The sequence below is a fragment of the Salmo trutta genome, chromosome 34 (genome assembly GCF_901001165.1).
Source record: "Salmo trutta chromosome 34, fSalTru1.1, whole genome shotgun sequence".
NCBI classification, from domain to species: Eukaryota; Metazoa; Chordata; class Actinopteri; order Salmoniformes; family Salmonidae; genus Salmo; species Salmo trutta.
In genome coordinates, this window is record NC_042990.1 from 1055644 (window position 1) to 1127732 (window position 72089).

At 43.1% G+C, this 72089-nt stretch overlaps 2 protein-coding genes and 1 pseudogene across 8 annotated transcripts; all 3 read right to left on the reverse strand.

Annotated features, from left to right (window-relative positions):
• Positions 1-15350: 15350 nt before the first annotated feature.
• LOC115173278 (tripartite motif-containing protein 46) lies at positions 15351-38591 on the reverse strand. 5 transcript variants are annotated; one of them, XM_029731223.1, is made up of 12 exons: positions 38473-38591; positions 31525-31789; positions 31137-31290; positions 28796-28994; positions 28570-28716; positions 28130-28225; positions 25986-26239; positions 24482-24603; positions 23395-23733; positions 19836-20065; positions 17177-17244; positions 15351-16855 (listed from the first exon to the last, which is right to left on the reverse strand). In XM_029731223.1, exons 1-12 carry the CDS (start codon positions 38524-38526, stop codon positions 16396-16398), a joined length of 2388 nt encoding a protein of 795 aa, XP_029587083.1. In that variant the 5' UTR covers positions 38527-38591; the 3' UTR covers positions 15351-16395. The 5 variants fall into 5 exon arrangements, with proteins under 5 accessions (XP_029587083.1, XP_029587086.1, XP_029587085.1 ...); XM_029731226.1 differs by having other exon boundaries at positions 38172-38563; XM_029731225.1 differs by lacking the exon at positions 38473-38591 and adding an exon at positions 37093-37454.
• Positions 38592-38892: 301 nt separating this feature from the next.
• On the reverse strand, positions 38893-42782 carry LOC115173279 (protein S100-A1). Of its 3 annotated transcripts, none has more exons than XM_029731229.1 (3): positions 42259-42782; positions 40715-40881; positions 38893-39562 (listed from the first exon to the last, which is right to left on the reverse strand). In XM_029731229.1, the coding sequence occupies exons 1-3, from the start codon at positions 42275-42277 to the stop codon at positions 39392-39394; spliced, it is 357 nt and encodes a 118-aa protein (XP_029587089.1). In that variant the 5' UTR covers positions 42278-42782; the 3' UTR covers positions 38893-39391. The 3 variants fall into 3 exon arrangements, with proteins under 3 accessions (XP_029587089.1, XP_029587090.1, XP_029587091.1); XM_029731230.1 differs by having other exon boundaries at positions 42263-42774; XM_029731231.1 differs by lacking the exon at positions 42259-42782 and adding an exon at positions 42004-42251.
• A 5734-nt stretch (positions 42783-48516) lies between these two features.
• LOC115173117 (uncharacterized) overlaps positions 48517-72089 on the reverse strand; it is a 24607-nt pseudogene continuing 1034 nt past the window's right edge.

Genomic DNA, 72089 nt, shown 5'->3' on the forward strand with positions numbered 1-72089 from the left:
AGTCTATGGACAAGGTATGACAGCAACCCATTCTTTGTTTTGTTGTCCACTGATTCAAATGTTAACTTTTTAGCATTTCTGCCAAAACTCCAATGCAAGTTAAATGGTACCTATATTAGCATTTTCACGCTTCATGTCCAAATCATCCTAAAGAATCTCAAAATGTATTGTATAACTCAATGATGTTACTTATCGATGATTTGGATATGAAGCGCAAAAATACTAATAAAGGTACCATAGACCTGCATTGGGATTGTGCTTAAAAGTGCTAAAAAGTTTGCATTTGAAACAGTGGCCAGGTAAACCAAAGCATGGGTTGCTGTCATTCCTTGTCCATAAACTGCTTACAGGGTAAGGAAACGAATATGTAATTTTGTAATTTGGGTGAACTATTCTTTTAACATTGATAATAGCAGGAACAGCACCATCTAGTGGTCAGAACCTGGTAATATGAGGATGTAGGATGGACATAAACCTAACAACTTCAATGACTAATTTCTCTGAACAGTGGACAAAAACATCACTTAACTCACTGAGAATACATTACATAGGATGAAGAAACAATACTCCAAGACGCAGCTCCATACTACTGTCAGACATAGAGAACTGATACCGTATACTCGTTTTGGGGTGGGATTGGCGTGGGGTGTGGGGGGTCCGTGGGTGGCTTTTGACAATTTATTTGGATTCCCCCTGTCTTACTCATTGTTAGAAAAAAGTTTGGTCTAAATCGGATGTTATGTACTATATTTATTTAATATTATATTAATCCTATCAATTGAAATGGCCAATTTGGCTGCAATCAATTACCTTATTTTTTTCTCAGAGATTGTTATATTTCAACAAAATCATGTTGCAGGAATGCTAATCTTATCTGTTTCGAACTACAGAAACAATTTAAGAACAATCTGAGATGGTGGGTGTCATGGCTTGCTGGATTCCTACACACTTGATTTACAGTGCCTTCAGAAAGTATTCATACCCCTTGACTTATTCCACATTTTGTTGTGTTACAGCCTGAATTCAAAATTCATTGAATATATATTTTTTCTCTCATCCATCTACACACAATACCACCATAATGACAAAGTGAAAACATGTTTTTAGAAATGTTTGCTAATTTATTGAAAATGTAATATAGAAATATCTCATTTACATACAGTAAGTATTTACACCCCTTTGCTATGACATTCCAAATTAACCTCAGGTGCATCCAATTTCCTTTGATCATCATTGAGATGTCACTACAACTTCACTACAACTTCACCTGTGGCCAATGAAATTGTTTGGACATGATTTAGAAAGAAACACACCTGTCTATATAAGGTCCCACAGTTGACAATACATGTCAGAGCAGAAACTATGAATTCCAAGGAACTGTCTGTAGATCATTGATATAGACTTGTGACAAGGCATATATCTGGGGAAGGATATACAACAATTTCTAGAGTGTTGAAAGTTTCCAAGAGCACAGTGGTCTCCATTATTGGGAAATTGAAAAAATATGGAACTACCTAGACTCTGGCTGTTCAACTAAACTGAACAACCGGGCAAGAAGGACCTTCGTCAGGGAGGTGACCAAGGACCCAATGACCGCTCTGATAGAACTACAGAGTTCCTTGGCTAAGATGGGAGAACCTGACAGAAGGACAACAGTACCTACACCACTTCTCCAATCTGGGCTTTGTGGGAGTGGCCAGACAGAAGCCACTCCTGAGAAAAAGGCACATAACAGCATGCCTGGAGTTTGCAAAAAGGCACGTGAAAGATTCTGAGAGCATAAGGCAAAAGGTTATGTGGTCTGATGAGCCAAAAATGTTACTCTTTAGCCTAAATGCAAAGCGCTATGTTTGTAGAAAACCAGGCACAACTCATCACCTGTCTAACACCATCCCTACCGTAAAATATGCTGGTGACGGCATCATGCTATGGGGATGCTTTTCAGCGGCAGGGACTGGGAGACTGGTAAGGATAGAGGGAACAATGAATGGAGCCAAACAGGCAATCCTTGATGATAATTTGCTTCAGAGTGCATACGACCTTAGACTGGGGCAAGGATTTACATTCCAATAAGGCAATGACCCCAAGCATACAGCCAAAGCAACGCTGGAATGGCTTCAGAACAATAATGTGAAAGTCCTTGAGTAGCCCAGCCAAAGCACAGACTTGAAACCCACTGAAAATCTGTGGAAAGACTTGAAAATTGCTGTTCACCGCCCTTTCCCATTTAACTTAACAGAGAATGAGAAAATCTGGAAGAATGGGAGAAAATCCCCAAATCCAGATGCGCAAAGCTGATGCAGACATACCCAAGATGACAAAACTATAATCACCACCAAAGATGCTTCTACAAAGTATTGACTCAGCGGTGTGAATATTTATGTAAGTAAATTTGGTATTTCATTTTCAATAAATTAGCAAAAAATTCTAAAAACGTTTTCACTGTCATTATGGGATATTGTGTGTAGATCGGTGAAAGAGAAAAAATGAATTTAGGCTGTAACACTTTATTTTTTATGTGGAATAAGTTAAAACCTCTCTGGGGTATGTGGGACGTGACCGTTCCACCTGCGGGACACACTATTCAACAGCCAGTGAAATAGCAGGGCGCCAAATTCAAAACAACAAAAATCTCATAATTCAAATTTCTCAAACATACAACTATTATATCCCATTTTAAAGATACACTTCTCGTTAACTTGTTGGGGCTAGGGGGCAGTATTTGCACGCCGGATAAAAAACGTACCCGATTTAATCTGGTTACTACTCCTGGCCAGTAACTAGAATATGCATATAATTATTGGCTTTGGATAGAACACAATCTAAAGTTTCTAAAACTGTTTAAATGGTGTCTGTGAGTATAACAGAACTCATATGGCAGGCCAAAACCTGAGAAGATTCCATGCAGGAAGTGGAAATCTGATTTGTGGAATCACCTTCAACACTTTGCCTATGAAAGACACCGTGAGTTAGGATTCATTTAGCCACTAGATGTCAACAGCCTTTACAAAGTGGTTTGAGTCTTCTCCGGTAAAAACTGACCGAACGAGAGACCTAGAAAGTTGGTCATAGGGGGAGGGCCATTACTACTATGACGCGGGCACCCGTGGGTACCCTCTCGTTCCGAAACGTTTAGTAAGACAATGCAATCGTCCGCCTTGAATATTATTGAATCTCTGATTGAAAAAGGCCCTAAAGATTTATGTTATACAACGTTTGACATGTTTGAACGAACGTAAATATATATTTTTTGCACATTCGTGACGACAAGTCCCGTGCGCCTCGTACATTATGAGTAGCCTTTGGAACACGCTAACAAGAACGAGCTATTGGGACATAAATTATTTACTTTTTCGAACAAAACTACATTTGTTGTGGACCTGGGATGCCTGGAAGTGCCTTCTGATGAAGATAATCAAAGGTAAGGGAATATTTACAATAGTATATTTGATTTTAGATGGTTCCAAGATGGCACTAACCTGTATCGCCTAGCCTATTTTTCTGAGCATAGCACCTCGTTTATTGCAAAGTGTGATTTCCCAGTAAAGTTATTTTTAAATCTGGCAATGCGGTTGCATTCACGAGATGTTAATCTATAATTCTTTGAATGACAATATAAAATTTTAACAATGTTTTCGAATAGTAATTTTGTAAATTGTAGCGCTGATTCACCGGAAGCATTTGAGGGAAAATATTTTCTGAACGTCATGCGCCGATGTAAAATGCTGTTTTTCTATATAAATATGAACTTTATCGAACACAAAATGCATGTATTGTGTAACATGATGTCCTAGGAGTATCATCTGATGAAGATTGTCAAAGGTTAGTGCTGCATTTAGCTGTGTTTTGGGTATTTGTGATGCATGCTAGTTGCTTTGAAAATGGCAGTGTGATTATTTTTGGCAGGGTACTCTCCTAACATAATCTAATGTTTTGCTTTCGCTGTAAAGCCTTTTTGAAATCGGACAACGTGGTTCGATTCAGGAGAAGTGTATCTATAAAATGGTGTAAAATAGTCATATGTTTGAGAAATTGAAGTTATAGCATTTATGAGGTATTTGTATTTCGCGCGACGCGATTCCACTGGCTGTTGACTAGGGTGGGACGCAAACGTCCCAGGTTCCCAGACAGGTTATTCCAACCACATTGTCCGATTTCAAAAAGGCTTTACGGCGAAAGCATAGCATTAGATTATGTTAGGACATCACCTTGACAAGAAAAACCACACAGCCATTTTCCAAGCAAGGAGAGGCGTCACAAAAACCAGTAATACAGCTAAAATGTATCACTAACCTTTGATGATCTTCATCAGATGGTACTCATAGGACTTCATGTTACACAATACATGTATGTTTTGCTCGATAAAGTTCATATTTATATTAAAAAAAAACATTTTACATTGGCGTGTAATGTTCAGAAATGTTTTGCCTCCCAAAACTTCCGGTGAATGAGCACATCAATTTACAGAAATACTCATCATAAACGTTGATAAAATATTAAACTGTAATTCAAAGAATTATAGATACACTTCTCCTTAATGCAACCGCTGTGTCAGATTTTTTTTTTTAAATTACAGCGAAAGCACACTTTGCAATAATCTGAGTAGAGCGTTCAGACACAAAACCAAACCCGCCATTTTGTGTAGTCAATAAAACTCAGAAATAATATTATAAATATTCACTTACCTTTGATGATCTTCATCAGAATGCACTCCCAGGAATCCCAGGTCCACAATAAATGTTTGTTTTGTTCGATAAAGTCCATAATTTATGTCCAAATACCTTCTTTTTGTTCGCGCATTCAGTCCACCACTCCAAATGCAGGAAGCGAGCGAAAATGTCACGACGAAAAGTAAAAAAGTTATATTTACGTTCGTAGAAATATGTCAAACGATGTATAGCATCAATCTTTAGGATGTTTTTAACATAAATCTTCAGTAATATTCCAACCGGACAATTCCAATGTCTTCAGAAAAGAAAAGGAACACAGCTCACACTCACGTGAGTGCACGCCTCTGAGCTCATGTCATTTTCTCACTCATCTGACTCCAGGCCCTCTTGTTCGCTCCATATTCACAGTAGAAGCATGAAACAACATTCTAAAGACTGTTGACATCTAGTGGAAGCCTTAGGAAGTGCAAAATTAACCCTAAGTTACTGTGTACTGGATAAGGAATCACTTGAAAAACTACAAGTCTCAGATTTCCACATTTCTTGGTTGGATTTTTCTCAGGTTTTTGCCTGCCATATGAGTTCTGTTATACTCACAGACATCATTCAAACAGTTTTAGAAACTTCAGAGTGTTTTCTATCCAAATCTACTAATAATATGCATATCCTACCTTCTGAGCCTGAGTAGCAGGCAGTTTAATTTGGGCACGCCTTTCATCCGGACGTCAAAATACTGCTCCCTACCCTAGAGAAGTTAAGGAATATGAATGAAAAGCCTAAGTCTTTGAGTTTGATGCCACAGTTTAAGTCAGAAATATTGTAACATCACACTTCAAAGTGGGTGGTGGAATAGCTTTAGCTGTTGTACCCTAACTAGGTTAGGGATATAGCTACTGCAGCAAGGCCAATGACGACATTTTTATGCCTGCCTACATTCACATTTACACTGCAAGTACATCTTTATTGTGAAACAATAAAAGCAGTTTGTCTGGAGAAAACAGAAATATGGAAAAACAATCCAAATGGACATGGCTTTGGGAGTGTAAATGGTCATTGAATTAGCCATGTCCCTCCACCCTTGATTGTAGCGAACTAGCCTACACTAAGTGGCCATATGGACTGTGTCACCCCTCATTTATTATAGTGAGTGAAGATGGCCTCACAATGGCTTCTCAAATCCAATTTCTTTCTACACTTCGGTTCAGCTTCACAATTTTAATTAGGTAGCCAGACAGGAATATATTCATGCTGCTGATGGATGAAAGAAACACTGAATGTTTAAACTGTATTTCTAGCCAAAGGCCTATTTTTAGTGTGAAATTGTTTTATATTTATGAAAAATTATCATTTGGAACAATGGATAATGTGAATGTTACAGCATGCCAAAGGTGAAAAGGAGAACAAATAGAATTGTGTTACTATGTAACTAGTGGCGGTTCTAGACCATTTCAACTGGGGTGGCCAAGCTGGGGCCAGTTGTACTGTTAGAGGGGCCAGTTACATTAGACGTTATCGTTTTCTTCACTGCATTGCAGGCATTAGCAGGCAAAAGACCATTAGCAAGCAAAAGACCCCCCCCCCCCCCCCGAACCACTAGTGTATGTAACATGTGTGAACATGTTGGGTATCAATTAATTCAAAGCACTTATATTGCAATCAAAGTGGGACAGTTAGTGCCATGTAGGTGGAATGGAAGGCTACTGTTTATACTAGATACTAAAGGGCATTGTCTATATTTATCACTGAGAACCTCCATTACAGCAAAACATGGTAATGATGACTTTAACTGTACGGTATAGGACAGGTTCTCAACAAACAATGAAAAATAGGCCATGTATACAGACAGTAGCCTTGTCACATATCTGTTTGTGCGCTTGCCTATTCCATCGCTGCTGACTGGGAGTTGTCATAATAGCACAAACAGACTGGAACTCATGCTATACAGGCAGTATTTAGTACACTAGGCCTTAGAGAAATATTGGCTTAGAGTGTATAGTTAAAAACAGATCTTGTACGGATAGTGTCATTACCAGCCTCAACAACCAGAATGTTACATGATGTTCATTGAGATTAAATCTCGGTGGTAATTCCTCTGAGGTATTTAAAACAAGGCTCATGCTGGGATTAATACTCAGTGGGAGGATAATGTGGCCCCGCTGCATTTGGTGTTGTGGCAGCATACCTCCAGCCAGCCTTAACCAATCTGTTACAGATTTAGATGGAATCTAACAGAGGTGCAACCCCTTTAAGTTCTTCGAAGAACCCCTTTTAATGGATCCTCAAACAATCTTTTAAAGAACCTTTTGGGGTTCATTAATAATAATATGTGTAACACAATATTTTAGTTCTCAGTGTTTATCATGATTTTAGTGGCAAAGCAGAATAAAAAAATCCAAATATGAGGTAAACTCCCAGCAGAGCCCCAAGTCCAATGAGTATATCCTCTGGCGTGTTGATGTTGACGTTCTCCGTATCCATCGGGAAAAGGGGATACCTAGTCAGTTGTCCAACTGAATGTATTCAACTGAAATGGGTCTTCCGCATTTAACCCAACCCCACTGAATCAGAGAGGTGCGGGGGGGCTGCCTTAATCGACATCCACGTCTTCGGCACCCAGGGAACAGTGGGTTAACTGCCTTGCTCAGGGGCAGAACGATAGATTTTTAACTTGTCAGCTCGGGGATTCGATCCAGCAACCTTCCGGTTACTGGCCCAATGCTCTAATGATTTTGCCGTGCATGGTGATCAAACAGGTTTCCTGTTATATTCATCAGAGGTGTAGGGAGGTTGAAGTCTGCGAATACCAAACATTTTAATTCTACAGATTAACAAAATATGCACACAACAGTATTCATACCTTGGTTTTTATGGTGAATGTGAATGAAAAAAAACTGTTTTGATAATGGTTTTAATACACATACCTTGTCCATAATGTAGAGGCCTATGGGATATTCATTTAGGAGGTAAGGAAGGAGGATGGTAAATGAGATCTGCACAACATACACATTGAAATACCTTTGTATGCCTACTTGTCTGTACACCTGCAGACACAGACACAAAAGTGAGGAGTTCAGCCATCTGCCCCCAATACAGCTAACCATCGACATATTATTATAGTCTACATATTCTCACCTTTTTATTGATTGATATCTGTTGAATTGTGTCCATTTTCTGTTTTAGAAAGATTTGCACAAATATGAAAAGATAGATGGTATAATAATAAAACAATATCAATTTAGATCATACAAGGGACAAACCTTACCTTAAATTGAGATCTTTACATTTGTAACTTAAGTGCCTGCACCTGCTGTCCTTCCAAATCCAAGTGTTTCAGTTGGGCAGTTAGGTTCCTGCAAGAACCCCCACCAACTAAGGCGGTTCCTCAATGGGGTTCTTGGAAGAACCTTTGGGGGGGGGGCATTTTCGGTGCCAAGAACCCTAAGGTTCTTCGAAGAACTTTAAGGATCTTAGAAGATTAGAAGAACCCTTGTTGAACCCCTCATTTTTAGAGTGTAGGTAGTCTGTACCTGTGGCCAGAGAGAAGGAGCTGGAATTTTGAATGGAGTGGATGGGAAGAGTCAACCGCTATTTTATTAGCCTTCTGGAGGGCTCTGCCCAGGTAGATAGATGACAGCTCTTGCTGTTAATGCCCCATGGTTTAGCAGATGTTCATTTTATTTATGATTCATAAAAACATGTCATTTCTCACTGCAGCCAAGTGTTTATATTTCTATAAATATAGCATTTTACAGTCACAATTGTGTTTTCATTAAACATGTGGAATTTAACATTTATGTGTAGTCTAAATTTGTCATCCGTCTTTGGCATTTAGGCAACTTGGAAGCAGACCTGTATTTTTCATTCCATTAAACTACAATAAAGTGTCATAGACATAAACCATATTGTTTATAAAAGGCTGGGATAGCAGCATAGCCTGGTTCCAGATCTGTGTGTGTGCTTTAGTCAAGTCTTCTGACCATCAGTCATTGCCCCCCCCCCACACACACACACACACACGCACACGCACACACACACACACACACACACACACACACACACACACACACACACACACACACACACACACACACACACACACACACACACACACGCACACACGCACACACACACACACACACACACAGTTTAATCATTGGAATGTGATACAAAACGAGGCCCGGTGTGCTTTAGGACCATGCAGATGCATCTGAGCTTTAGGGTAGGCTGTTTGGAGCGTTTTTCCGGCTGGATAAAAATATATATATCTATCCCCCACTTCTAAATCCAAGTGATCAGGAACAAGGCTAGTGACTCTATTGTCATCATCTCCCAACAGGGGGCTCCTCCACAACACTAAAGTATCTGACAATGGTCCTTTATATAATTCACCATATAATATTTTCTTTTTTCTTTTTTTAAGACTGTTTGTTAGGCTGTGCTGATTTTTATGTATCAAGGTTTTTATGCATGTTTGATAAAGTGAAGTACATTCCTTCATTACTGCTGTCTGTCCACAGTACATACTGAATATCGGACAGAGAGATAATATTAATTGCATTTCCTTGATTCCTCGAGTAATACCACTTGGTCCCGCCCCTCTAACTTTCTCATCCAATGGGTTTTGAGAAGGAGGCCAGGAGAGAGAATGCAAGGAATCAAGGCAAATCAATTAAGATTCTCCCAAGGTATGAATTAGGTTTACTGTTAGAGTATTTCATGTTCTACTGCCACCCAGTGGTCAAGGAGAAGCACTGCACAGATACTAGTCAAATGAAATTATATGTATTTACACTAGATGACAAGGATGCTGTTTTGAAGCCACCACACCTCCATGTTGGTAGATTTAGAAAGCTATAGAAATGTATTAATATCTACATTCGTTTTTGCCACGTTTATTCTATTACAGACACCTTAATGCATACGTTTACATTATGTGAGCTAAACATAAAAAAATATCTAAACATTTCCTTAAAGTAATATTTTTATAAAATACTAACATTACTGTCCCCACTTCAACAAAAAATACTTAAATACATGTAAACAATGCCCTTGAAACATTTAATTGAAATACTGTAGAATTCCATTCATTCCTATTGAGGACTGCTCCTTCTGAGGAGTACCAATATGTCAGTCTGGTGGCTTCAAAGCCTTTCATTGGCAAATAGTAGTAGTCACCCCTCTGCAGTTATTAGGTCCCCCTCACAAAATAGGTTTCTAACCTCAAGGGTCTTTACCTGGTTAAATAAATATAAAAACATGTTTTATAGATACACTATGAAACTACATTTTGAGTCTCATAAGAAAGGGCTGTATACTTATGTAAATAAGGTAGTAAAGGTAGTAAATTATATATATATACTGCTCAAAAAATGTGCTGACAACAAAATCACACAAAAATAATCAATGGAAATCCAATTTATCAACCAATGGAGGTCTGGATTTGGAGTCACACTCAAAATTAAAGTGGAAAACCACACTACAGGCTGATCCAACTTTGATGTAATGTCCTTAAAACAAGTCAAAATGAGGCTCAGTAGTGTGTGTGGCCTCCACGTGCCTGTATGACCTCCCTACAATGCCTGGGCATGCTCCTGATGAGGTGGCAGATGGTCTCCTGAGGGATCTCCTCCCAGACCTGGACTAAAGCATCCGTCAACTCCTGGACAGTCTGTGGTGCAACGTGGCGTTGGTGGATGGAGCGAGACATGATGTCCCAGATGTGCTCAATTGGATTCAGGTCTGGGGAACGGGCGGGCCAGTCCATAGCATCAATGCCTTCCTCTTGCAGGAACTGCTGACACATTCCAGCCACATGAGGTCTAGCATTGTCTTGCATTAGGAGGAACCCAGGGCCAACCGCACCAGCATATGGTCTCACAAGGGGTCTGAGGATCTCATCTCGGTACCTAATGGCAGTCAGGCTACCTCTGGCGAGCACATGGAGGGCTGTGTGGCCCCCCAAAGAAATGCCACCCCACACCATGACTGACCCACCGCCAAACCGGTCATGCTGGAGGATGTTGCAGGCAGCAGAACGTTCTCCACGGCGTCTCCAGACTCTGTCACGTCTGTCACATGTGCTCAGTGTGAACCTGCTTTCATCTGTGAAGAGCACAGGGCGCCAGTGGCGAATTTGCCAATCTTGGTGTTCTCTGGCAAATGCCAAACGTCCTGCACGGTGTTGGGCTGTAAGCACAACCCCCACCTGTGGACGTCGGGCCCTCATACCACCCTCATGGAGTCTGTTTCTGCACGTTTGAGCAGACACATGCACGTTTGTGGCCTGCTGGAGGTCATTTTGCAGGGCTCTGGCAGTGCTTCTCCTGCTCCTCCTTGCACAAAGGCGGAGGTAGCGGTCCTGCTGCTGGGTTGTTGCCCTCCTACGGCCTCCTCCACGTCTCTTGATGTACTGGCCTGTCTTCTGGTAGCGCCTCCATGCTCTGGACACTACGCTGACAGACACAGCAAACCTTCTTGCCACAGCTCGCATTGATGTGCCATCCTGGATGAGCTGCACTACCTGGGCCACTTGTGTGGGTTGTAGTCTCCGTCTCATGCTACCACTAGAGTGAAAGCACCACCAGCATTCAAAAGTGACCAAAACATCAGCCAGGAAGCATAGGAACTGAGAAGTGGTTTGTGGTCCCCACCTGCAGAACCACTCCTTTATTGGGGGTGTCTTGCTAATTGCCTACAATTTCCACCTGTTGTCTATTCCATTTGCACAACAGCATGTGAAATTTATTGTCAATCAGTGTTGCTTCCTAAGTGGACAGTTTGATTTCACAGAAGTGTGATTGACTTGGAGTTACATTGTGTTGTTTAAGTGTTCCCTTTATTTTTTTGAGCAGTGTATATATATATATATATATAGTGCATTCGAAAAGTATTCAGACCTCTTGACTTTTTCCCCATTTTGTTACGTTACAGCCTTATTCTAAAACGGATGAAATAGTTTTTTTCCCTCATAATGACAAAGCAAAAACAGTTTTTTAGAAATGGTTGTAAATTTATAATATAAATAAATTCAATATCACATTTACATAACTATTCAGACCCTTACTCAGTACTTTGTTGAATGACCGTTGGTTGCGATTACAAGCTTGGCACACCTGGATTTGGGGAATTTCTTCAATTCTTCTCTGTAGATCCTCTCAAGCTCTGTCAGGTTGGATGGGGAGCGTCGCTGCACAGATATTTTCAGGTCTCTCCAGAGATGTCAGATCGGGTTCAAGGCCGTGCTCTGGCTGTGCCACTCGAGGGCATTCAGAGACTTGTCCCGAAGCCACTCCTGCATTGTCTTGGATGTGTGCTTATGGTCGTTGTCCTGTTGGAAGGTTAACCTTCGTCCCAATCTGAGGTCCTGAGCACTCTAGAAGAGGTTTTCCTCAAGGATCTCTCTGTACTTTGCTCAGTTCATCTTTCCCGACGAGTCTCTCAGTCCCCACAGCATGATCCTGCCATCACCATGCTTCACCATCAAATCATTTGTTTTTTAATCACATACACGTGTTTAGCAGATGTTATTGCAGGTGTAGCGAAATGTTTGTAGGGATGGTGCCAGGTCTCCTCCAGACGTGACGCTTGGCATGCAAGCCAAAAAGTTCAATCTTGGTTTCATCAGACCAGAGATTCTTGTTTCTCATGGTCTGAGAGTCCTTTAGGTGCCTTTTGGCAAACTCCAAGCAGGCTCTCAGTGCCTTTTACTGAGGAGTGGCTTCCGTCTGGCCACTCTACCATAAAGGCTTGATTAGTGGAGTGCTGCAGAGATGGTTGTCCTTATGGAAGGTTCTCCCATCTCCACAGAGGAACTCTGCAGCTCTGTCAGAGGGACCATCGAGTTCTTGGTCAACTCCCTGGCCAAGGCCCTTCGCCCTCGTTTGCTCAGTTTGGCTAGGTGGCCAGCTCTAGGAAGAGTCTTCTAGGAAGAAACTTCTTCCATTTAAGAATGGAGGCCACTGTGTTCTTGGGACCTTCAATGCTGCATCATTTTTTTAGTACCCTTCCCCAGATCTGTGCCTCAATACATTCCTGTCTCAGAGCTCTGCAGACAATTTCTTTGACCTCATAGCTTGGTTTTTGCTCTGACATGCACTGCCAACTGTGGCACCTTATATAGACATGTGTGTACCTTTCTAAATCATGTCCAATCCATTGAATTTACCACAGGTGGAACGCCAATCAAGTTGTAGAAACATCTCAAGGATGATCAATGGAAACAGGATGCACCTGAGCTCAATTTTGAGTCTCATAGCAAAGGGTCTGAATACTTATGTCAAGGTGTTTTTGTTTTTTAATAAAAGTGCAAACATTTCTAAACTTGTTTTTGCTTCATCATTATGGGGTATTGTGTATAGATTGAGGGGGAAAAAAGGATATCATCAATTTTAGAATAAGGCTGTAACATTACAAAATGTGGAAAAGGGGTAGGGGTCTGAATACTTTCCGAATGCACCGTACATATATATTTAACTGTACTATTAGTGTATATATATATATATTACTGTACTATTATCATAAATATCAAGGGTCTGTTTTGACATGATAGTACTTTCAATATGAATTTAGAGTTGGAAAATGTGACACATGCTGAAGCAAATTAACTGAAGCTGGTTTGACTACTACTTCTACTACCACACATAACAATAAGGTCAGGTTTTTCTCATTTTCAAAATGTGTCTTTATTTAGCGTAAATTGTTGGTCTGTTTTTTTTTTACAAACATTCTGCCAGCAGGTGAAGTCTACATTTGGTCTGCGTCCCAAATGGCACCCTATTCCCTAAATAGTGCCCTACTTTTTACCAAGCTTCGGGCCTTTGTCAAAAGTAGTGCACTATATATGGAATAGGGTGTCATTTTGGAAACAACCTACATTTCTAGAAAGCTTATCATTTATAAGATGTACTGCTCATAATTTACAATCAAGCACACTTTGAAATAATACAAAATATTCCATAAAAGACAATTATAATCAGCAAATGGTGGTCAATATGATTATCAGACATGTGAATTACAGTGAGGGAAAAAAGTATTTGATCCCCTGCTGATTTTGTACATTTGCCCACTGACAAAGAAATGATCAGTCTATAATATTAATGGTAGGTTTATTTGAAAAAATATCCAGAAAAATGTTATAAATTGATTTGCATTTTAATGAGGGAAATAAGTATTTGACCCCCTCTCAATCAGAAAGATTTCTGGCTCCCAGGTGTCTTTTATACAGGTAACGAGCTGAGATTAGGAGCACACTCTTAAAGGGAGTGCTCCTAATCTCAGCTTGTTACCTGTATAAAAGACATCTGTCCACAGAAGCAATCAATCAATCAGATTCCAAACTCTCCACCATGGCCAAGACCAAAGAGCTCTCCAAGGATGTCAGGGACAAGATTGTAGACCTACACAAGGCTGGAATGGGCTACAGACCATCGCCAAGCAGCTTGGTGAGAAGGTGACAACAGTTGGTGCGATTATTCGCAAATGGATGAAACACAAAAGAACTGTCAATCTCTCTCGGTCTGGGGCTCCATGCAAGATCTCACCTCGTGGAGTTGCAATGATCATGAGAACGGTGAGGAATCAGCCCAGAACTACACGGGAGGATCTTGTCAATGATCTCAAGGTAGCTGGGACCATAGTCACCAAGAAAACAATTGGTAACACACGACGCGTTGAAGGACAGAAATCCTGCAGCGCCCACAAGGTCCCCCTGCTCAAGAAAGCACATATACATGCCCGTCTGAAGTTTGCCAATGAACATCGGAATGATTCAGAGGACAACTGGGTGAAAGTGTTGTGGTCAGATGAGACCAAAATGGAGCTCTTTGGCATTAACTCAACTCGCCGTGTTTGGAGGAGGAGGAATGTGGGCTATGACCCCAAGAACACCATCCCCACCGTCAAACATGGAGGTGGAAACATTATGCTTTGGGGGTGTTTTTCTGCTAAGGGGACAGGACAACTTCACCGTATCAAAGGGGCAATGGACGGGGCCATGTACCGTCAAATCTTGGGTGAGAACCTCCTTCCCTCAGCCAGGGCATTGAAAATGGGTCGTGGATGGGTATTCCAGCATGACAATGACCCAAAACACACAGCCAAGGCAACAAAGGAGTGGCTCAAGAAGAAACACATTAAGGTCCTGGAGTGGCCTAGCCAGTCTCCAGACCTTAATCCCATAGAAAATCTGTGGAGGGAGCTGAAGGTTTGAGTTGCCAAACGTCAGCCTCGAAACATTAATGACTTGGAGAAGATCTGCAAAGAGGAGTGGGACAAAATCCCTCCTGAGATGTGTGCAAACCTGGTGGCCAACTACAAGAAACGTCTGACCTCTGTGATTGCCAACAAGGGTTTTGCCACCAAGTACTAAGTCATGTTTTGCAGAGGGGTCAAATACTTATTTCCCTCATTAAAATGCAAATCAATTTATAACATTTTTGACATGCGTTTTTCTGGATGTTTTTGTTGTTATTCTGTCTCTCACTGTTCAAATAAACCTACCATTAAAATGATAGACTGATCATTTCTTTGTCAGTGGGCAAACGTACAAAATCAGCAGGGGATCAAATACTTTTTTCCCCTCACTGTATTTTAACTGCAGTCTCACTCCTACACACACACACACACACACACACACACACACACACACACACACACACACACACACACACACACACACACACACACACACACACACACACACACACACACACACACACACACACACACACAGAGTTAAACGTTGGAAAAACAACCAATGCACAAACACATTAATCAAGGAGCAAGCGATAAAGGTGGCTGAAGCTGAAGCGGTATCATTCAGTTCCTAATTTCAGAATTTCCTCATGACATGTTATCCTCCTAACTCAATCTACTGTCTACTCAATGGCAACAGTATTTAGACCAGATTCAAATCTTTAGTTGGGGTTGTGATGGAGTGAGTGGGAAGATTTCACTAACAGTCAGGACTTTTTTTCCATTGGAGATACACATATGTACAGTAGATGTGTAAATAGTTTTAGTACAGTGAAGGGGGGAACTGTTACATGATCAGAAAACATAGAACCTCCAATTCATTTCTGGACCTCGAAGTAATTTCCACATGGGACACCAGGTAGGTGCAATTAATTATCAGGTAAAACGGAAAAACAGCAGCAGTCCGGACCTCGTAGGGTAAGATTTGAATACCCCTGACATAGATGAACACCCAGACAGGACATGACTGAGAAACAGTTTTTCTAAAATAAATATATGTTCTTGCATATATACATATATATACCGTAAATATATACAGTATAGCGTGGTTAATAGAGCAAGCGTCAAAGATAGGAGACATTACATAATTGCTGTGTGTGTAATTTGCCAGCCCCTACTTAAGCAATTTAGCATTTCTGGCAAAATAAAATGGAAACCAAAAAAGTATGTAATAAAGTTAAATACATTTGCATATCGGTTGCAATAAAAACTAGTTTTTTTTCATACAAATGAGATACAAAACAACAAAATGAGGTTACTAACTTTTTGCTCTGGCCAAGTAAATAGCTTACAATTAACTTTACATTCTATGTCCAATCAATCACCTCAGATTAAGGCTAAGATTCAATGCGCCGTTTAAAGGCAATGTCACTGCGTTTGCAGAGATCACATTCAAGGTAAACGCTGTAGAGGTCGGCTCAATTGGAAATTACCTTTAAATTACCTACACCATGGTTTCAAATTGAATCGCAGCCTAGTTATTCAGATTAGTGACACGTGATTGGATAGTGACCCTCCTGACTGGAGTCTGGTCTGCCATCCGATTGGTCACCAACTCCTGTAACTGAAGTGCCCCTCCGCCAATAAAAAAGAAAGCCGGGCAAACGGGGCCGGAGCAATCGACAGGCCCCTCCCACAGAGGACGGAGCGAGTGGGCATCGTAGAAAGTGACGCGACCCTTCTGAAAGTCAAGGCACACCCCAAGCCTGGGAGGCAGGGGGTAGGTGAGGCCCGTAGGCGAGGAGGCAGGGCTGTTGCCGTTGGCGACGGTGGGGCTGCGGCGGGGGTTGGTGCCGTTGCAACCGTGGTTGTTCTGATGGTTGGGAGCCTGGGGCAGGAAGATCTTGCCCATGCCCATGGTGAGGAAAGAGAAGGGGGGAGGGGATTCCAGGGAATCCTCTGCCCCACTGTCATGGCCACTGTCTGGGTCATAACTACAGGGGGAGGCAGAGAGAGAGAGAGGAAGTGAGAGAGAAGGAAATAGAGAGTGCGGAGTCATACCCACACACACACACACACAACTAGTGCCCGTATACATAAAGCGTCTCAGAGTAGGAGGGCTGATCTGTTCCCCCTGTCCATGTAATCTTATTCATTATGATGTAAAAGGCTAAACTGATCCTAGACCAGCACTCCTACTCTGAGATGTTTTTTTTTATACAAGCCCTGATAGTCAGTCTCTCCTCAACCAATTTTCCATTGACTACTTCCTGTCCTCCCTGCACTTTATAGCCTCAACCTCCAGCATCACTCACCGGGGACTGGCCATGTCTTGCGGAAGGTGAAACCACTCCTGTAGTTTGGCCTCTAGGCCCACTCCCACCTGTGGAACAGATAGAGAGAGGCAATGAAAGGAGGCAGCAACATAGTGGGGTCCGGATTTATTGGCACCCTTGAAAATATGAACAAAACATAATGTATAAAATAAATAATACAAAGACTATATTGTATGCTATTTTTTTTAATTATATTCTTTTATACTAATACAATTACTCAGAGAAAGAGATTCTATTTAACAAGTAATACTACATTAAAAAAATCTATCTACATGTGCATTTGGAAAGTATTCAGAACCCTTGACTTTTTTACACATTTTGTTACGTAACAGTCTTATTCTAAAATGCATTCCATTGTTTTTTTCCCCTCATCAATCTACACAAATTACCCCATAATGAGTAAGCAAAAACAGGTTTTTATTTATTTTTACAAATGTATTCAAAACAAAAAACTGATATCAGATTTACATAAGTATTCAGACAATTTACTCAGTACTTTGCTGAAGCACCTTTAGCAGTGATTACAGCTTCAAATCTTGGGTATGACGCTACAAGCTTGGCACACCTGTATTTGGGGAGTTTCTCCTATTTCTCCTACTGACTATTCTTCCAGTCGCTGAGGCTGAAAAACATCCCCACAGCATGATGCTGCCACCACCATGCTTCACCGTAGGGATGGTATTGGCCAGGTGATAAGCAGTGCCTGGTTTCCTCCAGACCTGACGCTTGGCATTCAGGCCAAAGAGTTCAATATCAGTTTCATCAGACCAGAGAATCTTGTTTCTCATGGTCTGAGAGTCCTTTAGGTGCCTTTTGGCAAACTCCAAGCGGGCTGTCATGTGCCTTTTACTGAGGAGTGGTTCCATAAAGGCCTGATTGGTGGAGTGCTGCAGAGATGGTTGTCCTTCTGGAAGGTTCTCCCATCTCCACAGAGGATCTCTGGAACTCTGGTCACAGTGACCATCGGGTGCTTGGTCACCTCCCTGACCAAGGCCAATCTCCCCCGATAGCTCAGTTTGGCCGGTCAGCCAGCTCTAGCCTTGGTGGTTCCAAACTTCTTCAATTTAAGAATGATGTTCTTGGGGACCTTCAAATCAGCAGAAATGTTTTGGAACCCTTCCCCAGATCGGCCTTGACACAATCCTGTCTCGGAGCTCAATGGACAATTCCTTCGACCTCACGGTTTGGTTTTTGCTCTGACATGCACCGTCAACTGTGGGACCTTATATAGACAGGTGTGTGCCTTTCAAAATCATGTCCAATCAATTGAATTGACTCCAAAAAAGTTGTAGAAACATCTCAAAGATGATCAATGGAAACAGGATGCAACTGAGTTCAATTTTGAGGGTCTGAATACTTATGTAAATGTGTTTAGTTCTAATAAATTTGCAAACATTTCTAAAAACCTGTTTTTGCTTTGTCATTATAGGGTTTTGTGTGTAGATTGAAGGATTTTTTAAAATCTATTTTAGAAAACAGCTGTAACTTAACAAAATGTGGAAAAAGTGAAGGGGTCTGAATACAATATATACAGTTGAAGTCGGAAGTTTACATACACTTAGGTTGGAGTCATTAAAACTCGTTTTTCAACCACTCCACAAATTTCTTGTTAACAAACTATAGTTTTGGCAAGTCGGTTAGGAGATCTACTTTGTGCATGACACAAGTAATTTTTCCAACAATTGTTTACACACAGATTATTTCACTTAATCACAATTCCAGTGGGTCAGAAGTTTACATACACTAAGTTGACTGTGCCTTTAAACAGCTTGGAAAGTTCCAGAAAAATGATGTCATGGCTTTAGAAGCTTCTGATAGGCTAATTGACATCATTTGAGTCAATTGGAGGTGTACCTGTGGATGTATTACAAGGCCTACCTTCAAACTCAGTGCCTCTTTGCTTGACATCAAGGGAAAATCAAAAGAAATCAGCCAAGACCTCAGAAAAAATTGTTTTGGTTTTATTTGGTTTTATTTATTTATACGTTTTGAGATTTTTATTTATATATATTATATATATATTTTTTTTTTGTGTGTGTGGGGGGGGGGGGTATGATAACATCGATCACGTCGATATGATCACGTCTCTCATAACAGAGAGACGTGATCATATCAAAATCAAATCAAATGTTATTTGTCACATGCGCCGAATACAACAGGTTATATTGAAATGCTTACTTACAAGCCCTTAATTAACCAACAATGCAGTTTAAGAAAATATCCCCCAAAAAGTAAGAGATGAGAATAACAAATAATTAAAGAGCAGCAGTAAATAACAATAGTGGGGCTATATACAGAGGGTACCGGTACAGAGTCAATGTTGAGTCAATATACAAATGTAAGCAAGGTTTGAAATGATTATGTTTTAGTATCTGTTTGGGCTTCTTGCGGTCAATGTGCAGTCAAATTATTTGTAATTATGTTCCGGCCCCCCAACCATCCGCACAAGAAAAAAATAAATCTGCCTACGGCTGAATCTAGTTGCTGATCCCTGCCCTATGCACCTGTGGAGATTTAAAAGGATTTGATTGGTATAAGCAATATGGGTTAACTTCCACCTAGCAGAGGGCAAATCCTCTCAGATCTCCACAGGTGAATACGGCACTGGCCTTATGGGACGATTTGGGATTCCACTTACTTTGACCAGATAGGAGCCGGGCTCCACTGAGCATGCCCAGTAGTGCCTACCCTGGGTGATGGCCACGTCACCCACCAGGAGGTCTGCAGTCAGGTGACAGGAAGTGAGCGCTCGGTCGGCGGCCTGCATCAGGGATAGGCCGGGGACGCTCCGGGCGCAGCGCTGCTCCTTACTCACCACCAGCCGGTCGGCATGGAGACCCCAGCGAGAGTCCAGGTAGAAGTTTAACACTGAGAGAGAGGAGGCCAGGGGAGGATAGGGAGATGGAGAGGGGGAAAGAAAGAGGGAGGGTGGAAGGAGGAGTGCATAAGTAGGAAGGAGAGAAGAGGGAAGAGGTGGGTTTTGATGAGATAGAGTAGAGAAGCGAAGTAGGAGAGAGGGAAGACAATAATGGCACAGAGGAGGTAAATACAGGGCAGTGCTGAGCAATTAGTGCTTTTTGAGGTTGGTTCGATTATTCAAAAATAATCACTTTTTTATTTTTATTTTGATAAAAAAAATTGACAATAAATGCAATGTGCATTATGTGGGTTGAATGCTGTAAAAACACAGAATAAAACAATGATGGTAGTGACTGCTTATCACTTAACCGTAATTTATTCACATTACTTTAATAAAATATTTGTTTTATTTGATAACTTTAGATTTCATTCCAAGTCATCTCATCTCTATAGAGCTGCTGCCTATGCTGTCTGACAGAATCACTATTTTAGTCGTTTTTCAAAGTAAATAAGGCATACTTTTGACTGCTGAATACCAACTATCAATCACTTAGATCATGTATTTACAGGCTCGTGAAGCAACTGCTTTCTGTCCCTCTTCATCGCACATTCTCTCTTGTCTCAGTCTCTGTGTCTGCTCTGCAGACCAGACAAGTTCAAGCGGGCACGCAATGGATTATGGTCATTGTACGTAGTTAATTATCAAGTTTTCTGCGCTAAACTATGTAGAATATTGGCCTGTTGAAAACTAAAACTCCCTACTACATCGCACAGTTCAGGCTTGATCTGAGTTATCTATACAGAAACCGCTCACAGAACAAAACAGAACAAAGGTGGAATTCAAAAAAATTGAACCGACGTCGGTCAATTAGTTATTTAAAAAACAAAAAATAAACGATATTTCTGTTAATCGATCAGCACTAATACAGGGATAGAGGAGTAGTAAGATGCAGTATATTCAGAAAGTATTCAGACCCCTTGACTTTTTCCACATTTGTTATATTACAGCCTTATTCTAAAAATTGTTTACATTTTTTCCCCCTCATCAATCTACATACAATACCCCATAATGACAAAGCAAAAACAGGTTTTCAGAATTCTTTGATAATTTCTATTAAAAACAAAACTGGAAATATCACATTTACATAAGTATTCAGACTCTTTACTAAGTACTTTGTTAAAGCACCTTTGGCAGCGATTACAGCCTCGTCTTCTTGGGTATGACGTTACAAGCTTGGCACACCTGTATTTGAGGAGTTTCTCCCATTCTTCTCTGCAGATCCTCTCAAGCTCTGTCGGGTTGGATGGGGAGCGTCGTTGCACAGCAATTTTCAGGTCTCACCAGAGATGTGGTTCAAGTCCAGGCTCTGGCTGGGCCACTCAAGGACATTCATAGACTTGTCCCGAATCCACTCCTGTGTTGTCTTGGCTGTGTGCTTAGGGTCATTGTCCTGTTGGAAGGTGAACCTTTGCCCCAGTCTGAGGTCCTGAGCACTTTGGAATAGGTTTTCATCAAGAATCTCTCTGTACTTTGCTCCGTTCATCTTTCCCTCGATCCTGACTAGTCTCCCAGTCCCTGCTGCTGAAAAACATATCCACAGCATGCTGCCACCACCATGCATCATTGTAGGGATGGTGTCAGGTTTCCTCCAGATGTGACGCTTGGCATTCAGGCCAAAGAGTTCAATCTTGGTTTCATCAGACCAGAGATTCTTGTTTCTCATGGTCTGAGAGTCCTTAAACTCGAAGTGGGCTGTCATGTGCCTTTTACTGAGGAGTGGTTCCATCTGGTTCCATAAAGGCCTGATTGGTGGAGTGCTGCAAAGATGGTTGTCCTTCTGGAAGGTTCTCCCATCTCCACAGAGGAGCTCTGTCAGAGTGACCATTGGGTTCTTGGTCACCTCCCTGACCAAGGCCCTTCTCCCCTAATTGCTCAGTTTGGCCGGGCGGCCAGCTCTAGGAAGAGTCTTGGTGGTTCCAAACTTCTTCCATTTATGAATGATGGAGGCCACTGTGTTCTTGGAGACCTTCAATGCTGCAGACATTTTTTGGGACCCTTCCCCAGATCTGTGCCTCGACACAATCCTGTCTCGGAGCTCAGCGGACAATTCCTTTGACCTCATGACTTGTTTTTTCTCTGACATGCAGCGTCAACTTTGGGACCTTATATAGACAGGTGTGTGCCTTTCCAAATCATGTCCAATTAATTGAATTTACCACAGCTGTACCCCAATCAAGTTGAAGAAACATCTCAAGGATGATCAATGGAAACAGGATGCACCTGAGCTCAATTTTGAGTCTCATATCAAAGGGTCTGAATACTTATGTAAATAAGGTATTTCTGTTTTCGCTTTGTCATTATGGGGTATTGTGTGTAGATTGATGATTGGGAAAAATTATTTTATGCATTTTAGAATAAGGCTGTAATGTTACAAAATGTGGAAAAGGGGTCTGAATACTTCCTGAATGCAGTGTATAGAATCAGGGCTACAAAGAAAGAACTGAGAGGGTTAACAGAGAAGAGGGATAAAGAACTGTCATGCAACTCCTCTGGAATGAAAAGAGGAGACATGGACTAGGAGAGAGGGAGTCAAACGGTCTTTCATCAACAAACTAGAAACGGATACAAAACAGTCAAAGCAGAAGGTCAATCAAAGGAGGAGGTGCATCTTTCCTAAATTGGGATTATTAATATTCCTGAGGGATACATAGCAGAATAGGATCATTTACCAAGGGAGACAAGGAATACATTGACCACTCCAGACTTCCCAGACTCATTAGCATAGATCTCAATCAACCAAATCCATTTGTTAAGCCTCAGGTTTTAACAAATAGCAAACCTCATCAACACACTCTGAGATCTCATTATGGAGGGAGAACGAGGGTGGCTGGGAGGACAAGAGATGCATGGCATAAATGTAAAAAGAGGTAGATATATGTGCGAAGCAACAAGAGGAAAAATGAGAAAAGAGTGTCGATGCTCACATTAACAGGCAGAGGGGGAGATGCGGATTGAGAGAGTGGACCTAGGAGTGAAATGAGTGAGATGAGGAGAGACATGTGAAGACAGTGTTAAGAGGATGGGTTGGATAGAGAGATGGGATGGGAGGAGAGTTGGATGGTATGGGTAGAGAGAAGGATGGGAATGGGCAGAAAAATAGACAAATTAGTCATTAAGATGATCTCTATGGATACTGTTCTGATGCATATCAGTTATACCAATACTGATGAGATTGTGTGTGTGTGTGTGTGTGTGTGTGTGTGTGTGTGTGTGTGTGTGTGTGTATGTGTAGTGTGCATGTAGTGTGTGTACCTATAGAACAATGTATAAACCTCACCTGGTGCTGGCGGGGTGTGTAGGTACACCTCCTCACTGTACTCCCCGAAGCCCGCCTTGTTGCAGCCTCTCACCCTCAACACATACACACTGTCCATCTCCAACCTGTCAATCACAGCACTGGTTCCGCCCACCTCCTCCAGCCGCTGCCAGCCCCAGCGGGCCGCAGCCAATCGCCCTTGGATACCACCCCTGGCCCCGCCTCCTGGCACCACCCCCCGGCGACGAAACTCCACAGAGAAGTGCCAGGCGGGGGCGGATTCCTGAGGCAGCCGCCAACATAGGAAGAGCTGGTCATAGGCCAGGGTCTTTTGAGTGTCAATAACAGGGGCCAGAGGGGCTGATGGGAGAAAACATTACAGCTGTCAGTCAGATGTTGGATACAAAAACATACTCTCTGGCTTGATTACATATGCAATACTACCAGATGTTCACTACAGTTTGCTAATGCATAGTTGAAGATACAGTATGATTCAGTAAAATGACTTAATTAATGGTAGACTCAGCGTGATGATGTTGCCACGAGCAGCAGCGCAGATATTCAGATGAGCGCGATACAACACTGCTCTCACACAGCCACACAGAGTATCTGCGCATGTGCACGGGTGCGCTTCACGCTTCTACAACGTGATAACTACAGGAGAAGTTTAACCTTGCGCTTCAACGCTCTTAGTTGTTGCGGAAATTGACCCACTACTGCTGTTTATCTTGTGCATTTCACCTTTAAATTGAATTACCCCCAAAATGTTACATGATTGTATTCTGTAGTATGTCATTTCTCTTACATCCTCTCTTTCCTCTCCTAAATCCCTTTTTCAATACTCTGGCTCTAACCCTGCTCTCTGGTTGATTATCCCTCTATGTCTCCATAGCCCCCTCCTCCATCCTCCTCTCTCTCTGACTGACTCTATCCCTCAACGTCTCCCTAGCCTCCTCCTTTATCCTCCTCTCCTACTCTCTCTCTGACTGACTCTATCCCTCTACGTCTCCCTAGCCTCCTCATTTATCCTCCTCTCTCTCTGGCTGGCTCTATCCCTCTACCCCTCCCTAGCCCCTTATCCCCTCCTTCATCCTCTCCTCTGTCTCACCCTGGATGAACTGCAGGTCTGTGAGGAGTTTGAGCTCTTTGGAGACATCCAGCTGGAAGTGTCTGAAGGAGGGATCAGCGGCCAGAGAGAAACACTGCAGCCCTTCGATGGACGTGGATAACCTTGGAGAGTGAGAAGAGTGAGGAGAGGGAGAGAGGGAGAGAGGGAGAGAGGAGAGAGGAGAGAGGGAGAGAGGGAGAGAGGGAGAGAGGGAGAGAGGAGAGAGAGAGAGGGAGGAGAGGGAGAGAGAGAGAGCGAGGGAGGGAGAGAGAGAGAATGAGAGAGAGGGGGAGATGAGAGAGGGAGAGAGAGAGGGTGGAGAGAGGGAGAGAGAGGGAGAGAGAGAGAGAGCGGAGGGAGAGAAGAGAGAGAGAGGAGAGAGAGAGAGGAGAGAGAGAGAGAGAGAGCGAGAGAGAGAGAGAGGACAGAGAGGGAGAGAGGGAGAGAGGGAGAGAGAGAGAGAGAGAGAGAGAGAGAGAGAGAGAGAGAGAGAGACTATTAGAATAATTGTTTGGGAGTAGATGACAAGTCCTAGGAGGGAGGTATGCACTAAGCAGACTTAACAACTGTATTATTAGGGTAATACGCAATTAGAGTAACTTTAATTGATAGCAGATAGATTAATCTTGGTTAATCCAGAATTAAAGTCTCACGTAATTGGCCAGCTGCTCGATTAACTTTTGGGTCCATGCATGTTAAGAAAATGGACTAAGAGACGCCAGAATGAGGAGCAGAACCGGAACGAGGAGCTCCAACTTCTCTCTTTGCAAGTTACGGGCCGAACGCCCCCTCTCCTTCCGAAATCCGAAAGATGCTAATACCTGCAAAATCGTGATTTGACCAAATAACCAGTTACAAAAAACCCAAACACCGGCTCTGCTGCTGCTTGTTATCCCACAGAACCCATTTCATTCCCTACAGATGTTACGGTACCAGTTATGTTTCCATAGACCTGTCCACGAGAGATTACAGACACTGTAGATTAATGAGACTACATACTGTAGCAGTCTACCGTCTACCTGTATAACTACATGTTTCATGCCACTAATCCAGTGTCAGTCTAACAAACCATCATTGGAAACAGTGAACACTGTTTGGAGCACAACTACATAGAACACCATCACTAAAGCCACGCAGTTCTCTTTATCAAACAGGTCTACTGGCTCCCACTTGTGGCCATTTGTCATTTTGCTGATCCCGTGGGATGAGCAGTGAAAGCATACACAAGAAGGAAAGAAGAATAGACAATAGACATTGATTGAAGGACTGGGTGAGAGGAAATAGAACAATACGAACAGAGAAACAAACAAACAAAACAAACAAAGGAACAGAAAAATTAACAAAACTAGGGCGCTAAAGAGCCCTGGGTATACGTCCAAAATAGAACCCTATTCCCTACAGTGCACTACTTTGGATCAGAGCTCTATGGGGAATAGGGTGCTATTTGTATAAGCTTCCACACTGTCTGCTGCCCAGCCAGTCAGACCTGTTGTGTGTAAAGTACCTGCTGTGTGTCTGGCGCGCTGCCTGGACGAAGCAGGGCGGGTCCGTCTCCTTCAGCAGCTCTTGGGAGAACACCATGAGGCCTGCATGTTCTAGCAGGCTCCGCCTCTCCGCCACCTGGCCCGCCAACGCCTCGCCCCGCCTCTGCCGTGCCCCCTCCAGGGCCTGAGACAATGAGGCGTGGCGCTCGGCGAGGAGGGCGGTCAGGTCTCTCACGCTCTGAGACAGCTGCTCCCGTGCCGCTACGCTGTTCGCCTGTGGACAGACAGCAACACACAGGGAGGAGTAGGACCGTAGAGATATAATGTATTTCAATCAATATTATTCTAGAATTGTGTTCTGGCTGTGCTGTTCAACAGTCAGACAGCAACACACAGGGAGGTTAGGAGGACCACAGAGATGATGTATTAGACAGCAACGCACAGATTAGGACCATAGCGCTATGTATTATGAATACAGTATACATGAGCATATGATGTCTACTGTTGTAAACAATGCTGTCTACGGTGGTGTGGTCAGTAGGATCAATAAATTAGCCAGCTAACTTGCTTAAATATTATTATATACACTGCTCAAAAAAATAAAGGGAACACTTAAACAACACAATGTAACTCCAAGTCAATCACACTTCTGTGAAATCAAACTGTCCACTTAGGAAGCAACACTGATTGACAATACATTTCACATGCTGTTGTGCAAATGGAATAGACAACAGGTGGAAATTATAGGCAATTAGCAAGACATCCCCCAATAAAGGAGTGGTTCTGCAGGTGGGGACCACAGACCACTTCTCAGTTCCTATGCTTCCTGGCTGATGTTTTGGTCACTTTTGAATGCTGGCGGTGCTTTCACTCTAGTGGTAGCATAAGACGAGGAGCACTGCCAGAGCCCTGCAAAATGACCTCCAGCAGGCCACAAATGTGCATGTGTCTGCTCAAACGGTCAGAAACAGACTCCATGAGGGTGGTATGAGGGCCCGACGTCCACAGGTGGGGGTTGTGCTTACAGCCCAACAGCATGCAAGACGTTTGGCATGCTGTTGGCAAATTCGCCACTGGCGCCCTGTGCTCTTCACAGACGAAAGCAGGTTCACACTGAGCATGTAACAGACGTGACAGAGTCTGGAGACGCCGTGGAGAACGTTCTGCTGCCTGCAACATCCTCCAGCATGACCGGTTTGGCGGTGGGTCAGTCATGGTGTGGGGTGGCATTTCTTTGGGGGGCCGCACAGCCCTCCATGTGCTCGCCAGAGGTAGCCTGACTGCCATTAGGTACCGAGATGAGATCCTCAGACCCCTTGTGAGACCATATGCTGGTGCGGTTGGCCCTGGGTTCCTCCTAATGCAAGACAATGCTAGACCTCATGTGGCTGGAGTGTATCAGCAGTTCCTGCAAGAGGAAGGCATTGATGCTATGGACTGGCCCGCCCGTTCCCCAGACCTGAATCCAATTGAGCACATCTGGGACATCATGTCTCGCTCTATCCACCAACGCCACGTTGCACCACAGACTGTCCAGGAGTTGGCGGATGCTTTAGTCCAGGTCTGGGAGGAGATCCCTCAGGAGACCATCCGCCACCTCATCAGGAGCATGCCCAGGCGTTGTAGGGAGGTCATACAGGCACGTGGAGGCCACACACACTACTGAGCCTCATTTTGACTTGTTTTAAGGACATTACATCAAAGTTGGATCAGCCTGTAGTGTGGTTTTCCACTTTAATTTTGAGTGTGACTCCAAATCCAGACCTCCATGGGTTGATAAATTGGATTTCCATTGATTATTTTTGTGTGATTTTGTTGTCAGCACATTCAACTATGTAAAGAAAAAAGTATTTAAAAGATTATTTCTTTCATTCAGATCTAGAATGTGTTGGTTAAGTGTTCCCTTTATTTTTTTGAGCAGTATATTATTGCCCGCACAGTGGAGCTCATATGATGAATTTGCAAGTTATTTACGAAAGAAAACTTGGTCTAATTGACTCAACATCCAAAAACACATATATAAGGTAAACTTTTTGAATTCATCAAAAGTTTTTTTCTGGTTGTTTATCAAAGTTAGCTGGCTAACTCATTGATCCTGCTTTGTGGTAGACCCCTCTGGTGGGTCATTTCTGGAGCCCTGCAGACTGCAGTATTCTTTAGTCACCTCTGTCTGAGTGGTGGCACTCTCCAGCTGTGAGATCTGGCCCAGCACCGTCTCCTGGTTGGACAGAATGTAGTTCATCTCCTTGGTAATCTTGTCCTGTCCAATAATAAGTGACCGCAAATAAACAAAGGGTTAATGCCCTGACCAGACTTAATCCTAATGCACATCAGTAGCTCTGTATCTCTTACACACTGGATGATCTAAACCCACAGTTCAATGGCGACTTACCCCTTTTCTGTCATGCACTGTACTACTAGACTAACCCCCAACCATCGAGGGCCGATCTCCATTGCGTGTGATATCCACTAATGCCACTGATTATAACAATATTGCCATTTAGGTACTTTTATTCAAAGCAGCTAAAGGGTATTACATACATTATTCAGTATATTGTACAGTATAAGGCCAATGCAGGAACCATGCTACAACCAGATGCCTACCTTGAGTGTCTGGTAGGCCTGGGTGACTGGCGCCACCTTGTGCCCGGCGTGGACGCGGCGCAGCTTGCAGAGCGGGCACAGCAACCGCTGGCACGTCCTACAGTAGAAGTGCAGACGCTCCTGGTCATGCTCAGGACACGACAGCACCTGGAGGAGGAGAGACAAGAGGGGTGAGAGAGGAGAGAAGATAGGGATGAGAGAGGGATGAGAGAGAGGCAGGCCTCACCTTGGGCCTGAAGTTGAGGGTGGGCTGGACGTGTTCGTGCTGGGCACGCGGCGTCCCCCAGGGGTGGTAGAGCTTGAAACACTCGTTACAGAAGCTGGCTTGGCAGTCGGCGCAGCCCTTAGTGGCCTCCAGGGACTGGGGAGGCTTGCAAAACTGACACATCACAGCCACACTGCCTAAGCTCACTGTGTGTCTGTACCTAAGAGAGGGGAGAGGAAGATAGAGGGGAATGATTAAAGGGAGGAGGGTAGGGGAGAGAGAGAGCGAGAGAGAGCATGGGCGAATTAGGGCAAGATAGTAGTAGAAAGGGGGTGGGCGAGGTTGGAAAAGGCGAAAGAAAGAGAGACACAAATAAGAATGATGGAAGGAGAGAACAGGGCCAAGACAGAGAGAGAGGGGATGGGTAGATCGGGTGATAAATAACATAAAAGAGGTTACTCTACATGGGGAAAATAAGCTTTTAGCAGTTACACTGCAGTAGTCCAGTGGAAGTGCAGTGTCTTTCTGCTACAGTAGGTTGCTGCAGTGTGTTGCAGTCTGGGAGCTCTGCTAATTTCCTCTCTAGGTCAGCTCCATGCTCATTAACAAGAGTGGCATCCTATTCCCTATATAGTGCACTACTTCTGACCAGGACCCATACTATTTTTGACCAGGGTGCCATTTGGAAAGCCGTACTTGGACACATTCTCTCACTCACCGTTCAAGGGGCTAAAGATGCAACTAATTGAAATGCTACACATTTGTGTGTGTGTGTGTGTGTGTGTGTGTGTGTGTGTGTGTGTGTGTGTGTGTGTGTGTGTGTGTGTGTCACGGGTGAGACTGGGAAACCAACGTCTTCAACAGACCAAGAGGAAATTCCTTGCCGACGGTGACACTGATTTTTCAGGCAGGGTAAGGCTGGGCAATATGGCCAAAATATCCTACAGTATCAAGATATTTTATGTTTTTGAATAATAAAAGTTCTACATTTGCTTTATGAGAAGTGTGTGACCATAAGATGGCAACACATACATTCTAAGCGATTTCAATTGGTCTTTCTCCCTTCTGATTGTTTTATTCTGTTCAATTAAACTTGAAACAAAAATCATTTTCATCATTTTCATCAATTTCTGCATTTCCTGCAATCATTTGACATCATTTCCACACTGCCACGTAGGGCTGCACAATATAGGCAAACAATTTTAAATAAAATGTTGCAGTTGCGATTTAGAGCAAACCATTTGGGTGAACTGTTGGAATAATGGAAATAGAATGCTTATTCTAATTCTATAATTAGATTATAATAGTGGGCACTTTGAGCACAGTGTTGTTTGACATGACAACGTATGAAAATACCAGGGAGGAGTTATTGTGACAGGGTAGGAACCAAAGTGATGGTCAGTGTTTCATAGGGGACCCTATAACCTTTGGTTACATTGAATGTTTTCTCTTAAATACTTCATGTAGCTAACATGTTCATGCTTCGCATATTCCTCTTGGATTTAGAAGATGCTGTTGCACAAACGACATGCTGATTTAGATCGCACCCTCTCTGGTATTATCAGGCTGTATAGCTAGTTACGTTTGTTCTGACTCAGTACATGTATTAGCTAGCCAGCTAACTAGCAATTAGCATTAGTGGCTAACGCGATTTAGGCCCAACTTGCTAAGGAAAGACGAACTACAAATTTGCAGATGTAAGAAACACAAACAAATAGTGTAATTATAGAACGTTTGTGGATTTATTTTAAGAATCAAAGTGAAAACAGCATCATTGTCATCATTGTTGCATGTGCTGCATTGACCACAGAACGCAAGTGTCTCGTGGTCGAGGAACGACAAATGCGCTCCTTGAATGACAGGGGGCAGGGCTAGGTCTGTGTGGAAAGCGGCATGGAGAGAGATGACCATAAAAATGGATGTTACACATGGTGTATCACATTTAACAAACCAAACATTCAACATCCGTTATAGAAGGTAAAGTAAAAACCAAAACCAGTCTGTGCATCAAAATACGGTACACCGCCCAGCCCTAAGGCAGGCCTACATCCTCCCTTACAGAAAAAACACGATTTCACAAGTGGCAAATCACATTATTTCATGTGAAATTTCACATGAAAATCATGTGAAATTGTGTTCACTTCACATGTGATCACGTGTTTTCACATGTGTAGTTTCATGTTATCACATGTTGCTTTACATGTTATTACCTTAACTTCACATAAGATCACATGGGATCACATAAAATGTATGTGTCTTTTCCGTAACAGCTCACAAGACCAAGACCTGTGCATAGTGCATGTGTGTGTACTTGCGTGTATAAATGTAAGTGTGTATAAGTGTGTGTGTGTGTGTGTGTTACCTCTCTACAATGCGCTCCAAGGTGAGGTTACGCAGGCAGTCAGTCAGGCCCTTCTCTCCCAGCTCTACCTCTCTCCCACAGGGCGGGCACGGAAACAACATCGCAGGGGGCGGTTCCTTACGCCGTCGCCCCGGCGACGGATACGTCCCAAATCCTGGACAAAGGGTGACAGAGGGGGAGAAGTCAGTCAGTGGGATGAGGAGAGAGGGATGGGTAAAGAGTGGAGGAAACAGAGAGCAAGAGAGAAGGACGTGTGTATTCCCATCGCATCCCCAGACTAGTCTTATTGATCGTCACTTGACATTGAATCTAAAGACATACACACACATATACACACACTCTCTCTCTCACGTGCAAACACACATTTACACAAACACACACACATTACCTGAACGTAGCACGCGGTCGATGGGTCGATGGTCGGCCTTGCCGGACATGGGCCTGCGTGCCTGGCGGGGAGAGCGGGTGTTGGGGGTGGAGGCAGGAGAGTTGGGCTCGGGCGGCAGCTCCGGAGGAGGGTAGCCATTTTGAACCAGGACCTCTGAGGCACACATCAGGCAGACGCTGTGCTGACATGGCAGAACCACGGGCTGCTTGACGATCTCCTTACACACTGGGCAATGCAGCTCGCACTCCATGCTCTTCACGTTAGACTGGGGAGGAGGGAGAGGTGGAGAGTCAATGAATCACACAGGTAGGGGGTCCTGTGTTGCTTGGTTGGTAGAGCATGGTGCTTGCAATGCCAGGGTTGTGGGTTTGATTCCCATTGGGGACCAATACAAAAAAACGATGAGAATATGTGCACTCACTGCTGTAAATCGCCTCTGGTAAATGACTAAAATGGAATGTAAATGGGTCACTTTTCCTTTGATATTCAAGGGAATTAATGAATTGAATTAAAACGAACCCACCAAGACAAAAAAAAGAGGGGGTAGAGGGATGAATTTATAGTGTTTGAAAAGAGAACGAAGTAAGTACACAGCCCGGGACCAAAATAGAGGAATGACATGAAGAAGAGGTATTGAAATGAAACATATAAAACAGTTGTACCACCAACTACAATAAACTGCAGTGCTCAAGATGCTATGGGCTCTGGTCAAAAATAGTGCACTATTTGGGATGCAGCGTAGTGTGCGAGATGGCAGAGATTTCTCGAGCTAAATGTTAACACGTGACAGTATGACAGTGGTCTTTATAAATAGCTGTCCTCAATGGGCTGTCAGAGCAGTGGGAGACTCGTTAAATATCAATAAGGAAGGATGACCAGACATGAATTATTTAATTCCTGCACATGCCTGGTCCGGAGTGTGTGTGTGGGTGTGGACGTGTTTAACCAGAAGTCCCCACAAGAATAGTAAGCAAACAAAAATTTGACCAACTGGGGACATTTTATTAGTCCCCACGAGGTCAAATGCTATTTCTAGGGGGTTTAGGGTTAATGTTAAAATTAGTGTTAGGGTTAGAATTACGTTAAGGGTTAGGGTTAGGAGCTAGGTCTAATTTTAGGGTTAGGGTTAGGAGCTAGGGTTAGGTTTAGGGTTAAAAACTTCTTAGAGCTAGGCCCCTTTTTTCTCAATTTCCGCCTGAATGATGTGCCCAAAGCCTGATGCTCAGGTCCTGAAGCCAGGATATGCATATAATTGGTACCATTGGAAAGAAAACACGTTGAAGTTTGTATAAATGTTAAAATAATGTAGGAGAATATAACACAATAGATATGGTAGGAGTAAATCCAAAGAAAAACCAACCAGAACTTTTTTCGACTTAGAATGGCAAGTGTAAGGTCATTTTGGAAATAAGCCAAAATTAGCCAAGCCAATTCCTATGGCGTCCACAGGGTGTCAGCAGTCTATGTTCAAGGTTTCAGGCTTGTAACTTCAAAAACGAATAAGAAATATCAGTTTTAGTACAGGGACACAGTCTTGGAAATTCATGTTTGCGAGCGCCATGAAGACAGGACGCACCTGCTAAAATCGGTTTCATATTGAACATACTTCTTTCCGTAAGAAATATTATAGATTGATTACATTTTTGGGTATCTGAGGAGTAAATAGAAACGTATTTTGACTTGTTGAAACAAAGTTTATGGGTAGATTTTCGGATTCCTTTATCTGCATGTTGAATGAGTGGATTACTCAAATCGTTGGCGCCAACTAAACTGACGTTTTGGGATATAAAGAAGGATTTTATCTAACAAAATGACACTACATGTTATAGCTGGGACCCTTTGGATGACAAATCAGAGGAAGATTTTCAAAAAGTAAGTGAATATTTGATCGCTATTTGTGAATTTATGAAACCTGTGCCGGTGGAAAAATATTTTGATGTGGGGCGCCGTCCTCAAACAATAGCATGGCATGTTTTCGCTGTAATAGCTACTGTAAGTCGGACAGTGCAGTTAGATTAACAATAATTTTTGGCTTTCAACCGATATAAGACACTGATATGTACCTAAATGTTTAATATCCATAATTTTTATGATGATTTATTTGAATTGCGCGCCCTCCAGTTTCACCGGAAGTTGTCCCGCTCTGGCTAAAACAGATCATAATGAGTAAGATTACATGGACAGGGGTGACCTGATCCTAGATCAGCATTCCAACTCTAAGTGAAGAAAATGAATGAATGAATTAATTAATTAATTAATAAAATCACCCTGTTAACTGTAGCAGAATCAGTAGCCTAACTGTTGCAGGATGCAACAATACTGATAGCAGCTCTGGTAATAGCCTATGACGTGGTAAAACACACACACACACACACTGACACACAAGTTAATCAGTACATTGAAAAACACTTAAACTAACCATTCTAATATCCATTCTATTGATTGCCCTGATGCAGGGGGAGAGGAGGATGACAACATTCCTGCTTTAAGCAACACTATAGCACAGCCTAAATCAAGTGATACTTTTCCCACATTACAGTTTTATTCAATCACTTTGGCACATTCTTCAGATATACAGTACATTCAGAAAGTATTCAGACCCCTTGACTTTTTCCGCGTTTTGTTACGTTACAGCCTTATTCTAAAATTGAATAATCGTTTTTTCCCCCTCATCAATCTACACACAATACCCCATAATGACAAAGCAAAACAGGTTTTTACACATTTTGTCATATTTATTAAAAATAAAAACGTATTACAAATATTACATTTACATAAGTATTCCGATCCTTTATCAGTACTTTGTTAAAAGCACCTTTTGCAGCGATTAAAGACTCAAGTATTTTTGGGTATGACACTACAAGATTTTCACACCTGGGGAGTTTTGGGGAGTTTCACCCATTCTTCTCTGCAGATCCTCTCAAGCTCTGTCAGGCTGGATGGGGAGCGTCGCTGCACAGCTATTTTCAGGTCTCTCCAGAGATGTTAGATCGGGTTCAAGTCTGGGCTCTGACTGGGCCACTCAAGGACATTTAGAGACTTGTCCTGAATCCACTCACGTGTTGTCTTGGCTGTGTGCTTAGGGTCGTTGTCCTGTTGGAAGGTGAACCTTCGCCCCAGTCTGAGGTCATGAGTGCTCTGGAGCAGGTTTCATCAAGGATCTCTCTGTACTTTGCTCTGTTCATCTTTCCCTCGATCCTGACTAGTCTTCCAGTCCCTGTCATTGAAAAACATCCCCACAGCATGATGCTGCCATCACCCTGCTTCACTGTAGGGATGGTGCCAGTTTCCTCCAGACGTGACGCTTGGCATTCAGGCCAAAGAGTTCAATCTTGGTTTCATCACACCGGAGAATCTTGTTTCTTATGGTTTGAGAGTCCTTTAGGTGCCTCTGGCAAACTCCAACCGGGCTGCCATGTGGCTTTTACTGAGGAGTGGCTTCTGTCTGGCCACTCTACCATAAAGGCTTGATTAGTGGTGTGCTGCAGACATTTTTGTCTTTCTGGGAGGTTCTCCCATCTCCACAGAGGAACTCTGGAGCTCTGTCAGAGGGACCATCAGGTTCTTGGTGGTTCCAAACGTCTTCCATTTAAGAATGATGGAGGCCACTGTGTTCTTGGGGACCTTCAATGCTGCTGAGATTTTTTGGTACCATTCCCCAGATCTGTGCCTGTCTCTGAGCTCTACGGACAATTCCTTCGACCTCATGGCTTGGTTTTTTCTCTAACATCCGCTGTCAACTGTGGGACCTTATTTAGACAGGTGTGTGCCTTTCCAAATCAATTGAATTTACCACAGGTGGACTCCAATCAAGTTGCAGAAACATTTCAAGGATGATAAATGTAAACAGTATGCACCTGAGCTCAATTTCAAGTCTCATAGCAAAGGGTCTGAATATTTATGTAAATAAGGTATTGCTGTTTGTTTTTAATACATTTGCAAAAAATTCTAAAAACCTGTTGTCTCTTTGTCATTATAGGGTATTGTGTGTAGATTGATGAGGAAAAACATTTTTATTTAATCTATTTTAGAAAAAGCCTGTAACATAACAAAATGTGGAAAAAGTCAAGGGGTCTGAATACTTTCCGAATGTATTGTAAGTGGTATATTTTCAAAACTCTAAGTACAAAACTCTAAATTGATAACACTTGTAATGGCCCCTATCTTTTTAAAGAACTTTTGATTGTGCATTCATTGGGATTGCACATATCTTTCACCCCCGAGTCATTCATGCAAAATCACCAAAGCATCAGATAATGACAGGTTCACCATTTAGTTATTTAAACTACTATTTAATCCAATAGCAAAACAATACAATATACACATTGTGAGCATGTTGGGAAATAGGTCAGTCTTATGGTTTCATTATCCTTATACAGTACAAACGTAGGACAAATCATCAGAAATATGGGGTATATTTTTTTTAAATATAAAATATATGTTTTATTGTCACATACTGTACCATGGTGTTGTATGTCATTTCTGCCCCTTGCAACATTTTACAAGATCACCTTTTCTATGTGTTTCCATACAGTATCTCCTATCTCTCTGCTCAACAAAATGAATCAGCTTACAGTGAGTGTATCGATGAAATTCAAACGAGTGGAATATATTGTTAAATACAACCCAGGTATTTCAGCAGTGCATTGTACTCTACACTATAATTCCAAATGGTAGCACATAAGAGTGACTCTTTCCACGTTGTCCTAGTGAAGCACACTGGCTTCTGGAGAATGATGATGTAGTATTTACAGTCACATCCACATACAGTATGATTTCGTTTTCCCTTCCAACATAAATTGATGTCAGATTGATACATTTATGAGGTAAAAATATAGAAATGTACAGTTATCGAACTATATATGTTAACTAGGCACTACATCAGTTTAGCTCAGTAATTAACAGTTTTGAGCAGTTTGATTAAGTGATAATGAATTGTAGTGTTAACAAATGATAAAAATATCATATCAAATGTAGGCTTAAAGTGAATATTGCATTTTGAAAAGCAGATAATTAAATTGAATATGCATCCAAATTCAAAGAGTGATTTGTTGCAGTGAACGAGTGACTGTGAATTCGTTTGTTGTAATTGGTCAATAAGAAACGTTGATTCGAGTTTTGAAACATGAGCTATTTTGATGATCTGTTTAGATTTTTGTGCTCAGAGTTGTGAAAATGCACCAAAGTTATCTTTTTTATATAATGTATATGAAGCCAAGCCCTTCACACACACAAATCACATCACCTCAATAAACACGCAGATCTGAAGGTCAAAGAAAGATAATTTATAATTTACCAGCACGATATGGTTTGAGTCACACTGTCCCTATGTCATTCACCAATGTCAACTCCGTCCTGACCTTTCTTGTTCTATTCAAACAGCGGCCGAGTATACGAGCAATATGCTAGCCAGGTTATGCTACACTGGCTACAATCCACTGACGCCCACAAATGATTTGTCCACATAGGACCTGCATTCCATTTTAAAAGCCCAAATTGTTTCGCAATGCAATATCTGTCACCGGCTTGGTTTCCAGAACACGCGTTGTGATACAGCGCAATTCTTACCTTCAGCTGGAATCTAGGCGCCATGATAGGAATGTTTCTTCCGCGGTAATCAGAGCCGTGCTCCCGGAAAGGTGATACTAGAAACTGAAAGGGGGGGATTTCTGCCCAACTACAAGGAGGTGTGACATGGGAGATTTGTGAGATGCTAATTGTTTTAAAGAGTACCTTTTAATTCCTGTTGATATAGTGCTTAAAAATAGTGATTGTCAGTCTTTCATTGTTCTCTTTGTTGAAAACTACAATAGCCTATGCGCTGTGCGATCTTCGGTACCCTAGTTTTTTTTTTTTTTATCTCCCCCTATGCAGCACAAGACTGCACCGCGTGCCTGCATCCCGTCTCCATGGTAACAAGCATCCCTGGTACCTGCACATCCTACAAGCTCGCACAAAAAACGTGTGGCATTTTATTTGCACGGCTTCTTTGTTTGTTTCCAGCGTGTCAAGTGTTGCATTCGAATAAGCATAGGGTCTACATCCTTAACGCATTTTTTGTTGTCCACAAACAAAAATCGCCAGGTCATTATAGCGCACCTTATAGACTAGTTGTAAAAAAACGCCTATAATTGGCCTATGAGTGGTTCAATACATTTGGTAGGCATCCACATATTTACAGGTGAATTGAATGGGAAAGTATGGTAAAGGCTACAGTGTTCTTTAAAACACAAATAGGCCTTTCTGTTTCCTTTTGGTCTAGGTTGAAGACTATTAGTCAACATAACGAATTAATGACCAGGTAGAGGGATGGGGTGGAATAGGAATATATATATTTTTTCGTATGCTATAGATAGGCCTATATCACCTTTTTTAACATATTAATGTGCGACATTGAGCCGTGTTAAATATTGGGAATTATTATGAAATAAGAGTGGTCCGACAGGTGCAAATTGGGGCGAATCGGACACCTGAAAAGAAATAGTGGCAATCTGGTTCTGGTAGTTTAGGCATTAGGTTACTGTCTGCATCATTAGCCTATAAAATGTCCTAGGCTATTAGTAGACTACAACGGGGAAACAACAAAACATGTAACACAAACAATACACTGACACAACCATACACAGGCTAGTCATACTAATACGAACCAGAGCGTCCATCATTGAAGAAGTGAGCGTTCAATCCGACTGTGCCTCCTTCGGTGAATTACACATGATACCCCTACCGTTATCATAACAATAACAACAGGTGCCATGAAGGCGAAAATTGCAAAATAGATATTCATAACTCCTGGTTCACCATTTCCACAATAAGATTATAAGAACTGGGCGCAGGCGCGTGAAGCTACAACCCATCAAAAAACGTTAACAATAGAAAAATGAAGCCAAATGGGAGAGAGGGATTTTATTTAAACGAAATAAATGTAAACGATCATGAAAATGCACACACCATCCCAAATGCTGCAAGATTATTCGCTTGGTAAACTACTCCCAGCCCAGACATCTCTCAACCTTCCTTTATCGAATCGCATCAGCCTCGGATATTCTGCCACGATCCTGGGGTTTCTGTCTCCGCTAGGCACTGTAATAAAGGGGCGGGTGAGAAGGACTAGTCGGAGCATGCGTAATAAACCCTTACCAAAAAGTCACCACCCCAAAAAATGTGAGAATGAATTAATGGGCCTACTTTACATTAAAACAAATGCTACTGCTTTATAAACATAATGAAAAAGAACACTAGTGTCTAAAGCGATATTGAAGGCCTTTTGTGAGAACACGAGTTAGCACAGCTGGGACATCTATAGCACAGCTGAGATTGCAAATGTTCATATAAACGCATGCAAAACAAATCGCTTCACAAACGTGGATCTTTGGTTGGGTCTTTTGCCCATTTATTAGCAACAAAGACAAAACATATCAATAATTCCAAACAGACTGATTGAATTACTGTACATGCATAACACAGTAAATACATAAGCCTACACATAGCCTACACACCCTGTTAACTATCTCACATGCTCTGTTTAGCAGCATTCCTTAGATCTTAATAGCCTAACATATAATAATATATGTAATTAGCAGACGCTTTTATCCAAAGCGACTTAGTCATGCATATATTTTACGTACGGATGGTACCAGGAATCAATCCCACTACCCTGGTGTAGCAAGCGCCATGCACTACCAATTGAGCCAATTTCTGACAAGAATCCATCTGGGTGCATGTATTTGAGGATCAGTCTTATAATTGTTGCAGAGGTATGCAACTCTTTGCGTCTATGTGTGCATACGGCATGCGTGTGGACACCGAGGAAGGCGTGTATCCAATTTACTCAATGAGATATCAGACATTATTAATGTGACATGTAGGCCTAATGCAATACACTGTAGAAAACAGATAGAAGATACAGTTTCCCTTCCAGGAAGCAGTTGCACATGCAGGCAAGGGATTCAATCAGGGTGATGTACTCCTTGAAGTCCACAGCGCCATCACCGTCGTGGTCTAGCATTGTCATCAGCTCACCCACGTCAGGACCACCCTTCTGCTCATGTCAATGTAATATAGGATCACAAGGAAGACACAATTCGTTAGGATTTCTGTATTTTGTTGTCATTCACACTGAATTGCTGACACTTCACTCATGTCAAGAGAACAGGGGATTAGAACACAAGGAAGACGCAATCCATGACGATTTCTTTACTTTGCTGTCATTAGTCCTAAATGAATGAGACTTCATGCAAAATAGAATCAGTCAATCACAATGAAACTTTATTTCAAGTGCATTTTTTATTAAAATCACAACACTTGACAATAAAAGTAGCATTAGAATAGCATTTGCTGTCTCATGAGGGACCAGTTTCCCAAACACAGATTAAGCCTAGTCCTGGACTTTAAAGCTGGAATACTTAATTTTCGTTTCATATGGTATGTATTCATTTGTGGATGTCATCACTCATTTTGTATGATATGTTACGAATTACAATTCGTATTATATGTTACGAATTTGCAAAACGTACAATATGTTACGAATTTGCAAAACGTACAATATGTTACGAATTTGCAAATGTACGATATGTTACGAATTTCAGCTAGGTGGCTATGTGTCTAAATTCAGCTAGCTCACTAACGTTAGCTAGGCTAGGGGTTAAGGTTAGGGGTTAGGGCTAAGGTTGGGGTTAAGTTTAGGAGTTAAGTTATAGGGTTAAGGTCAGTGTTAGGGGAAGGGTTAGCTAACATACTAAGTAGTTGAAAAGTAGCTAAAAAATAGTAAGTAGTTGAGGTGTTTCTAATTAGCTAAAATGCTAAAGTTGTCTGTGATGAGACTCAAACTCGCAACCTTTGGGTTGCTAGACATTTGCGTTATACGCCCACCAAAGCACCCTCCTTTGATTTTTGCCTTAAGTAACCATCTGTCTTATGTAACCATACCAAATGTAACATATCATACTAAATGGAGCTTATCGGTCTTACGTACAGTATAATACGAAATGCTCTGAGACCAGGTCGGCACACTAGAACAGAATATGTACTGTATTTTTATTTTTTTATACCACATTGCTGTTTCCTCACTGCAGATTACATCTTTTTTTAAAGCATGCTCAATGGACAATCTTAATTGAAAGTGCTTTTTAGTCCAGGATGATAAGCTTAATGGGGGTCCAGGAAACTGGCCCGAGTTGTTGCATTGACTCACCCCGGTTATGTTGGGCAGCTCCTCCTTGATGAGGTTGATTAGCTCTTTCTTGCTGAGGGTCTTGGCATCTTCACTGCCAGCGTGCTTGTGGAATGCCATGATGAGGGCTCCCAGGGATGCTTCCAGGGGTGTGGGCTTTGCCATGGTGTCTGTGACTGATGGTGATCCTGGGGGTGGAAACTATTATAAGTAGGCTACTAGGCAAGCAGCTTACATTTGGAATGCCTTATGTTCTGCATAGGAAAGTAAGTAAGTAAAGTACATCATGTAAGTAAGCGCTTACTACATGCAGAATATACATGCTAAATTGATAACAGTTTACTCAGACCTATGATATCACACAGGTAACTGACATTTCAACTCGTGTTTTGAATGCATGTAAATTAATGTTGGCGCTATTTCAAATATTCTTCTGAAAAAGTAGTGTTGGTCTAGTAAAGAACCAAATAATTATGAACAGTACATCTTTAGGAAAGAATCATTAACAGTCACACAACTGTACCCTATGTAGATGAGTGTTCAAAATGACACATGCATGAAGAATAATGTGCTGTTTTCAAAAGTATTGTTAAATTATTTATTATATAAATTCCTGCATTCTACCCTATTGATCAATGTAATATTCTACGCTTCAGTCCAGTTACCCCGGTCTCCCCTAACTTACTGTCAGCCAGTTACCCCGGTCTCCCCTAACTTACTGTCAGCCAGTTACCCCGGTCTCCCCTAACTTACTGTCAGCCAGTTACCCCGGTCTCCCCTAACTTACTGTCAGCCAGTTACACGGTCTCCCCTAACTTACTGTCAGCCAGTTACACGGTCTCCCCTAACTTACTGTCAGCCAGTTACCCCGGTCTCCCCTAACTTACTGTCAGCCAGTTACACCGGTCTCCCCTAACTTACTGTCAGCCAGTTACACGGTCTCCCCTAACTTACTGTCAGCCAGTTACCCCGGTCTCCCCTAACTTACTGTCAGCCAGTTACCCCGGTCTCCCCTAACTTACTGTCAGCCAGTTACCTGTAAGTTACTGGGGGGAAAAAATAAGTACAGTATGTTAGCATACCATAAATTCCAAATAGGTCTAAACTTTGCTTTAACAGTACAAGTAAATGGCAGACAGTAAGTTACCTTAAAAACAACAATATATTTTTTTTTTTTACAGTGCATGCTACGCTAAAATACACGGGTGTAGACAAGCAATTTGTCCAAATAGCCTATTACAGCGCAAATTGCTGTGCAATGCGACGTCTGTCTCTCACCAGCTTGTTTTCCAGAACAGCGCATTTCTTACCTTCACCTGGAATCTAGCCGCCATGATAGGAAGGTTTCTTCCATGGTTATCGGAGCGATGCTCCCGGAGAGGATAGAAACTGAAAGGGGGGGGGTATTTCTGCCCCGCCATAAGGAGGGGTGAGGGGGAGATTTGTCTGCATGCATCATCGTTAGCCTATAAAATGTCAGAGGCTATAACTACAACGGGAAACAACAAAACATGTAAACACAGACAAAACACACACTGACACGACCACAGACACAGGCTACTCACGAACCAGAGCGTCCATCATTGAAGCGAGCGTTCAATCCGACTGTGCCTCCTTCGATGAATTACACATGATACCCCTACCGTTATCATAACAATAACAACAGGTGCCATGAAGGCAAATATTGCAAAATAGATATTCATAAATCCTGGAAGATCCGTTTACTTAGCTGGAGTAGGCCTTGCCCTAATATGGCATCTGTTTTGCGCAGTAAGGTTGGAACTGGACGCAAGCAAGTAAGGCTATAGACTACATTATAGGCCTGCAACCCAATAGAAAAATGAAGCCAAATGGAAGAGAGAAAATTAATTTGTAACGAAATTAAATGTAGGTATAACGATCATCCGATCATAAAAATGCACTGTTCCAAGTGCTGCCAGATTATGCGCTTGGGGGGATCCTCCCCGCCCAGACGTCTCCCACCCTTCCTTTACCGAATCGCATCAATTTTGGCAAATCTGCCACGATTCAGGGGTTTCTGTCTCCGCTGTTGCTGGCTGGTTACACTGTAATATAATGGGGCGGGGGTAAAACGGACTACATAGTCGGAGCATGTGTAGCCTAATAAATCCTGTTAAAGTGGCCTCAATTACAGCGGGGGAAAAAAAGTATTTGATCCCCTGCTGATTTTGTACGTTTGCCCACTGATAAAGAAAGGATCAGTCTATAATTTTAATGGTAGGTTTGTTTGAACAGTGAGAGACAGAATAACAAGAAAAATATCCAGGAAAACGCATGTCAAAAATGTTATAAATTGATTTGCATTTTAATGAGGGAAATAAGTATTTGACCCCCTCTCAATCATTTACATTTACATTTACGTCATTTAGCAGACGCTCTTATCCAGAGCGATTTACAAATTGGTGCATTCACCTTATGATATCCAGTGGAACAACCACTTTACAATAGTACATCTATATATTTTTTTTGGGGGGGGGGTTAGAAGGATTACTATATCCTATCCCAGGTATTCCTTAAAGAGGTGGGGTTTCAGGTGTCTACGGAAGGTGGTGATTGACTCCGCTGTCCTTGCGTCGTGAGGGAGCTTGTTCCACCATTGGGGTGCCAGAACAGCGAACAGTTTTGACTGGGCTGAGCGGGAACTGTGCTTCCGCGGCGGTAGGGGGGCCAGCAGGCCAGAGGTGGATGAACGCAGTGCCCTTGTTTGGGTGTAGGGCCTGATCAGAGCCTGAAGGTACGGAGGTGCCGTTCCCCTCACAGCTCTGTAGGCAAGCTCCCAGGTGTCTTTTATACAGGTAACGAGCTGAGATTAGGAGCACACTCTTAAAGAGAGTGCTCCTAACCGCAGCTTGTTACCTGTAAAAAAGACACCTGTCCACAGAAGCAATCAATCAATCAGATTCCAAACTCTCCACCATGGCCAAGACCAAAGAGCTCTCCAAGGATGTCAGGGACAAGATTGTAGACCTACACAAGGCTGGAATGGGCTACAAGACCATCGCCAAGCAGCTTGGTGAGAAGGTAACAACAGTTGGTGCGATTACTCGCAAATGGAAGAAACACAAAAGAACTGTCCCTCGGCCTGGGGCTCCATGCAAGATCTCACCTCGTGGGGTTGCAATGATCATGAGAACGGTGAGGAATCAGCCCAGAACTACACGGGAGGATCTTGTCAATGATCTCAAGGCAGCTGGGACCATAGTCACCAAGAAAACAATTGGTAACACACTACGCCGTGAAGGACTGAAATCCTGCAGCGCCCACAAGGTCCCCCTGCTCAAGAATACATATACATGCCCGTCTAAAGTTTGCCAATGAACATCTGAATGATTCAGAGGACAACTGGTGAAAGTGTTGTGGTCAGATGAGACCAAAACGGAGCTCTTTGGCATCAACTCAACTCGCCGTGTTTGGAGGAGGAGGAATGCTGCCTATGACCCCAAGAACACCATCTCCACTGTCAAACATGGAGGTGGAAACATTATGCTTTGGGGGTGTTTTTCTGCTAAGGACAACTTCACCGCATCATTTGACAGGGCCATGTACTGTCAAATCTTGGGTGAGAACCTCCTTCCCTCAGCCAGGGCATTGAAAATGGGTCGTGGATGGGTATTCCAGCATGACAATGACCCAAACACATGGCCAAGGCAACAAAGGAGTGGCTCAAGAAGAAGCACATTAAGGTCCTGGAGGTGCCTAGCCAGTCTCCAGACCTTAATCCCATAGAAAATCTGTGGAGGGAGGTGAAGGTTCGAGTTGCCAAACGTCAGCCTCGAAACATTAATGACTTGGAGAAGATCTGCAAAGAGGAGTGGGACAAAATCCCTCCTGAGACGTGTGCAACCCTGGTGGCCAACTACAAGAAACGTCTGACCTCTGTGATTACCAACAAGGGTTTTGCCACCAAGTACTAAGTCATGTTTTGCAGAGGGGTCAAATACTTATTTCCCTCATTAAAATGCAAATCATTTTATAAAATTTTTGACATGCGTTTTTCTGGATTTTTTTGTTGTTATTCTGTCTCTCACTGTTCAAATAAACCTACCATTAAAATTATACACTGATCATTTCTTTGTAAGTGGGCCAACGTACAAAATCAGCAGGGGATCAAATACTTCTTTCCCCCACTGTACATTGATATTTTAGGCTACAAAATAAATGACTGCTGTTCACCGGGAGAAAAAAAACAGTGGGTTCTCCACTGTCAAGTGGGATTGCAAATATTCATCAACGCGTGCCAAAAAAACGCTTTACAAACGTTGTTGGGTCTTTTGTCAATTTATTAACAACAAAGATAAAACATTTTGTAGCGATCCTCCACTATATGAGCCATGTTACAATTCCGACCGAGTGAGTTAACCCTATTAGCGCGAGGGTGTTTGCCTCTCAAACCAGGCATGCACCAGGGTGTTTGCCTTTCTCTTCCCTTCCCCGCCGTTCGGTACACTGGTATCAGTTGTATTGGAGAAGCAGTTTATGCCAAACTTCATACTGTCGCCTACTATATTTGTTTAAGTCCTTTATCTTACCCAGAGTCAGACGAACGCATGTATAGGCCTACCATTTTTATGTCTCTGCCTGCAGTTTGGAGATTATTGAAGTTAGCATATCGTTATCCAGCCAACCCGTTGTTTTAGCACAATTGCTGGAAGTCTCCCGGTATAGTCGCCAGCTCCTCCCAAAAGCAGGGGAACAGACCTTCTAACTACTCCAAACCTGGGTGATTAGACATTTATAGTCTTACAAAGCTATACATAGTAATTCATATTTATACATTCGTTAATTTCACTGATAATCATAAAACGAGAGTCTAGCCACTTCCCCATTATTTCCCGTTGGCCCCATAGAGAGTTCGCAACGTTGTATTTCAATGGCGCTGCCTGTGCGCTCACAGACGCCATACTGGGACAGGACAGATAGCCTACCATGCTTTTGCTGATTTTGACTGAATTTCAGAAAGCCACACATCTGGTTAGGCTATACTTTTATAGGAAACAGTTTCATTAATTTACTAGCCTAACCAGCGCAACCATGTGAATACAATTTGATCTCAACTTTCCTTATAGTACAAGGAAATGGTGTCACCGCATAATGTTATTATTACATATTACTTAGCGTACTGGTACATATGTTATTGACACAAACGTTTATTCCTTATAAATTCCTCATTCTACAAAACAAAAACCTTATTCACAAAGAAAACACCCAGACAAACGAATTCAAATTAAACAGGCATTTATTAATGTGGCATCTATACCTTAAGCCTCTAAACTGCAGTTGATTTTACGATGCATTTCTTAATTTTAGGCTTAAAAGAAACATGTCCTCCTTTATTTTGTATTTTTGTTTATTTTCCAGTTTTCTTCCCTGGGATACCATGCTGTTACAATGACAATGATGTAAGCACTTGTAAGCACTTGCAATGTAGATTCTGTATAATGACTACATTACCCATAATGCTCATTGACTGGATATTCCAAATTACCATAGCAATTATACGTCACAATAGTAATATTAGGGTGAGTTAGTAAATTCACTCTGGTTATTTACTCCGATTCCTGAGCACTCGTCTGAGTGTGCCAGAGCAATAACAGATGCATTTATGAACGTGCAACACCCGTTGAATATGACCGATATCAGTAAATGTCGGCAAAAAAACGTAATTAAATTGTTGCCAGCATCACAGTTATCATCACCAACGCTCTAGATAACATGAAAACATCCTAACCAGCTCTGCTAGGGCGAGTAAAATGGGCGAGGTCAGAACACTCGGATCAGCTCTGAATTTACAAATGGACAATCTGACAACACTCTGAATTTACGAATGCCCAGAGCACACTCCGAGCACACTCTGACACTCCAGAGGGAATTTACGAACACACCCTTAATATGCAACCATTTATGTATATTAACCCTGGATTTCTGATGCTATAAAGTATAAAGTATCACAGTATGAGTCATAATACCCATAAAACCTAGTGGTCAAACATGGAAACGGTTCCAATCGTTTTTCCACCATTACTTTTTCCCATGGGGGATTTTAGAAACACTTTGATTGATAACTGTGTTTTTGATAACTGTGTAAATCACTCTCGGACAAGTCTACTTTTATCAATACTGTAACAACTCTAGGTTTATAAGGGTAGATATCGACTCTGCCGCTCGAGCATGTTTTTGGGGCACAGTCGATGGCGCGCTGGAATTCGGGCCAGAATGTTGAGGGTTCGAGACCTGCTCCCTGTCTGTTTCATTTCATTGGTGTCAGAAGTGATCGGACCTTGCATCCACGAACGTGCATGTGCTTGGCCAGTGAGCTCGTTCCTGTAAGACATTGAGTTGTAGGCTAGCTAGCTAGCTAATGGTTAGCTAGCTAGCTAATGGTTAGCTAGCTAGCTAATGGTGAGCTAGCTAATGGTTAGCTAATGGTTAGCTAATGGTTAGCTAGCTAATGGTTAGCTAGCTAGCTAATGGTTAGCTAGCTAATGGTTAGCTAGCTAATGGTTAGCTAGCTAATGGTTAGCTAGCTAATGGTCTATGTAACCTTATTTAGTCCTACTTGTTATAATGGGGTTTAAATTAATTGGAATTGTGGCCTCCCGAGTGACGCAGTGGTCTAAGGCACTGCATCACAGTGCTAGCTGCCTTACTACAGATCCTGGTTCGATACCAGGCCACAACCGGGAGACCCATGAGGCGACGCACAATTGGGTCAGCATCGTCTGGGTTAGGGGAGGGTTTGGCCATCCGGGATGTCCTTGTCCCATCGTGCTCTAGCGACTCCAGTGGTGGGCCGGGCGCATTCACGCTGACACAGTTGCCAGGTGTATGGTGTTTCCTCTGAAACATTGGTGCAGCTGGTTTCCGGGTTATGCGTGCGTTGTGTCAAGAAGCAGTGTGGCTTGGCGGGGTTGTGTTTTTGGAGGAGGCATGGCTCTCGACATTCGCCTCTCCCGAGTCCGTACGTGAGTTGCAGCGATGGGACAAGACTGTAACTACCAATATGAAAGGTAATTGGTATTCACACGTTTGTTGTTTAGGTAGAATTACTGTCATGTAATTGATGCCAAATTGAAAACCTTCTCTATTCCAGAACCAATGGGTATGCCTGAGTCTTATCACCTCTCAACTAGGTAAGCTGTTTATACTATTCTCCGGCTTTGGTCTGTTTCAGTCATTGCAGGAAGTCCCGAAGAGCAGGAGTGTTGGAAGGGTTTTGTTCCGGCCCAGCTCTAACACAGTAGCTAGTAGTTAGCTAGCTGACAGCAAAGGTGTCAGCTAAAGATGACGCGCAGGAGCTTGCATGGATTTGTAGGTTTTCATATGTCGCCTTTGAGGCTAATTAGCATTTTAGAATCTGGGGGTAAATAGAGCGGAATATATTGATAAAAGTCACCTTGTCCGAGAGAGATTTACACGGTTATCAAAATGTCACGCCAGGGAAAGCCTACATGAAACACAGACCTTGTTTGAAGTGGTTGTAAAATCCCCCTATGGGAACAATGAATGGTGTTAAAACGGAGGCAGGCTCTGCTGATAAGGACTTTTTTTCTCTGCTCCTCTCATACAGAAGTAATAAAGGCCTAGTGCACCATTTTTTTATTTTCTTAAAAAAACATATATGTATTTTTTATTAATACTTTCTTTATTGTAATCTATCAAGGGTGGCTGCAGCACCCTCAGCACCCCTACTTCCCACGGCTATTTAAGTATTTTTGTTGTTGGGAACAGTAACATTAGTACTCTCCAAAAATATATACTTCAAGGATTTTTTTTAATATATATATATATATGTTTAGCTCACATAATATAATTTAAATGTGTGCATTATTGTGTCTGTAATATAATAAATGTGTCAAAAAACGAATGTAGACATTAATAAATGCATTTCTATATCTTTAAAAATATGTTTTACATTGCAGAGATGCCAAGATGGCTGTGAGGTGACTTCAATACAGTGCCCCCTGTCAGTCATCCAGGGTTTATACACATCATGTATGCAACATGCAGCAATCCACAGTATCCAAGGTATACTATCAAAAGTGCTATGGGCTTATAGCAGCCTATTCCCTGTGCATAAAATCTTCAATGGCTGATCTAATGACTCATTGCCTTGTTTTTCCCAACTCTTAAACTAACCCTCAAATCCTTTAAAATAATGCTGTCAAATAAAGCAAAGTACTGTACACAGTGAGTCAAACTAGCACTAGGCCTACAACATAGGCAACAAACGTGAGCTGGTAGATTAGTCAGCCCACCCCGGAGAAGTGAAAATTACATTCTCACTCCCAATTTGGATGTGCATTTTGCGCATCGGACATGCAGGACCAGCCCTAGCCTACAGGCCTACTGTTTTATAATAGATATAGATAACATGGGTTCTTGGTGGGCCTATTAAAACATAGCATTTTAGAGAGAAAGCATGCGCCTGATCCCACAGGAAATAGGCCTATGGGAGTTTTTTTTATGCTCTGGAGTTGAGAATATTACCGGTAAATCCAGACGCATTTTGATTTGCAGGAGGGGGGTGCACGAGTGTAATGTAATACACTGTACAAAGCAGATGGAAGCTGGCATTTTCCCGCTAGGGCACATTTGCGCATGTAAGGGATCCAATCAAGGTGATGTACTTCTTGAAGTTCATGGAGTCGTCAGCGTTCTGGTCCAGCATTGTCATCAGGTGCCCCACTTCAGGACCACCCTTCTGCTTATGTCAATGTAATATAGGATCACAAGAAAGACACAATATATTAGGATTTCTGTATTTAATTGTCATTCACACCGAATGGCTAGGACTGCAATATAGAATCAGTCAAAGATCAATAAAACTTCATTTCAAGTGGATTTTTTTCTTAAAATCATGACACATTTAAAGTGATGCTCCAGAGCTTTTGTATAATTTCAATCAGTAGTTTTGAAAGTGGTGCTCAAGAGCAAAAACGGGTCCCTGAAAATGTAGCAAAATTGTGTACTACGTCATCCATTTCATATGATATGTTACGTCCTCCGAATTCCAATTCGTAAAATATGTTACGAATTTGTAAGTGCTTAAGATCCCGGACTGCATCTTTAACACTAAAAAATAGCATTAGAATAGCATTTTCTATCTCATAAGGGAGCAGGTTCCCAGGCACATATTAAGGCTAGTCCTGGACTTTAAAAAAAGCATGCTCAATGGATCTTCATTTTTTAAAGTGCTTTTTAGTCCAGGACTATAGGCTTAATCGGTGTCCGGGAAACTGTCCCGAGGTGTTGCAATGACTCACCCCAGCAATATTTGGCAGCTTAGCCTTGATGAGGTTGGTTAGCTCTTTCTTAATGAGGGTCTTGGCATCTCCACTGCCAGCGTGCATGTGGATTGTCATGATGAAAGCTCCCAAGGAGGCTTCCAGAGGTCCCAGGGAGGCTTCCAGGGGTCTGGTGTCTGTGACTGATGGTGATCCTGGGGGTGGAAACTATTATAAGTAGGCTACTAGGCAAGTAGCTTACATTTGGAATGCCTTATGTTCTGCATAGAAATGAGTAAATAAGTATGTACGTACAGATGTCGGATCTTAATTTGACCACTTTGGTCAAAGGAGGAAAATAATCCTGCAGCAGGAGGATTTGAATATCTAAAAAAATATTTTGAATCGCCGCCAGGTGGCAGCAGAAAGCAGTGTTTGTATATGATGCAATATCGTACCAACATTGTAGGCTACCTTATGTAGGCTATGTGCAGGCTACAACGCGTCTCGTGTGAATTCTTATGTGTATTATAATACATTTACATATTTGTAGGGGGTATATGTATTTTTAGTTACGGCACATCAATTGTTACAGTACCAGGACCAGTCAAAAGTTTGGACACCTACTCATTCAAGGGTTGTTCTTTATATTGACTATTTTATATATTGTAGAATAATAGTGAAGACATCAAAACTATGAAATAAAACATATGGAATCATGTAGTAACCAAAAAAGTAGCCACCCATTGCCTTGATGACAGCTTTGCACACTCTTGGCATTCTCTCAACCTGCTTCATGAGGTAGTCACCTGGAATGCATTTCAATTAACAGGTGTGCCTTGTTAAAAGTTAATTTGTGGAATTTCTTTCCTTCTTAATGCGCTTGAGCCAATTAGTTGTGTTGTGACAAGGTAGGGGTGGTATACAGAAGATAGCCCTATTTGGTAAAAGACCAAGTCCATACTATGGCAAGAACAGCTCAAAAATGCAAACAGAAACGACAGTCCAGCATTACTTTAAGACATGAAGGTCAGTCAGTGCGGAAAATTTCAAGAACTTTGAAAGTTTCTTCAAGTGCAGTTGCAAAAACCATCAACCGATATGATGAGACTGGCTATCATGAGGACCGCTACAGGAAAGAAATACCCAGAGTTACCTCTGCTGCAGAGGATAAGTTCATTAGCGTTACCAACCTCAGAAATTGCAGCCCAAATAAATGCTTCACAGAGTTCAAGTAACAGACACATCTCAACATCAACTGTTTAGAGGAGACTGCGTGAATCAGGCCTTCATGGTTGAATTGCTACAAATAAACCACTACTAAAGGACACCAATAAGAAGAAGAGACTTGCTTGGGCCAAGAAACACAAGCAGTGGACATTAGACTGGTGGAAATTTGTCCTTTGGTCTAATGAGTCCCAGTTTGAGATTGTTGGTTTCAACCGCTCTGTCTTTGTGAGACGCAGAGTCTCCACATGTGTACTTCCCACCGTGAAGCATGGAGGAGAAGGTGTGATGGTGTGGGGGTGCTTTTTTGGTGACACTGTCTGTGATTGTTTTAGAATTCAAGGCACAGTTAACCAGCATGGCTACCACAGCATTCTGCAGTGATACACCATCCCATCTGGTTTGCGCTTAGTGGGGCTATCATTTGTTTTTAAACAGGACAATGACCCAACACACCTCCAGGTTGTGTAAGGGCTATTTGACCAAGAAGGAGAGTGATGGAGTGCTGCATCAGATGACCTGGCCTCCACAATTGTCAAGTGTGTGCGTACTGGTAGCGAAGTCAGGTGCAGGAGAGCAGAGATTTGTGAACAGGCGCACGCTTTATTGAGGCAAAAGTGCAAAACGCGCAAAACAGTCACAAGAATTATGTTTAACAATAAACATCTTTGTGAAATACCACGGAAAAAACAAACCAGTCTGGCGCGTCAACAACAAACACGTAACACAAACAATCTTACACAAAGACATGATGGGGAACAGAGGAGTAAATACATGTAGATTGATTGGGGAATGAAAACCAGGTGTGCAGGGAACAAGACAAAACAAATGGATACATGAAAAATGGAGCGGCGATGGCTAGAAAGCCGGTGACGTCAACCGCCAAACGCCGTCCGAACAAGGAGAGGAGCTGACTTCGACGCGTGGCTCCAGCGGTGCGGCTCCAGCGGTGCGTCGACACCGGCCTCGGGGACGACCCGGAGGGCGAGGCGCAGGGCGATCCGGCCAGCGATGGTGGAACTCACGCAGCAGTTCAGGGTCCAATACATCAGCCACCGGAACCCACACCTCTCCTCCGGACCATACCCCTCCCACTCCATGAGGTACTAAAGGCCCCTCGCCCGACGCCTCGAGTCCAAGATGGAACGGACGGAGTACGCCGGGGCCCCCTCGATGTCCAGAGGGGGCGGAGGAACCTCCCGTACCTCAGGCTCCTGGAGCGGACCAGCCACCACCGGCCTGAGGAGAGACACATGGAACGAGGGGTTAATATGGTAATCGGGGGGAAGCTGTAACCTGTAACATACCTCGTTCACTCTCCTCAGGACTTTGAATGGCCCCACAAATGGCGGGCCCAGCTTCCGGCAGGGCAGGCAGAGGGGCAGGTTTCGGATCGAGAGCCAGACCCTGTTCCCCGGTGTGAACACCAGGGCCTCACTGGTCTTTTGGCGCAGCGCGGCCTGCTGGGGGTGACCATGGGCAGCTTCCCAGGTCTCCTCCGCGCGTCTGAACCAATCATTGGACTACAGAGTGAAGGAGAAACAGCCAACAAGTGCTCAGAATATGTGGGAACTCCTTCAAGACTGTTGGAAAAGCATTTCAAGTGAAGCTGGTTGAGAGAATGCCAAGAGTGTGCAAAGCTGTCATCAAGGCAAAGGGTGGCTACTTTGAAGAATCTAAAATATATTTTGATTCGTTTTGTCACATCCTGACCCTAGTAAGATGTAATTTTCTATAGTAGAGTAGGTCAGGGCGTGAGAGGGGGTGTTTTGTGTTTTTCTATGTTTTCTATGTTTTCTATTTCTATGTTTAGTTATAGTTTTTCTATTTCTATGTTGGGGTTGTTTGGGGTTGATCTCCAATTGGAGGCAGCTGGTCCTCGTTGCCTCTTAAGTAGGGGTTTTTCTTCCTGGGTTTTTGTGGGTAGTTGTTTTCCGTTTTGTGAGTATACCTGACGAAACTGTTGGCTGTCGTTTTGTTGTTTGTTCAAGGTTTTTCATTAAAGCAAAGTATGAGCACTCTACACGCCGCACCTTGGTCCCCTTTATACGACCCTCGTTACAAGTTTAACACTTTTTTGGTTGCTACATGATTCCATATGTGTTATTTCATAGTTTTGATGTCTTCACTATTATTCTACAATGTAGAAAATAGTCAAAATAAGGAAAAACCCTTGAATAAGTAGTTGTGTCCAAACTTTTGACTGGTACTGTATGTTGAAGGAAAGCAATAGGCAGAATTAATTATTATAGCCACTGACCCCAGCACACATATGCCAGACTCAGCATGGGTTCGAATCCGGCCCATTGCCCTTTGACTCATGGATGAACATCCATTTTTGACGCATTAATTCCGTGTGGTTACAGTGTTAAAACAGAAACAACTCAAAGGTTAAAGGGTAAGTCTCAACCGCAATTGCAGCATTTGCCCAACCGCTTCAAATGTAAAAAAAAATGCATTCAGGTGAGAAGTTGTGGATGGGGGGGAATTGCTCATAAATATTCATTTTGGAGGTGGGTACATGTAGTTGCACCTGATCCTAACACTTTCTCACTAAAGCATAGACAGTTCGTTTTTTTAGCAACTATGGGGCAACATTTTTGCCATATTAGCATTGACATGAAATCAGTCAAAACACCTCAAAAAGACATGAGCTGTGTTTGTATACTCATACTAACCGTACTATTTGTGACGTAAATTAAGTATGTAGTATGCTAATTGGTCATAGTATAGATAGTTAGTATGCCAAAAGTTCTCAGATGTCGTGCTACATTCGCCAAAATACGAGGTAAAGGGTTTGGTACGTATGGTCAGTATGGTCAGGGGGTATAATATCCCTGGACTGTTTGAAATGTGTAAATAAACCAAGTCAATCGGGGGAATTGAGTTTTGTGCCACACTGACACGTAGGCCTATATGTGCATGCTGAAGGCAGTGGCCGTAACCGCTAGACCACCCCAGGCAACAATTTAACAAAATGTTGACTTTAGTGTACACTAGTGGAGACCAATATCTATCTTGCGTTATTAAGCTATGTAAAACAACGGTTGCTGATGTGTATGGCTGAATTTCATATAAATTGTTGTACATTTGATTGTTGCAATTATAGAACTTAGGAGAGCGAGAAAGAAAATGATTTTGACAGCAAGTCCTGATCCCAATGGCTCGACTGCTCCCGCATGGAGAGAAAGAGAGCTGCATATTCAGGGACTCAGGAGGCTCATTTAAATTTCCTGATGCAGAAGGAAAATTCTCCATGATAGTAGAGTGATCAAGTTAAGATACCACATCTGTATATACGTACATACGTACATATGTATGCAAGTAAGAGCTTACCACACGCAGAATAGACATGTTAAATTGATAACAGTTTAGTCAGACCGATGATATCACACAGGTAACTGACATTGCAACTCTTGTTTTGAATGCATGAACCATTGGGATATTTTTTTTACACATTATACAGGTCATAAAAGTGTAGTAAATAACAAAACTGTTATGAACGTAGAATGAAGGGATGATGGCGCACTCTTTGCTAGAGTGATGGAATCTAATTTGATTGGTCTTCAACTCCCTGCTCAGGATATGTGAGATGCAAATTATTTTAATGGCACATTCAGTAGTAAGGTGAAAGCAACCGACTGTTGTTAGGTGCCTCCTAAGAAGAGGTACGTGCAGGAGTCAGTAGCAGGAGAGCAAGGAATTCCAGTAGCACAATCGTTTATTGAATGTCCCAAACACGACAACGACAGGTGGGGAAACACACCCAACGAAGTCGCCACACACAGGGAAATAAACGTAACACACGGAGGAGAAACCTCTGCTCCTAAATACACTACCAAACGGTACAACACGACCGTGAGGGGAAAAAAAACCCTGTGGTGCAAACACCCAACCCTAGCAGAGCAACAACAGCAAAATAATCCCGCACAAAGAATAGCAGGCAGCGGAGGTAAATAAACCCACCGAAATTAACTAATAGGACACAGGTGTAAACAAAACAGACAGACACAAACGAAAAGGAAAAATGGATCGGTGGCAGCTAGTAGGCCCGTGACGATAACCGCCGAGCACCTCCCGAACAGGGACAGGAGCCACCTTCAGTGGAAGTCGTGACAACTGTAGACAAAAGTCGAGGAGTGAAGTCGGGGGAGGTTAATCTGCGGCAGCCGAAAGTTGGACACTGATGTGGTATTCCAACAGCAGGGCTCAATGCAACATGGTAGTGTTGCCATTGTTTATAAACGTTTTTCGTTGTCATGTCAAAATAAACATGTCTCCAACCCCCATATCACACACTCACAAACTCTAAATATATGTGTGTACAGTACATTGTGCTATCATTTGGTGAGAGAGAGCCTCAAATACCACATTCAATTGTACATATCTAATGTATACATGAATTGCGGCAATGTTGGTTCCTGTTTCAGTCACATCTGGTAAAACAAAAACACCTTAATGATTGGTTGACAATAGAGCCTCCCACAATGCAGGTGAGGGCTGCAGGATGAAGTTGGTGATGAGCAACTGCAGAACTTTTCAGTCAACTGCATTCAATACTTCATGACCTTTGATCACATGGTTTTTGTAAAGTTCATGCAGTCGCAAATTGGACATTTTTTGCCCTATAATGCAACACACTATGAAAGGTGCCCCTTCGAACACTCCCAAAGACTCCCTTTTAATTTCTATTGATATAGCCTAGTGCATCAAAACAGTGAATTCAGTCATTGTTTTCTTTTTTGATAACTAGGTTACTAGTGTAATCTTCTGGTACCCTGGTGTTTCTTGGCTGAGGCTACAGATTCAAAGGTAAGGCCCCATTCCGCCCACTTGGAAACCTCTTAACCCAGAGCTAAAGATCCTAATCACATTCAGTGCAGCGCATGTGTTATTTTACGCACACATTATTTTTAAGACATTGCTGTTGATCCAGGCTGTGGGTCCCTGGGATCATCTACTTTGCTCACATTCTCTGCTCTACTTGTCGAGAACCTCCCTTCACATTTTCCACTGTCAATCGTGAATGATAATTCTTCAAACTTTACCGGTGAAACGTCCATGTAGCATACCAATCAGTTTCATGGGGATATGCATTTATATCTTATAGGTCATAGGCTGCTTCGGCTTCGAAGTAGCCTACAGTGTTCTTTTAAATTATGTGCAGTGAGCAAATTTTTGAGAAGGTGGTGTTAACAAACTGCAGCATAGCCTACCTGTGTTTAGTTTCAATCAAAGAACATATTATGCCTAGTTGCACCTTGCACGCTGCTGTGTTTTGGCCACATGAGAGAAAAATGCGATCATCCTAAATGCGAACATCATCCTAAAAATTAAGTTAGAAAGAAATTAGGTGGTGTTTTTCTCTTACAGTAACGTTATAATATGCTATTTTATCCGGTTGTGTTATATAGAATACAGTGTCTTCAGAAAGTATTCAGACCCCTTGACTTTTTCCACATTTTGTTACGTTACAGCTTTATTCAAAAAAAATTTTTTTTTTTTAATTATAACCCACAGCAATCTACACACAATACACCATAATGACAAAGCAAAAACAGTTTTTTTGAAAATCTAGGCAATGTATTAAAAATAACGAACAGAAATACCTTGTTCAGACCCCTTGCTATGAGACTCAAAAACCAAGCCATGAGGTTGAAGGAATTATCCGTGGAGCTCTGAGACAGAATTGTGTCGAGGCACAGATCTGGGGAAGGGAACAAAAACAATTATGCAGCATTGAAGGTCCCCAAGAACACAGTGGCCTCCATCATTCTTAAATGGAAGAAGATTCAAACCACGAAGGCTGTTCCTAGAGCTGGGCGCCAGGCCAAACTGAGCAATCGGAGGAGAAGGGCCTTGGTCAGGGAGGTGACCAAGAACCAGATGGTCCATCTGACAGACCTCCAGAGTTCCTCTGTGGATATGGGAGAACCTTCCAAAAGGACAACCACCTCTGCAGCACCCCACCAATCAGGCCTTTATGGTAGAGTGGCCAGACGGAAGCCACTCCTCAGTAAAAGGCACATGACAGCCCTCTTGAAGTTTGCCAAAAGCCACCTGAAGACTCTCAGACCATGAGAAACAAGATTCTCTGGTGTGATGAAACAAAGATTGGGACACTTTGGCCTGAATGCAAAGCGTCACGTCTGGAGGAAACCTGGCACCATCCCTACGGTGAAGCATGGTGGTGGCAGCATCATGTTTTGGGGATGTTTGTCAGCGGTAGGGACTGGGAGACTAGTCAGGATCAAGGCAAAGATTAACAGAGTGAAGACCAGCAATATCCTTGATGAAAGCCTGCTCCAGAGCGCTCAGGACCTCAGACTGGGGTGAAGGTTCACCTTCCAACAGGGCAACAACCCTAAGCACACAGCCAAGACAACACAGGAGTGGCTTCGGGACAAGTCTCTGAATGTCCTTAAGTGGCCCAGCCAGAGCCCAATTGAACATCCCTGGAGAGACCTGAAAATAGCTGTGCAGCAATGCTCCCCATCCACCCTGACAGGACTTGAGAGGATCTGCAGAGAAGAATTGGAGAAACTCCCCAAATACAGGTGTGCCAAGCTTGTAGCATCATACCCAAGAAGACTTGATGCTGTAATCGCTGCCAAAGGTGCTTCAACAAAGTACTGAGTAAAGGGTCTGAATACTTATGTAAATGTGATATCAGTTTTTTATTTGTAATAAATTTACAAAAATGTCAAAAAATGTTTTTGCTTTGTCATTATGGGGTATTGTGTGTACATTGATGAAGGAAAAAGTGTCACGACTTCTGCCGAAGTCGATGCCTCTCCTTGTTCGAGCGGTGCTCGGCGGTCAACGTCACCGGTCTTCTAGCCATCATTGATCCATTTTTCATTTTCCATTGGTTTTGTCTTATCTTCCTACACACCTGGTTCCAATCCCATTCATTACATGTTGTGTATTTAACCCTCTGTTTCCCCTCATGTTCTTGTCAGAGATTGTTTGTTGTTATGCTCGTGATATTCGATTGGTGCGCGACGGGTTCTTGTACCCACGTTTATTTTATTATGTACTTTGGTTTTGGAGGTTTTGTTTTATGTTATTAAACTACTCCATTTATACCAAGTTTGATTCTCCTGCACCTGACTTCCCTGCTACCTACACACACAGCATGACAGAATCTCTGACCTAAAATATGAAGTCAGCAGGAGAAGGTACCCCGGACATGGAGGTGGAGGAGCGCGTCCAGGAGCATACGGAGAAGCTTTACCATCTGGGTGCTGCCATGGATCGCGTTGTCCAGAATATGGACCGCGGGTGAGACAGGGAGTTCTTCCAGTGCCTCCACCAGCACAACCGGGTTCTATCCTGAGCGCCTGAACCCAGTGGGATCCGTCTCTCCATGCCACAGGGGTACGACGGAAGTGCTGCCAACTGCCAGAGTTTCCTCCTCCAATTAAACCTTTATCTGGCCATGGTCCACCCAGCTCCATCGGACCGTGAGAAGGGTTTCGCCCTCATCGCGTGCCTCAACGGGAAAGCCCTGGAGTGAGCCAGCGCCGTGTGTGGAGAGGGAGATGCGGCATTGGACCATTTTGAGGAGTTCACCCGCCGTTTCCGGGCAGTCTTCGACCACCTACCCGAGAGCAGAGCGGTGGGTGAGCGCCTCTACCATCTGAGGCAGGAGACGAGGAGCTCCCAGGAGTTTGCCCTGGAGTTTAGGACCCTGGCTGCCGGCGCGGAATGGAACCACAGGGCCCTGATCGACCATTAACGTTGCAGTCTGCGCGAGGACGTCCGTCGAGAGCTGGCCTGTAGAGACACCACTCTCACCTTCGACCAGCTGGTGGATCTGTCCATCTGGCTGGACAACCTGCTGGCTGCTCGCGGACGTCCAGATCGGGGTTTGGTGGTTCCATCCTCCCGCACCCCCTCTCCGATACCCATGGAGCTGGGAGGGGCGGTGCGCAGGGAGACCGGAGAAGGTTCCCGCTCGTGCACCATCTGTGGCCGCAGAGGTCACACTGCTGGTCGGTGCTGGGTTGATTCCTCTGGGAATCGAGGCAACAGACAGGGCGCTCTGGCATCACCCAGAGCCCTCTGTTGCACATATATTTGTGTCTGTCACTTTTCCTGAATTTTCCCCGCGTTCCCAGCATAAGGCGATAGTAGATTCAGGCGCAGCTGGGAATTTCATTGATAAAGCATTTGCTCATAGTTTAGGGACCCCCATTGTACCCGTGGATGTGCCTTTCCCCGTTCATGCCTTAGATAGTGGGCCATTAGGGTCAGGGTTTATCAGGGAGGCCACCGCTCCTTTGAGTATGGTGACGCGGGGGGTCACACGGAAAAGATTAGTCTTTTCCTTATTGACTCTCCTGCGTATCCCGTGGTGCTGGGCCTACCCTGGTTAGCTTGTCATAACCCCACTGTTTCTTGGCCACAGAGGGCTCTCACGGCGTGGTCGCGAGATTGCTCAGGTAGGTGTTTAGGGGTTTCCGTAGGTGCTACTACGGTGGAAAGTAAAGACCAGGTCTCCACCGTGCGCATTCCCCCAGAATATGCCGATTTGGCTCTCGCCTTCTGTAAAAAGAAGGCGACTCAATTACCACCCAATCGACGGGGGGGATTGTGCGATAAATCTCATGGTAGACGCTGCACTTCCCAGGAGTCACGTGTATCCCCTGTCGCAAGCAGAGACGGTGGCTATGGAGACATATGTCTCCGAATCCCTGTGTCAGGAGTACATTCGGTCCTCCACTTCACCCGTCTCCTCAAGTTTCTTTTTTGTGAAGAAGGATGGAGGTCTGCACCCGTGCATTGATTATAGAGGTCTCAATCAAATCACGGTGAGGTACAGTTACCCGCTACCTCTTATCGCCATGGCGAGTCAATGCACGAGTCAATGCACGGGGCGCGCTTCTTCACTAAACTGGATCTCAGGAGTGCGTATAACCTGGTGTGTATCCGAGAGGGAGACGAGTGGAAGACGGCATTTAGTACCACCTCAGAGCATTATGAGTACCTCGTCATGCCGTACGGGTTGATGAATGCTCCATCAGTCTTCCAATCCTTTGTAGACAAGATTTTCAGGGACCTGCACGGGCAGGGGGTAGTGGTGTATATTGATGACATTCTGATATACTCCGCTACACGTGCCGAGCATGTGTCTGTGGTGCGCAGAGTGCTTGGTCGCCTGTTGGAGCATGACCTGTACGTCAAGGCTGAGAAATGCCTGTTCTTCCAACCGTCCATCTCCTTCCTAGGGCATTGCATTTCCACATCAGGAGTGGAGATGGAGAGTGACCGCATTGCAGCCATGTGTAATTGGCCGACTCCCACCACGGTGAAGGAGGTGCAGCGATTCTTAGTGTTTGCCAACTACTACCGGAGGTTTATCCGGGGTTTTGGTCAAGTAACTGCTCCCATTACGTCACTACTGAAGGGGGGCCCGGTGCGCTTCCAGTGGTCGGCTGAGGCGGACGGGGCATTTAGGCACCTGAAGGCTCTGTTTACCTCGGCTCCTGTGTTTGCCCATCCGGATCCCTCTTTTGCGTTCATAGTGGAGGTGGACGCGTCCGAGGCTGGGATAGGAGCTGTGCTCTCTCAGCGCTCGGGTACGCCACCAACGCTCCACCCCTGTGCCTTCTTCTCGAAGATGCTAAGCCCGGCGGAGCGAAACTATGATGTGGGGGACCGGGAGCTGTTGGCTGTCGTCAAGGCTTTGAAGGCGTGGAGACATTGGCTTGAGGGGGCTAAACACCCCTTTCTCATCTGGACTGACCATCGCAATCTGGAGTACATCCGGGCGGCGAGGAGAATGAATCCTCGCCAGGCAAGGTGGGCCATGTTTTTCACCCGTTTTGTGTTTACCCTCTCTTACAGACCAGGCTCCCAGAACGTTAAGGCAGACGCACTGTCCCGGCTGTATGACACAGAGGAGTGGTCCATGGATCACACTCCCATACTCCCAGCCTCTTGTTTGGTGGTGCCGGTAGTGTGGGAGCTGGACGAGGACATTGAGCGGGCGTCACGTGTAGAGCCCGTTCCCCCTCAGTGTCCAGCTGGGTGTCTGTTCCATCTGCTGTCCGCGACCGGCTGATCTATTGGTCCCACACGTCACCCTCCTCTGGTCATCCTGGGATGGGTCGGACGGTGCGCTGTCTGAGTGGGAGGTACTGGTGGCCCACTTTAGCTGAGGATGTGATGGTTTTAGATGCTGGGTTCTGGTGTAGGACGTGTTAGATCCTTCCCTGCTGCGAGAGTTCCACCGTCTCCATCCGGATCGCCCTGCGCCTCGTCCTCCGGGTCATCCCCGAGGCCGGTGTCGACCCTCTCCTTGTTTGGGCGGTGCTCGGCGGTCGACATCACCAGTCTTCTAGCCATCATTGATCCATTTTTCATTTTCCATTGGTTTTGTCTTGTCTTCCTACACACCTGGTTCCAATCCCATTCATTACATGTTGTGTATTTAACCCTCTGTTTCCCCTCATGTCCTTGTCAGAGATTGTTTGTTGTTATGCTCGTGATATTCGATTGGTGCGCGACGGGTTCTTGTACCCACGTTTATTTTATTATGTACTTTGGTTTTGGAGGTTTTGTTTTACGTTATTAAACTACTCCATTTATACCAAGTTTGATTCTCCTGCGCCTGAATTCCCTGCCACCTACACACACGGCATGACAGAAACACTTTTAATACATTTTAGAATAAGGCTGTAACGTAACAAACAAAATGTGATCATGCAGATATTGTCCGTGTTCGAAAGGATCAAAACTGCAATGTATCATGGGTAAATTGTGACTGACTGATCTACAAATAATAATGAGTCATGAGTCAGTCGGCAGTCTCCTGCAGTCGTTTTGATATGCTCTTGAACACGGCCATTGATTCAGCTTTGATCTAACTTTATTAAGCGAGCACCATTCGATATCCTGTTCTCTACAAGTGGAGTGGATTGAGACTGTGCGTGGAGTGAGGGGTCCGGCACATGTACAGAGGCTTTGGCGCCTTGGCTGATGGGAGCGAAGGTCTGGAAAAGTAAGATCCGCAGCAACTCTGTTTTTATATATAACTGCTGCTCACTCTCCCCTCCCTTCACATTTTTCTCTTTACTCACCCTCTTCTGAACCCTCAACCAAATGTATTGACATGATCATGTAGCCTCTGTACAGCAGAAATAAAAAGCCTGGACAATTTTTATGACATAAAGAAAAGGATACAACCCAGCTAGAACATAACATTCTGAGAACCATATGTTTCTTAGACCTAGGTGAGTGTGTGGTTGTCCTATGGTTATTTTGCTTACAACCTTCCCACAATGTTCTGCGATGGGTACAGGATACCCAGCTGGCACATAATGTTCAGAAAACCATACTGTATGTTTCTGAGATGGGAATTTCAGTACTTCAGCATAACGTTTCCTGGAGGTTTCCTCGTGGTTCTATTTAAAGTCACGTTCTCAGAAAGTTCAGAGAAAAATCTCGCGACACAGCACCTTCTGTGGTTCATCTACTTTTGTTTCTGATACGGCACGGCAAAGCAACACACAAGTTGAAAAGAATCCAACACATGCGACACACTGCACGCACCGCAACCTAGTCCAGCAGACGAGTCGCAGCAGTGCAGATTGCCTCCCATTGAAATGAATGGACTTCCGCCAGAACGCATACAGTTTACAGCAGTTGGTGTGCACAAGGCTTAAAGGACAATTCCACTCAAAGTATATTTTGGTATTTGTTTCATTAATCAACTGTTGATACAGTCCCAAAATGTTTTGCATGTCGGTATGATGCGTTTTGCCAAATGTGAACAGCGTCAAGAGCTCAGATACACATGAAAGCATGAAATGACTCGGGGAACTGATAGAACATCGCTCAGAGAGATGCACCAAAACAATATAACATTAAAAATAGGTGAATCTGTCCTTTAGTGTAAAGTAGAGAATCTCACACATGTGCGGGGTTCCAGAGAATTCGTACCCATAGCCATTCTTTTTTTGGCCTTATCTCCCCCTCTGCAGCAAAAGGCCTCCATGGGCCTGGCCTGAATCCCATCTCCATGGTAATGAGCATCCCTGGTCCCTGCTTATCCCAGGAGCTCCACAAAGTGTGTGGCATTTTATTTGCATGGTTTCTCTTTTTGTTTCCAGTTTGTATAATGTTGCAGTTGGAAAACAATAGGGTTTACATGTTTTTACACAAGCCATTATAAAGCACCTTATAGTTTTGTCTCAGAAATGTGCACCAAAATTCGTTAAGCCTATGATAGCCCTACCTAAGTGGTTCAATACATTTGGAAGGCTTCAACATATTTGGACGCAGCTTGATATAAAAAAAAAAATGCAGAAGAATTGAATAGACATTTTAAATGGTAGCCTAATGGGAAGTCGTAAGCATTCACAATACGACATGGGTGTACTACATTCTGTTCTCAAACATCACAAGACAGCAAGCAACCCGATTCCAATTTTGTATTGGCTACAGTGTTATTTAAAACATACATATCTGTTTCCTTAATGTCTAGGTGTAATACTATTTAGGCTAACATAACGAATTAATTACCACATTCAAAGTAGAAGAATAGGGCGATGATGGGTAGGTTGAGGAGGAAGAGACCATATATATTTTCTAGAAATAGCCTATAGAAAGGCCCATATAAAAAATATATATATCAATGTGTTACATTGAGCCGTGTTAAATGTTGGAATGGCATGAGTTACTGTGCTTGAATGTTGTGAGGGTATAGACCAAATTATGATGTAATAAGTGTGGTCTGACAGGTGGAAAATGCGGGCAAATCAGACACCTGAACAAAAATGGTGGCAATCTGTTACTGCCTGTATGCATCAAATGTAGCATATAAAATGTCTTAGACTAGAATAGACTACAACGGGAAAACAACAAAACATGTTAACACAGACCACAGACAGTATATAATTACTTACACTAATACGACCCAGAGCGTCCATCATAGAAGTGAGCGTTTTCAAAGCCGACTCTGCCTCCTTCGATGAATTATACATGATACCCCTACTGTTACTATAACAAAAATGCACGGTGCCATGAAGGCAAATACTGCAAAATAGAAATTCATAACTCCTGGCTGATCAGCGTATATAGATGGAATAAACCCTAATGTGTCATCGGGTTTGCGCAATAAGATTATTGAAACTGGACGCACGCGCGTAAGGCTATAGCCGTTTTACAATAGAAAAATGAATCCAAATGGAAGAGAGAAATTGAAATTTAAGGAAATGAAATGTAAACGACCATGTAAGTGCACACACCGTTCCAAATGCTGCGCTAATGTGACCCCCGAGCGCCCAGATGTCTCCCACCCTTCCTTTACAGAATCGCAATAGCCTCGACAATTCTGCCGATTCAGGGGTCTCTGCTATAGCCTACTATAATATAAAGGGGCGGGGGTGAGAAGGACTGCAGCAGTCGCAGCATGCGCAATAAACCAGAACTCTTAGTGAAGAGTGGACTCAATAAGAATTTATTGCAACTCAATGAATCAGATATTTTACATAACAAATTGCTACTGCTGTAGAAACACAATACAAAATAACACTGTAGTAGGCCTAGCCAGTGATCTACAGTGCATTCGAAGAGTATTCAGACCCCTTGACTTTTTCGACATTTTGTTATGTTACAGCCTTATTCTAAAATTGATTAAATCGTTTTGTTCCCATCATCAATCTACACACAATACGCATAATGACGAAGCAAAAACGTTTGTTGTTTTTGGTTGCAAAAAAATACAATAAAATGAAATATCACATTTACATTGGTATTCAGACCCTTTACTCAGTACTTTGTTGAACCTTTGCAGGGATTACAGACTTGAATCTTCTTGGGTATGAAGCTACAATCTTGGGGAGTTTCTCCCATTCTTCTCTACAGATCCTCTCAAGCTCTGTCAGGTTGGATAGGAAACCTCGATGCATAGTCTGGGCTCTGGCTGGGCCTTTCACGGACATTCAAAGACTTGTCCCGAAGCCACGCCTGCATTGTCTTGGCTGTGTGCTTAGGGTCGTTGTCCTGTTGGAAGGTGAACTTTCGCCCCAGTCTGAGGTCCTAAGTGCTCTGGAGCAGGTTTTCATCAAGGATCTCTCTGTACTTTGCTCCATTCATATTTCCCTCCATCCTGACTAATCTCCCAGTCACTGCCGCTGAAAAACATCCCCACAGCATGATGCTGCCACCACCATGCTTTACCATAGGGATGGTGTCAGGTTTCCTCCAGACGTGACGCTTGGCATTCAGGCCAAAGTGTTCCAATCTTTGTTTCATCAGACCAGAGAATCTTGTTTCTCATGGTCTGAGAGTCCATTAGGTGCCTTTTGGCAAACTCCAAGCAGGCTGTGATGTGCCTTTTACTAATAAGTGGCTGACGTCTGGCCACTCTACCATAAAGGCCTGATTGGTGGGGTGCTGCAAAGGTGGTTGTCCTTCTGGAAGGTTCTCCCATCTCCACAGAGGAACTCTGGAGCTCTGTCAGAGTGACCATTGGGTTCTTGGTCACCTCCCTGACCAAGGCCCTTCTCCCCCGATTGCTCAGTTTGGTCGGGCGGCCAGCTCTAGGAAGAGTCTTGGTGCTTCCAAACTTCTTCCATTTAAGAATGGCGGAGGCCACTGTGTTCTTGGGGACCTTCAATGCTGCAGAAATTGTTTGGGACCTTCCCCCAGATCTGTACCTCGACACAATCCTGTCTCGGAACTCTACGGACAATCCCTTCGACCTCATGGCTTGGTCTTTGCTCTGACATACACTGTAAACTATGGGACCTTATATAGACAGGTGTGGGCCTTTTCAAATCATGGCCAATCAATGTAATTTACCCCAGGTGGGCTTCTATTAAGTTGTAGAAACACCTCAAGGATGATCAATGGAAACAGGATGCACCTGAGCTCAATTTCGAGTCTCATAGCAAAGGGGTCTGAATACTTGTGTAACATTTTATAAAAACCTGTCATTATGGGGTTATTGTGTGTAAATTGATGAGGGATTTTTTTTAAATCCATTTTAGAATAAGTCTGTTAAATAACAAAATGTGGAAAAAGTCAAAGGGTCTGAATACTTTCCGAATGCACTGTATATAAACACTAGATTGCTGATGTTATGTGGTGGCCCTGAATATTGGTTCTGAATATAGGCTCTGAATATTGGTACTCCACAGAAGGACCAGTCCTCCATAGGAATGAATGGAATTCTACTGTACTGTATATACACTCAGCTTATTAGATACACCCATCTAGTACCGGGCAGTACCCCCTTTGTCTCCAGAACATCCTGAATTCTTCAGGGCATTCAACAGGGCATCCACAGGGATGTTGGTCCGTGCTGACACGATTACATCACGCAGTTGCTGCAGATTGGACAGCGGTACATTCATGCTGCTTACAGCCCATTCCATCTCATCCCAAAGATGCTCTATTGGGCTGAGGTCCGGGGACTGTGCAGGCCACTTAAGTAAACTGAACTCGCTATGATGTTCCAGGCAATGTTTTTCCACTCCTCAATTGTCGAGTGTTGGTGATCAGACAAATAACTGAGCAGTATAACAGTGGTGTGCAGAACGGCATGTCAGAACGCACAACTCGTCAATCTTTGTCATGGATGGGCTACTGCAGCCAAAGACCCCACCGGGTTCCACTCCTATCAGCTAAAAACAAGAAGAAGCGTGAAACCCGGTATGGTGTGAATCCCGGTATGATCGTCTGCTGCATTAGCCCATGAAAAACATAAAAAAACGTATTCAAGATGTCTTTGGTACATAATTGGTGAAGCCTATACTACAAAATTAAACAAATTCTAGTAATCCCATTTGAGTGTTGACTGTATTATTATGCATACATACTGGATGGACTGGTTACCTTATGCTACACTCCAAACGTTCTATCCATGAGTCTTGGAGAGAATGCGTAGGCCTAGGTGATGCTGTTGGTTCATTGATTGTGCAGGGCAGAGTTATTAGCCTACAATTATAGTGAGTTTGTATTTGATTTTGAATAGCCTAGTAATAGTGCATTTTTTATGTTTTCATAATTAATAGGCTGACATATTACCTTTAGCTGCAGAGTATCTCTCCACCATGCGTTTCCATCTCATCCTTTCCTTCATTACTTTCTCGTGCGCGCAGAGAGAGGGGTTGTCAACAGTTTTATGGAATATGTTTCATTGTGAAAACATGTTACCCAAACCGATTTCACTTGTTTCCCCAAATTAAGCACTGGGTAGCTGCAGGAACATTGTTGGAGAGCCCATGGCATACAGAGTTTGTCGGAATATCACCTGTGGCACAGCAGCGAGAGAATGCATGCTTTTCAAACAATGGTTGATGCGTGTAGTGAAATAAGTGTTCTTATAAGCCCAGCCATTTCTATATGCAATCCTGTATAGCTGCTGCTATACTGTATTTGTGCTAACATGTCAATTTCTTGTCAATCATTATCAAGCCAAATTTGACGATGAAATAATCATACAAATATTACAAACCATCAGTATAGGCTCGTAGGACTATGTGTGTTTGTAAGAGCCATTTTGGCCTACTTGTTGTGTTGTCTATAGTCTGTCTTCGTATATTCAACTTTGTACACTAGAGGGCATGGGTCACTGGTCACATATTTATAGGAACACAGGCAACAAGGAAGTAGTAAAGAACTGTACAGTATAACCTTGGAAATAACCTTGGAAATAATCATTAACAGTAGCACAACTATATCCCATGTGGATTACTGTTCCAAATTGGGGGGTTTTTCACCCCAAAGCATTTTAAAAATGGCTTTCATAAGTTCCCTGCTTTCTACCCTATTATTGTCAATGTAATCTTTTAAGATTCAGGCTAAGAATTTATTCAGCTTCTCCTGAGTGTCCTGTATGTCTTAACTGTGTGTACAATCGGAGAATCGTTCAGGTGCAGAGGGGGTGGAAAGTGAAGGAGCGTATATAGAACAACACCTGGCTTGTGACACTCCCCTTGATTCCATCCTCCACTTTGCCCTACCCTGTTCCCTCCTCTCAGTCTCTCCTCACCCTCATCTCTTTTTACGCTACACCCTTCCTGCATGTCCCTGTGTGACCTGACCTATAACGGTAGCTGCTTTAACAAATACAAAGATTTTCGATAGAATACTGTCACGACTCCTACCGAAGGTGGCCCCCCCTCCTGCTCGGGTGGTGCTCGGCGGTCGTCGTCACCGGCCTACTAGCTGCCACTGATTCCCTTTTTGTTTTCCCCCCTTTTCGTTATTAGGTGCACCTATTCTGAGTTGGGCTGATTAGCGGGCTTTATTAGCCAGTAGGCCCGCCTGCTCTTTGTGCAGGATTGTTTCATTTTATGCTGTGCGTGGTGACACGCTGTTTGTTGTAGATTTTCAGTGGTGCGTGTGTTTTGCGCAAGCTGTGTTTTGTCCCTTGTGTTTGGGGCACTTTGTTTTGTAGTGCGCTCTGAGCGCTGTTTGGGTTGGCTTGTCATTTAAGCCATTGTGCCTATTAAAGCCAATACCCTGCATCACTGCTTCCTGCACTTGATTCCTCGTCAACAAACAGACAAACTTCACACACCAGTCAGAGTTATACTTAAACTACATCTTTAATAATAAAAGCTTTGCAATAGCACTGACTTTCAACGATTCCCTATTTCTAATGAACCGTTGAGAGTGACAACACAAAAGTACAAAGATATTTTATAGCCAAGATACACACCTCTCAAACCTACATGACGAACAACAGATACATAGAATGGTCACAAGGTTAAGATTTGTATGAAAGATATCTATAATACATAGCAGACAGCATCTGCTATGTCAATAGTTTTCATTGTATTGACCAGAGTCTGGCCCTCCTACTCCAAACTGGAACCGTCTCTCCCTGGTACGGTATAGAACAGAACCATTAGCTCATCCAATGGCATAACTCAATTGTCAACTCTAGATACCCTCCATCTCAAGTAAACCCCTTCTTGACCCCACTCCTGGACAAGCTCATTGAGGGGAGTGAGTCTCTAGGTCATACACTATCCCAGGATAAGTGCAACATCAGTGAGGACATACAATGGTTCCATACACTGCCATACACCTCCCCCCAATGACAAAGGAGGGAGTGACTTGTGCACAGACATTGTGGAGACAAGTAATTGGTTCCCCATTAATCACGCCATCCCTTCACATGGTTTAAGAATAGGTAAAGACACATTCACATATGAAGACAATGTTCCATCCTGTCCTCTTCCCTTTCTTATATTCTGCATAGCACCAGAGACATGTAAAAGACAAGCCTGACCTCTCCCCTCTCTGGGCCCCAAGTGACTGAGCCCCAGCTGAGGGAAGAAGTGCAACTGCCAACACCAGAGTCCAAAGGGATACATTCTAATAACAAGTATATCACATAAGCATATTCTGCAGATAAGACATCTTAATTATCTATGTTACCCAACTAATTCTGATTCATCCGCCACATTACCCAGACACACTTGTCTAAAATGATGGATCATGTGAAAGAAATGCTACAACCCCCAGCCACTCTTGCCAAGTGGATGGATCTCTACAGAAGGTGTAAACGGTACAGCCAAACGTTTACTTGCATAGTAGCAATATCAGAAATAGTATCAGCATAAATAAAATTATTTACAGTGTGTACAACAACAATATCAATATCAGTGACAAATGAGGTAGTTATATGTATACAACCAGGGGTAAAGTGGCTGAGCAGCAGGATAAAGAAAAATAGTAGCAGCAACATATGGCGTGTGTGTTATGAGAGAGTCATTTGAATAGAGGCACTGCAGATAGTGCTGATGACTGGTCCGTCCGAACCATGCATGAACAAGGGAATCTATATTCGGATAGCATGTTTGTGTCCTGCCCTTGACTTTGGTGCAGGGCATGTGATGTCCATAGCCTCTTTGTCGCCAAACTCCCTGATCTTCTCAAAAATATAAGTTTGTCTAGCTGTGTCCAGTCCAGGTGGTGCTTGTAAAGGCAGACCATCTATGGGAGGAAGGATGTCAGCATTGCGTAGTAGCTGAAACCTTGTCCCGACTGAGTCCGAACGCTCCTTGGCGACAACAACACCAAGCTCCAGAGCATTGAAGCTGTAAAACAGGAAATAACCCAACAAATTGAGAAGACATTACAACCTTGCACAACATCAATTCACCTCCCAAGTTTAAGATGAGAAGAATAACCTCATACAATGCAAGGAAAATGATATTTACCTGAAGTGCTGGTACTGCTTGAACTGTGGCAGCGGCCTGAAATACGGAGTCAGGTGTTGTTGCCAGCCATAGCTTTCCACCAGCACCGTACCATCCTCCAGCCTAGTGGTTCCCAAACTTTTTATTGTCCCGTACCCCTTCAAACATTCAACCTCCAGCTGCGTACCCCCTCTAGCACCAGGGTCAGCGCACTCTCAAATGTTGTTTTTTGCCATCATTGTAAGCCTGCCACACACACTATACGATACATATATTAAACATAAGAATTTGTGTTTTTGTCACAACCCGGCTCTTGGGAAGTGACAAAGAGCTCTTATAGGACCAGGGCACAAATAATAATATAATAATATTTAATAATTTTGCTCTTTGTTTAACCATCTTACATATAAAACCTTATTTGTTCATAAAAAAATGTATGAATAACTCACCACAGGTTAATGAGAAGGGTGTGCTTGAAAGGATGCACACAACTCTGTAATGTTGGGTTGTATTGGAGAGAGTCTCAGTCTTAAATAATTTCCCACACACAGTCTGTGCCTGTATTTAGTTTTCATGCTAGTGAGGGCCGAGTATCCACTCTCACATATATACATGGTTGCAAAGGGCCTCGGTGTCTTAACAGATCGATTTGCCAAGGCAGGATACTCTGAGCGCAGCCCAATCCAGAAATCTGGCTGTGGCTTCTGACTTAAATTCAATTTTCACAGAACCGCTTGTTGAAATTTTGATGAGGCTCACTTGTTCAGATATCGGTAAGTGGACTGGAGGCAGGGCAAGAACGGGATAACGAATCCAGTTGTTACAATGATGGAAAGACCTGTGTGTTGTCCTTGTTAATGCAAACAGAGAAGAGCTCCAACTTCTTAATCATAGCCTCAATTTTGTCCCGCACATTGAATATAGTTGCGGAGAGTCCCTGTAATCCTAGATAGGTCAGTCGTGTGAGAAACTCGTCATCATGTAAGCGGTCAGACAAGTGAAAATTATGGTCAGTAAAGAAAACTTTAAGCTTGTCTCTCAATTCAAAAAAACGTGTCAATACTTTGCCCCTTGATAACCAGCGCACTTCTGTATGTTGTCAAAGCGTTACATGGTTGCTGCCCATATCATTGCATAGTGCAGAAAATACATAAGAGTTCAGGGGCCTTGCTTTAACAAAGTTAACCATTTTCACTGTATGTCCAAAATGTCTTTCAAGCTGTCAGGCATTCCCTTGGCAGCAAGAGCCTCTCGGTGGATGCTGCAGTGTACCCAAGTGGCGTCGGGAGCAACTGCTTGCACGCACGTTACCACTCCACTATGTCTCCCTGTCATGGCTTTTGCGCCATCAGTACAGATACCTACATGAGAAGCAGCTACGTTTGGCTACATATGGACCCCTTACTGGAATTCCCGCGAGAGAGCAACAGTTAATGTGATTGGATGTTAATTATTTGACTAGGCTGCCTGTATTTGACATTGTGTTGTTATTTCACTGAACACTAGATGGTTTAATTGTATTTTTGGCAGTGAAACAAGGCTACTCAGGTGAGGAAAAAACCTGTTTGAAAGTGAAGGTAGTTAAGGTCCAGACTGTAGCGGAGCTTGTGCATGGCCTGCCAGGCACAATACCAGAGCACAAACGTGTTCTTGTTTTGGCCACTGCAGTTGCGAGGAGTTGAAAAGTAGATGGGACCTGGCTGCATAGGGTCAGAAGGAAAGTGCACCTGTAAACCTCAAAAGAACATTAAGATA

Coding starts and splice junctions, on each gene's coding strand:
- LOC115173278 (XM_029731223.1), bottom strand. CDS start 38,526: ATGTCTGGGCTGGGAGTAGTTTACCAAGCGAATAATCTTGCAGCATTT. Junction 28,717..28,795: donor CCCTCAACTTCAGGCCCAAG/GTGAGGCCTGCC, acceptor CTCCTCCTCCAG/GTGCTGTCGTGTCCTGAGCA. Junction 23,734..24,481: donor AGACCTGCAGTTCATCCAGG/GTGAGACAGAGG, acceptor TTCTCCCATCAG/CCCCTCTGGCCCCTGTTATT.
- LOC115173279 (XM_029731229.1), bottom strand. Junction 39,563..40,714: donor AGCTGCCCAACATAACCGGG/GTGAGTCAATGC, acceptor TGACATGAGCAG/AAGGGTGGTCCTGACGTGGG.